The sequence below is a fragment of the Panthera tigris genome, chromosome C2 (assembly GCF_018350195.1).
Source record: "Panthera tigris isolate Pti1 chromosome C2, P.tigris_Pti1_mat1.1, whole genome shotgun sequence".
Classification (NCBI taxonomy): Eukaryota; Metazoa; Chordata; class Mammalia; order Carnivora; family Felidae; genus Panthera; species Panthera tigris.
The window spans coordinates 116394630-116466718 of record NC_056668.1 but is presented as its reverse complement, the minus strand read 5'-3'; the positions used below and the strand labels follow the sequence as shown (position 1 = coordinate 116466718).

The 72089-nt window shown below is 37.2% G+C and overlaps 2 protein-coding genes across 2 annotated transcripts in view; both read right to left on the bottom strand.

Annotated features, from left to right (window-relative positions):
- The window catches only part of LOC102969481 (phospholipid scramblase 2-like), a 31345-nt gene extending 3072 nt beyond the window's left edge, over nucleotides 1-28273 (bottom strand). Inside the window, exons 1-6 of the mRNA XM_007086329.2 lie at nucleotides 28186-28273; nucleotides 15103-15262; nucleotides 11116-11158; nucleotides 7696-7916; nucleotides 5668-5829; nucleotides 1416-1577 (exon numbers count right to left, since the gene is read on the bottom strand). Of these exons, the coding sequence (XP_007086391.1) occupies nucleotides 1416-1577; nucleotides 5668-5829; nucleotides 7696-7916; nucleotides 11116-11158; nucleotides 15103-15207 (693 nt within the window). The 5' untranslated portion in view covers nucleotides 15208-15262; nucleotides 28186-28273. The remainder of the gene's footprint in view (nucleotides 1-1415; nucleotides 1578-5667; nucleotides 5830-7695; nucleotides 7917-11115; nucleotides 11159-15102; nucleotides 15263-28185) is intronic.
- Nucleotides 28274-39428: 11155 nt separating this feature from the next.
- On the bottom strand, nucleotides 39429-69565 carry PLSCR1 (phospholipid scramblase 1). The gene is made up of 9 exons (XM_042956456.1): nucleotides 69230-69565; nucleotides 63960-63985; nucleotides 60656-60736; nucleotides 55857-56164; nucleotides 54172-54214; nucleotides 51054-51274; nucleotides 49415-49576; nucleotides 42174-42335; nucleotides 39429-39554 (listed from the first exon to the last, which is right to left on the bottom strand). Exons 2-9 carry the CDS (start codon nucleotides 63970-63972, stop codon nucleotides 39516-39518), a joined length of 1029 nt encoding a protein of 342 aa, XP_042812390.1. The 5' UTR covers nucleotides 63973-63985; nucleotides 69230-69565; the 3' UTR covers nucleotides 39429-39515.
- Between the last annotated feature and the right edge of the window lie 2524 nt (nucleotides 69566-72089).

The following is a 72089-nucleotide window of genomic DNA, read 5'->3' as shown; positions in this document are numbered from 1 at the left end:
GTTTTTTTGACCTCACAAATTAGATATTTGCTATTATTTTATTTTTAAAAACATGTTTACTTTAACAAATGTGGCTAGCATTTTATTTGTTTATGAATGTTATTGAACCTCAGATGATCGTTTTCAGAGCATGCTCCTTCTTCCTGAAGTGTTGTATACACTTTACAATAATCTAGGTGTTGTAAAAATCTGGGTTTCTTGATATGCAAATTTACTTATTTTACTTTCATCTTTAAGATAGTCTTGAAGAAAATAGAATGTGAGAGTTAAGATTTTTTTTTTTAATGTTTATTTAGAGAGAGAGGGAGGGAGCGTGAGTGGGGGAGGGGCAGAGAGAGGGAGACACAGAATCAGAAGCAGGCTCCAGGCTCTGAACTGCCAGCACAGAGCCCGATGCAGGGCTCAAACCCACAAACTGCGAGATCGTGACCTGAGCCAAAGTCGGACCTTAACCACTGAGCCACCCAGGTGTCCCAAGATTGTTTTTTAATCAGTACCTTGAAGATACCATTCTACGGTCTTCTGGCTTCCACTATTTCTGTTGAGAAGTCAGTTGTCAGTCTCATTGCTTGCAGGTGATTTGTCTTTCCTTTGTGGTTACTTATTTTTCTTTGCTATTCTGCTTCACTCTTAACATCTATATTTAGATGTTAATTTTAAATTATATTACTTAGGATATTTGTCCTTTATGTATCACTGAGTTCATATTTCTTGGTTCTGCAATTTTTTTTAGGAGTTACCTGTTCTCCTATCTTATTTGGAACTCTTGATTTTCATATTGATTTGTCTCTCTACTACGTTATGAATCATTTTCTCTACTGCATTTCTTTGTTCCCTTTTTCTTCAGTTGTATTCAATCTACTACTTAATCTGTTTTTTTTTCTGTTTCTCCAAATTTTTAATACTATTTATGAGGCATTGTGTGACCCAGACCTGCATATGTCTCTTGCCATTTTTTATCATTTCATAATATTTAGAGAATGAAAGTAATTTCTTATGTTCATTTGGCTCCAAAGACCCTAATATAATCAACAGCAATATTTTCCTTCTTAAAATGTCTACATATCTATAGTTTCCAAATTAACAGTGATTACAAAAAGAGACTTATAACATTTTTAAATTGTAGGAAATAACAGTAAGTTACAATGAACAAGCCATTTTGTTCCTATTTTTAGCAATTTAGTCTTATTTTTCATCAAGGATTTCAACTTTAGTGATCATGTTTACAGGACACTCTAGTTTTTACACCCTTTGCAATGGGAAAACTAAATCCATGATATGATTTTGGGGACTTAAAACTAGACCAAAAAATACAATTTGTGGTCAATCTAGATTTGAGCAAAAATATTAGCAAAGGTGCAATGGTAATCTCAAAAAATATGATTTTAAGCTAAATAAAATAAAAATAGCCTCACAATGAGGAAACTTGCTCCAAGCATCAGTGCTTTTATCTTAACATCAAGATTCAATGGAAACTGGATTCCAAATTTATCAGCATTGGTGAATAGTTCCCTCATAAATCCAGCCCATTTTTTTGAAATTTTGCCAAGAACTATTTCTTCATCCAGAGACAATAACTAAAAGAAAAAAATATATATATATATGTATGTATGTATATATATAATCTTAGATGAAAGATCTGAAATAAAAATAGGTATTCCTATCTCGATTTTAGTAATTAAATATAACCCATATGAGTTATAATCGTGTTGGTCGTTTCCTGCAATAAATAGAATGTGCAATATGACACATAATAACTTGGAAAAACACCTACAGACAATATCTATCTAAAAGAAGATGTTCAAATTATTGTACACAACTGATTATACAGTCCACCCTTGAATAACACAGGGGTTAGAGGTGCTAAGATCCCTGGGCAGTTGAAAATCTGTGTATAACAATGGATCCCCCAAAACCTTAACCACTAATAGCTTACTATTGACAAGAAGTCATACTGATAACAAAATTAATATATATTTTATGTTATATGTATTATATACTGTATTCTTACAATAAAATAAGCTAGAAAAAAGAAAATGTTATTAAGAAAATCATAAGGAATAGAAAATATCCTTACACTACTGTACATATATTTATTGGCAAAAATCTGCATATAAGTGGACCTGTGCATTTTAAACCTGTGTTGTTCAAAGGTCAGCTGTATATGATACATATGGTATTTTATATGTGATAACTTTATATTACATATAAATTATATCCATATATATGCTTAATAAATATAATTGCTTAAATTTGACTTGAGAATCAATTTAACTTTAAAAGAAAACCACTAGTTTTTCATCTGTTTTACACAGTTAGCTCTTTATTGAGATCTTAATTTTCTGAATCCCTCTACCCTTTCTCATCCCCTTTTCTCCCTACTTATCTAAATTCCCTAGAGCATCACTTCTCATACCAACTAATATTTATTTCTCAATATAAGAGATATTCATATAAGATAATATTTATATAAGAAAATAAAGTTATCTGTGATAACTCCTACTACTTGTCTGGTAATGAATGCCATGGAGGAAAAGGCCGGCTGATGTAATGGAATACAGTTGGGAGATAATAGGCAGGCTTAAAGAATTGGGGCGGGGGGTGATTTTACAGGAAGCCTCCTAGGGAAAGCACCATTTAAGTTGAGACTTAGAGGATCAATAGGAATTAGTGATCAGGGTAGTAGTGAGAGAGTCAGCAACATGTGAAAAGGCCCTGAGTTGGGAGGGGCTGGAGCAAAGTGAAGAATGGGGCTAGTTGCATAAAATGAGAAAAGAGAGGTATGCAGAGATAGATCATACATAGCCTTGTAAGTAACATTAAGGAATTTGGGAAAAGAAAGATATGGAAGAGTTTTGTGTAATCTTGTCAAAATTTCTCCAGCGTTTTCATAACTAACTGGCAATGCCACTCTCCCTCATCCTTAGCCTAATATCTTATATTTTACATTGCAAAGAAAATGGAAACTACTTGACAGGAACTTCCTAATTCCTAGAACGTCATCTTCTTTAATAACATGAATAGTCAATTAACACATATTTTGTATGTTATATATATCATATACTGTATTTTTTTTATTTTAAAAAGAGATAGTGTGCACATGTGGGGGAGTAGAGCAGAGAGAAAGATAATTTTTTTTTAATGTTTATTTTTGAGACAGAGAGAGAGACAGAGACAGAGTGCTAGTGGGGGAGGGGCAGAGAGAGAGGGAGACACAGAATCCGAAGCAGGCTCCAGGCTCTGAGCCATCAGCACAGAGTCTGATGCATGGCTCGAACCCACAAACTGTGAGATCATGACCTGGGCCAAAGTTGGATGCTCAACTGACTGAGCCACCCACATGCCCCAAGGGAAAGGGAATCTTAAGTAGCCTCCATGCCCAGTGAGGAGCCTGATGTGGGGTACAATCCCATGACCCTGGGATCATGACTTGAGCCAAAATCATGAGCCAGACATTCAACTGACTGAGCCGTGCAGGTGCCCCTCCTATATATATTTTTACAACAAAGTAAGGTAAAGAAAAGAATATGTTTTTAAGAAAGTCATAAGGAAAATACATTTACATTAATATATGTGTGTGTGCGTGTATATATATATATATATATATATATATATATATATATTGAAAAATATCTACATGCAAATGGACACAGACAGTATTGTATCCATACCAACACTCCCTACTTCCTGTTATGGTGAATATGATGAATAAACTATTTCTGCTCCCATTTGAGGCTTATTTCCTATATGTGCATTAGGTCCCATACCAAGTAAGAGCAGAATTCATCAAATATTTAACATCTGCTGTTTCTCCACACTTTCCCTCCCATTTGGAGCCTTTCCTTCAAAATCAAAACAGGCTGAGGATATACCTTTCAAAAATACCTTCCTATCCACCTTGTGCCCCATTCAGCCAGGAATAGGATTAGGGTAAAGCAGTGAGATAAGTCACACAAGTGCATAGTCAGTTTCTGTCTTAAATTTTTGTTTATAAATTTGTTCATAATGGATATGCATTATGATTTTAATTTTAAAAAAGATTGATTTTAAAAAAGATTATATTCAAGTTATCACTTGCCTGAATTATTCAGTTTTTTGGTGCTTTCTTAAATTTTGTACCCAAGATGAATGGCTTACTTCCCTTACCATAGTCCCTGGTCCTGTAACTCATTCCTCCTTTATCTCTTTCCTACCCTTCATAACCAAAAGTATTGAAAGGGCTGCCCACATTCATTCACAACATGACTTTTTCACAGAATTGTACTTCCCTTTCTTGCTCATTCTTAGAGTTTACCCAAAGAGTGCCAGCTATAAAATCACTTTATTTCACGCTTAGAAGAAAGAGGAAGTATTTTATACAAAACCTTAGAGAAGGCTCCGAAGATATCTGAATAAGGTAGGATTTATTATATCGTGTAAGATATAAAACAACACACGGAAAGCATTTTGTTTTTTTATGTCATTAATAATGAACCACTGTAGCTTTGGCTTCTAGAGTTTTATGCATAGGCCACTCTGTTCCATTGGTTTTCAACTTGAAATACAAAAGAGTAGAATCCTGTGTGTTCATTTTATTCATTTTTGAAACTAACCATGTTATTGTCATAATTCATTTGCTTAAATATGTTTTACTTAATCAGTACATGCAGGTGCTAATCAGATCAGTAATTACTAAACTGAATTAACATAATTCTAGAGAAGGAAAAAAAAACGGAGACATGATTTCAGATTAAAAAAACAAGCAAACATGTCCTTAATAGAAGACTGAATACTTTTTTCCAATCAAATATTTTATCAAACCAACAGTATTCTTAGGAATATTGCTTAGGAATGTTGCTTAGGAAACCAGATTTAACTAAGTGTAGTTAGCCGGTTGCTTAGTTTTGTTAACTATATTTAGTATTTTTAGTAGTTAACCTCCCAAATTATTATCTGAATGTTGGCCATAATCTGAGAAATGTATCAGTAAACACATAAAAATTTAACAAAATTGTATCATAAGAGTTTCAGAATTTTATAAAAATTAACATAAATATTTATGTAACATTTATATATAATTTATTTATTATATTATTATATTATTTAAAATTTATAATTAATGCCCAATTTATGTCATTGTTCATTGCAATAAAGCTTAATTTTCTCTTTCACTACTCCTTAAAATATTAAATACCATACTTGTTTAATAACTACATACTTGAAATACAGCTTAAAAAAGATGCCCTATGGGCACCTGGGTGGCTCAGTTGGTTGAGCATCTGACTTTGGCTCAGGTTGTGATCTCACAGTCCATGAGTTCAAGTCCTGCGTCGGGCTCTGTGCTGACAGCTCAGAGCCTGGAGCCTGCTTCAGATTCTGTGTCTCCCTCTCTCTCTGCCCTTCCCCTGCTTGAACTCTCTCTCTCTTTCTCTCTCTCTCTCTGTATCTCTCAAAAGTGAATAAATGTTAAAAAAAAATTAAAAGAAAACTAAAAAAAAGATGGCTTATAATCACAAGTGTGTAAGCCTCAATGAAGCAAGGAAACTATGTGTTAGAAACTCAATTTAAAAAATAGTCAAATAGTTATAACATCATGATAACATTTTTATCTTATTTTAATCAGATTTATTAATATATTAGAAAATAGTCAAACAACTAGTTTGAACATGATTATCTTATAATACTCACATTAAAATCTAGATCCTTGAGACAGCTGGAAAGCATACATGGCCCTCTAATTTTCATTACATCCTCCTTATTCTCATTTTTTATTTTAAACTTTGGCGAAAATGGGTGAAAGTATTGATACACATATCCAATTTTTTCACCAGGTGGAGCTTCAACTTTTAGCTACAAAAGATTGAGAAATGTAGTATTGGTCAAATGAGATTTATTTTGATTTGTAAGCAGCAAATTAGTTATATGCTACCTATTAGTGTTTTGTATATGTGAACAGAACTTTCTGTGTTTAAAGCATGCCCTATGTTTGGGAATGGACGTGGAAGTGAAAAAAAACTAGGATGTAGATATTGAAACCCCCAAATTGAGACCTGATGCTGCTGTTCATTTACTACATGAAACGTGGACATGTTCCTAAACTCTCTGTAACTCATTTTCCATTTGCAAAAGGGGGATAATAACATTTTTTAGGTGTTTATGAAGATCACTTTTTAAATTGCCATGCTCATGAGACATGTCTTAAACCCCAGTCACACCAACAACTGTTCTATTACCAATATGTGAAGGACTTTTGTCCCTCTATGCAAATGTAAATTTGAATTCACTAAAGCACTTTAAGTTGATTGTGATTTAACGCCCAGTTCAAGGCGACTGGGTGGCTCAGTTGTTTAAGCACCTTAGGTCGTGATCTCATGGTTGGTGAGTTCCAGCCCTGCGTTGAGTTCTGTGCTGACAGCTCGGAGCCTGGAGCCTGTTTCAGATTCTGTGTCTCCCTCTCTCTCTCTCTGCTCCTCCCCCTCTCGTGCTCTGTCTGTCTCTCTCTCTCAAAAAATAAATAAACATTAAAAAAATTTTTTAAAGTAAAGCCCAGTTCAGAGATTGGTTGTATAAATTATGGTGTACCATCTACACGATGGGTTATTATCCAAGCATTTTTAAGTGTGGAGGAAGCTCTGTACATACTGATGTAATCTTCAAGTTACAGTGTTTTGTGTTAAAAAATTAGAGAAGAATATCTGCCAATTTTGTTAAAAAGACACATGTATGGCATACATATGTGCATATTACACAAATATTCATAGAATAATGCTGGTAGAATAGTTAAACTTGTAATACTAGTTCTTTCTGAAGAAGAATACAGGTGGCCTAAGAAACAAGAGTTTGAAAAAAAAAAGAAAGAAACGAGAGTTTGAGAGGCATTGTTTCTCTGGAATATAATTTTTTCTTTCTCTCTCTCTTTTTTTTCTTCCTTCCTTCCTTCTTCCTCCCTTCCTTCCTTCTTCCTTCCTTCCTTCCTTCCTTCCTTCCTTCCTTCCTTCCTTCCTTCCTTCCTTCTTTTCTCTCTGTCTCTCTCTCTCTCTCTCTCTCTCTCTCTCTCTCACCATGTATAAGTATTCCTCAGACTGCTAAGTCAAGAAGGTGGCAGTGGTGATGTAGCTTGTGAATCTTCTCAAAACTCTCAGAGAAAAGGACAGGACAAGTATGATAGCTAAACAAACAAAACCACTGTCAAATTCTTTATCAAAAGTAGATGCAAAAATTATAGCTCCGCATCTCAAAATACAAGTGGATGTAGTGAGACAAGTGACAACAACAAGATATTCCTGAGATCCTAGGAATCCAGATATCACTAACAAGAAAGGAAAGAAAGGGATCTCACTCAGTGAAAGCTCAAGGGACCAGTCTGAGAAACACAGCTGAAAATGGGATGAGACTTCACAGCCCCTAATTCATTGACACTCCATTCAAAGGCTGAGAAGTACATGCAGAAATATGCAAATAAAAACCACACTATTTTAGAATAGAAAACTTTGATAATAAAGATCTTGTGATCTTCATTGCCTGAAAAATATTTACAGTATTGTGTATTATTCTCACTCTACAGGTGTGTGGTACAAATACATAATTCTCTAACATATTTCATTCTGGAAAATTTTGTGTAGCCAAACCCAATGTTGTAACATACTGCTCAGTGTTGAGGCTTTTTTGAAAGAATTCAGATACATTCTCAATCATGTAGAAACAATATTTACTGGCCTTTTGTACATAGCAGTTTCTCCAGCAACAGCTACTTCTTAGAGTTCTATGCATAGTAATGACATCACGGCCTACATTATCATAAATTGTCATGGTAAAACGTCTTGAAGGTCCACAGAGATATCGGAGGAAACAATTACTTCTTTCTTCTGCATAATAAATTCTGTGTCCTTGATTGTTCATGACTTCATATTTTTTACTAGTTGCAAAACAACCGAGAACTAAAGAATGAAACAATGTGGTGTTTTATTAGTGATGGGAGACATGTAAATTGCCTATTAAATTACCTTCAAATATGCAACTTAGGTTTGGTAATAAATTACTTGACTCTAAGTCACTTATCTTCATCGGTGTCTTATTTTTGCCTTACAAAAACTAAAACAGATATAGCTACTCTCTGGTCCCTTTCACTGCTAAAATTCCATAATAGCTTTTTTTTTTTTTAATCATTTTTGAATTTCTGAGAAATTAACTCTATTTACTGTCATGTTACTATTATGTTTTGAATTATGTTAAATGTTATTCCTCTTCATCTTCTTCTTCCTGAGGATATGAAAAAGACATTCAGTCTTTAATCTGGATAGTAGAACCCAAGAAAAAATATTTTACTGATGCTAAACTGGAGACAGTAAGCACTTTTATATATTATCCACATAAGATAATAATTAAATTCATCTCTTTTGCAAGAAAATGGAAATGTTATCTTTTGTCCTAATAATTTTACTTCTGTGATCATACAGAAAAAACAGTCCTAAATTTGTTTAAGTGATTTCTATACCAAATGTTCACTTCTGCCCTACTTAGAAAAGTAAAATGGAAACAAAGAAACAAAGTAAATACCCAACAAGAGGCAATAATAGTATCCCCTTTGAGGATTATTGTGTTGCTTTTAAAAATGTTGGGTTTTAAGTATGGAGGGTCCTGAAAAAGTTAAAAATAGAACGACCTATGACCCAGCAATTGCACTCCTGGGCATTTACCTAAAGGACAGGAAAATACTGATTTGAAGGGGCACATGCACCCCAATGCTTATGGCAGCATTAACAACAATAGCCAAACTATGGGAAAAGCCTAAGTGTCTATCAACTGATGAATGAATAAACAAGATGTGGTGTGTATATACAATGGAATATTACTCAGCCATCAAAAAGAATGAAATCTTGCCATTTTCAATGACACGGATGGAGCTAGAGTTTCTTATGCTAAGTGAAATAAGTGACTCAGATAAAGACAAATACCATATGATTTCACTCGTATTACAATTTAAGAAACAAAGCAGATGAACATAAGGGAAAGGGCAACAACAAGAAAGAGGGAAGCAAACCATAAGAAACTCTTAACTATAGAGAACAAATTGAGGGTTGATGGAGGCAAGTAGGTAGGGGGATGGGCTAAATGGGTGATGGGTATTATGGAGGGCACTAGTTGTGATGAGCAGTGGCTGTTACATGTAAGTGATGAATCACTAAATTCTATGTCTGAAACCAATTCACCATGTATGTTAACTAAGTAGAATTTAAATAAAACCTTGAAATCTAAAAAAAAAAAATGTTGGGTTTTAAGATAAATAAAACCAAAAAAAAAACCCCATTAAGTGAATAACTCTAAAAAAAATTGCATGGACAATGATTAAAAGTGATTTAAAAAATTCATCAAAGGACTATTTTTAAAAAGCCTTCAAAGGAAATATAGCAGTAGTTGTACAAGGATGATGTTTTTTCCTACCTTTTATTAAAATTTCAGATGTTCTTGAATGAGTATGTTTAATAAGTATATGGTACACTAATATACATTTAGCATTTCATTTTAATGTTAACCTTGGAAACAGGTATTTACAGAATTTCCTCATTTTTTAATGATTTTGGTGGCCTATGAACATAATTGTTTTCATATTACAAAAACATTTAAAAGATATTCATTTTTACTTAATATTCAAAGATAAATCCTGATTCAGTATTGATGAAAAAGTATTTTGACTGCCTTTTAAATTTAATTTTTTCTTATGAGTAGGAATTACATAGGCATGGCACGAATTTTAAAAATTTTAAAATTTTAAAATTAAAAAAGTTTTAAATGCACACACACACACACACACACATTATTATATGCACTACTTTGTAATTGTTTTTGATACTTAGCAGTATATCTTGGAGCTATTCCTGACAATTCTGTAGAGCTGTCTCATTCTTTTAAATAAATGCACAATGTTAAATTATATGAATGTATCATTTAGAGCAATTTTTAGCCTGCATCAGAACCATCTGGAGGGCTTGCTAAAACACAGGTAGTGGAACCCCACCTCTAGATTTTGTGATTTAGTAGGTCTGTGATGAAGCTCGGGAACTTGATTTCCAACATGTTCCCAGATGATGTTGATGCTGGTGGTCTGGCAACCATACTTTGAGAATAAGTAGTTTGGAAAATTAGTTCCCTATAACATAGATGGTTAGATTTTTCTCAATATTTTTGCTATTTCTGTGACTACTTAAATTGTTAAGTATTATAAGTACTATAAATTATAACTGTGGCTTTTTCTGTCCTATAAATTCTCACAATTGGTTTTTCCTTCTCTCATTAATTTTATGGCTCCATACTATGTATTTTATTTAAGTATATTCATCCACATTTCAGGGAAAGCCCAGGTCTGACTCTTTGATTTTCTCAAATGGCTACCATTGTGTCTTGTTCATTATAGGTGTTCAGTGGGCATTCTGGAATAAATGGTCATTCATAAAATGAGTCATTTAGTGCAGGGCAGCAGGAAAAAAAACAAAGAAAACATTCATTTTTGAATGCCAAAATTGAAAAGTTTTTGTGAATAAAACCAAACCATAAATGTCTATTTTAGTCTTAGATTCTCTAACGTGAATACAAAGAGTCACAATGGTGATAATTTTTTTAAACTAAACACTGATTTAATTTTATTTACATCTATCATAGCCTCATGTACATGAAACAAATACTTGTACTAAGTTGAGGAGATAGAGGTAAACAGTTGCATTCTAAAGAACAATTTCTCAGGCTTGGGAGTGGAATTGAACTGCCCAGAAACTTACCTGGATTCTGCTTCTCCTAGCAGAATTCCTGAAGGATCTGCAATCACTGCTTCTCTGAAATACCTGTATTTGAGGAATTTAGGATGGGAAGACTCTTTTAGGAAATAGACCTACTGTTTAGCAGGACTAAAAGTGCAGACTAGAATTTTTAGGAGTGATCTGGAGCCAATACCTTTGTCCTTTTCCATGAGAAGACTACTATTGTATTTATCTATCATTGACTATGGACTTCTGTATATTCTCATCATATTTTAAGGTTTCTTTTTGCCCAGTCACACGAAGCATTTTAATGTATAGGGAGTGGCTGAGCTACAGCACAAGTTATACATTCAAGAGTGAATATATCTGTGTGTTTGGTACATACCTTCCAGAAGATCGAAACGTTGACACACTAGTAACTGATTTATCTAATAGAGTAGAAAATAAAGATAGGTAGTATGAAGTAATTAAATTAAACTTAAAGTACCTACCAATAAACATATACGTTAATACCTATATTTAGGACATTTAAAGTAATTGACCTATTATTGACATCTCTCTATTTTCTGTCAAATGTTATATACTAGTCTAAATGTGAGGTAGGTTTTTTTTGGCCATCCATATACAGTATACTCTAAAAATGTTTTTGTTAAGTATTAAACAATTACAGGTACAGTCAGACATTTATCCAAAGCACAATTACGAGTTAAATATAATTATAAAGGTGTCTTAAATAGAAACCCAAACCCATCATGCAAGCAGGTAATGTTCCTCAATGCTCTCTTTAGGGAAGTAGAAGATGTGGGAAAAAAGGTCTTCTGTTCCATGTGAAAGATAGTGAAGACTAGAAGACTTTACATGCTGTAAGTGAAATTCCGTGACCAAATTGATAGGGTTGCTAGATTTAGTAAAACAAAATAAAACAAAGCAAAAACACCAGAATGCTCAGTTAAACTTGAATTTCAGCTAAATAATGAATAATTATTACCATAACTATATGCCAAATAATGCATGAAACATTAACCTAAAAAATATTTGTTTATCTGAAATTCAAATGTAACTCAGTGTCTTGTATTTTATCTGGCAATTCTACAAATAGACAAAAGCAAAAAAGAAAAGAGGGACTGGAACTCTCTGCCACTGGTGGGTCACACAGAGACTAAAAATAAAACAATATATATGTACCCTTATACTTATTGCAGCATTATTTACAATAGCCAAGATATGGAAGCAACCTAAATGTCCATCAATAGATGAATGGATAAGAAAAATGTAGTATATATACACAATGGAATATTACACAGCCATCAAAAGGGATGAAATGGTGCTATTTGAGACAACATGGATGGACCTAGAAGATTTATTCCAAGTGAAATAAGTCAGACTGAGAAAGACAAATACATATGATCCCACTCATAAGTGGAATCTAAAAAACAAAACAAAACAAAAAACAAATGAAAGCAGAAATCAGACCTATAAATATAGAGAAAAAACTAATGGTTGCCCGAGGGGAGTGGGGTGTAGGGAGCTGGGCAAAAAAGGTGAAAGGGAGTGGGAGATATAGGTTTCCAGTTATGGAATGAATAAGTCATGTGAATAAAAAGCACAGTGTAAGGAATACAATGATATTGTATTAGTGTTGGGTGTAATGGGACATATGTTAGCTATACTTGTAAACATAGCACAAAGTACAAACTTGTCAAATCACTAAGTTACACATATGACATTAATATAATATTGTGTGTCAGTTACACTAAAAAAAATAATGAACCCAAGAGTCACTACGTTGGTTATTTACACAGACCAACATCACAGTGAGAAAATACAATTACTAATCCAAATGCTGATGCCAGGAAAAATCTAGATTTCCTCAAAGCTAGTTCTGTGAATGTTTTTGAGAAACCTTGTTGATAAAAGGACCTTTTTAGTTTGTAGTATCAAACACGACTACCACAAAGACAAAAAGATAAATGAGCTTGAAACAATGGAAGCAGAAGCAGGTGTTGCATGCACATGAGGAGTTTAAATATTTTGTCTAATGAATACAATGATGATAGAGTCAAGGTCATCTTCTAAGTGGTGGCTCTTAGCCTCAAAGATTTAGATTCCTTTCTAGTTTTTACTGTTGTGTTTTCCAGCTTCTCATTTGGAACATTGGAAGGAGGCTGGGAGTGTGCAAGGGATACCTCACAACCAGAGCTTAACTGCATTTCTCTGAAAACATTCTGAATCAATAAAGGGCTTGCAGGGCTGTCTGCAGAAATGTGTAGACAGATACAAAATAACAAAATGATCTGAATTCTGGAGCATGGGAAATCTGAAAACATGGGAGGCAGTGTGGCTGTGGAGATGTGAAAACAAAAAGCAGAAAAGAAAATGTGAACCAGGAGAGAGTCTAAATGCAATCATCTGTGCAGTGTGAATGTTATTTCAAAGGAGGCAGGACCCTCTGGTGTGTGTATAAGACTGGTCACACAGGGGCACCTGAGTGGCTCAGTCGGTTAAGCATGACTCTTGATTTCAGTTGAGGTCGTGAGCTCACGAACCAAGAGTGTGGAGCCCGCTTGGGATTCTCTCTTTCCCTCTCTTTCTGCCCCTCCCCCATGCTCGATCTCTCTCTCTCTCTCTCTCTCTCTCTCTCTCTCTCTCTCTCTGTCTCTCTCTCTCTAATAAAAAAATTAAAAACAAAAAATAATGGGTCACACCATGAAACAATTTGGTCTTATACAGTGAATAGCATCTTTAGGTTTCAACTGTTCTTCACTTATTACCATGACTTATATTTAAAAAATTAAAAAAAACAGCTTAGGCAATACTCAGATCCTACATGGTATCACTTTATGAGTTGTTGCTGTGTCCCCACATACACAACACTTACTAGGTTTTGAAATCATTCTAACATTTCTTTAAACCAGATGATCTGGTAGCTGAGGAATTTCGGAGAGAAATTGGGAGACTGATAAGATCTACTCCTTTGGATGTAAGGGAGCATTGCTTATGAAATAATACCCCCACTAAATGAGCTTAATAAGTATGAAATACATGGATGGAGACATACGCTAAACACTAAGAAGTGGAATTATGGGGGCTCCTGGGTGGCTCAGTTGGTTGGGCGTCTGACTTTGGCTCGGGTCATGATCTCACGGTTCGTGAGTTTGAGCCCCGCAATGGGCTCTGTGCTGACAGCTTAGAACCTGAAGCCTGCTTAGTATTCTGTGTCTCCCTCTCTCTCTGCCTTCCTCTGCTCGTGCTCTCTCTCTCTCAAAAATAAATAAACATTAAATTTTATTTTAAGAAATGGGCTTATAACTTTCAGTTTATTAGGATAGAAATATTAAGAAGATTTGCCATAGTTAAGGCTTCCTTAAGGAGAAACATTTGTCAATTAATTTAAATGTGAAATTTTAACTTTTTTTTTTTTTTTTTACCACAGGAAAAGGAAATGAAGAGGGGTGGGTTAAATAGATGTTGGGTACTAAGGAGTGTACTTGTGATGAGCACCAGGTGTTTTATGGAAGTGTTGAATCACTGTATTGTACAGTAATACAACACTGTATGTTAACTGACTGGAATTAAAATAAAAACATAAAAAAAAGAAAAGGGAAATGAAAAACTATCAGTCTGTAAAGTAGGTTCACAAAATTTTTTAAAGACTTATTAAAAATATTTTTTTAATTCAGAGAAATATCTATGCTGTAATTGAGAATAAAAAATTTAATGTAGTTTTTACCCTTTACTTATATTCAAAATTGAATCTTCTTAGATTGATATCATTGTTTGCGACAAGTTTATAATTAAGCACTGAAAATGTAAATAACCTTTTTAAGAAGGAACATACTCTTTAGCTTTTAAAGTATCGAAAACTAAGATGAGGCCAGTGATTAGTCATGTGAAATGCCAAACTTAATTATTCAGAGACAGCATTACAGGAAATTAAATCAGAATTGATTGAATAAACAAGATAGTAATTCAGTGTCACTAAATCTGGTAGAGAACTGGAGACAATCTTCCTAGTAATATTGCACATTTCACGATTGCATATCGGGCTTCCCATACCTAAGTACATAGATGAACTGAAGATTCCTGAAGCCAGTTTTTACTTACATTCTCCAATTCCAATTTCCTACTTTAAAAAGCAAGTATTCATTTTTAAATGGGCTTTTCAGGAAATACATTTGTAAATGACCATGTTATAACGTCTACAATGTAAATTTACTACTTCACTCAACATTTTAAATTAAATGTAAAAATCTTAATGTTACAGGTAAAATACTTCAATCCGCAGTCAAAATGCTTTCCTGTAACACACATTGTATTTTGAAACCATCAGATTCATATTATTGCCATTCCAACCAGAAGCACATTACCATACCTGAGTCAGATATTCCAATCCAGGTGGACAATTGGGTATTGTCCCTGGTGTTTGCATCCATTGTATCAGGGACTGACGATTACGAAAAGCCATAGTCAAGATCATATAAATACTCACGCATGTGACAGATTGAAGAGATTTCTCTTTTTATCTCTAAAATCTAAAATGAAAGAAACATTAACCTCGTTTGAGACAAGAACCAACTTCAATTTCAGGTTCATTTTTCTTTATTTAATGGTATAAACATCACCCATACTGATTTTTTTAAATTGGTTTCAACTGAAATATTTAGAATTTTATTCTCAACTAAAACCAAAAAGGAATCTCAGGCATACAAGAAATCCCAGTTGATACCAGTATCATAAACTGTGTAATTGTTACGCACATTCCTATGTGGCCCTTGATCTTTTTAAATACACTTAATTCTTTAGGTTCAGAATCAATTGACAATGATTAGATGCCTTCTTTCTCTTCAATGTTGAAAGACGTGTTATGGTGGACATGATAACAGTTTGTTCTGCATAAAGATCAGACAAAAATTTTTAAATTGAGGTTTGGAGAACCATCTATCTCTAGTTCTGTGATTCTGACAAACTTAGAATAAATATATATGGAGTCAAATTTTTCTTTCTGGCCCTGAATAAAGTCTCATTATTCTCTGTATTTTCCTCAGGTTGTATCAGAATTAAACTTACAAAATAAATGCACAAACCCGTGCTTCTAGCTCAAAATTTAGGAGGATGATTCTAAGTGCTTATAAACACATTTAAGGTATTACAGAATTCATTACATTGTTTTGAGGCAAATATTAAAGTTTACTTTCATTCAGGTACATTAAAATAAAATAAAATAAAATAAGAAATAAATAAGAGATAAAAAAAGTAAAAAATAAATAAGCAATGACAACATAAATGCAAGAGATGAACATCAATCATGGTAAGAGAAAGATGTGTTTTGGAAAAACATTTACTACAGAATATAAGAGCGAGTTTTAAATAGATTGCATTCCAAATAATCAGATTATGAAGTTAGAGCTAAGATAAAGAGAAAGGAAGAAAAGATGGTAGCAAAAGAGAGAAAAAATGCAAATTGAGATTTTTTTTTTAGTTTAGCTGTTTATTTACATTTTTATGATTAAAATTTTGAAGAACAGCAAAATGTCTTACAAAGTGGCTAGCACATTTTACATGAACACTGGCAATGTATGAGAGTTCTAATTTCTCAGTATTCTTGCAAACACTTGTTATTTGTTTGTCTTTTTAATTACAGGTACCCTAGTGGGTTTGAAGACATATCTCATTGTGTTTTTTACATGTCCCTAATGACTAATTTTAGTGAACAACTTTTCATGTGTTTTGGCCACTTATATATGTTTTTTTGAAGAACACTGTCATCAAATCCTTTGCCCATTTTTACCTATGTTATTTGTCTTTTTGTTGCTGAATTATGAATGATTTTACATGTAATGCCCCCGATTTCGAATCCGAGAGACCACCAAGGAGCAGATACCGATGCAAACGCATGAGGGTTTATTTGCAAGCTCTAGCTTGGGCCCAAGTATACCCGACACAGCAGAGCAGGGACTTGGACCCCTAGGTTAAGAGGCGTAGCACTTTTATAGGGGCCAGTGGCCAATGAGATTGTAACACACACAGAAAGTTGCATAGTCATGTCAGTCCACACGCAGGTGGCCAATTGCATTACAATTTACCCTATATTAACTGTTTGAACTAGCCTATCACTCTGGTCAGAATTGGCACGCAAGTTTGGTGGGAAAAAGGCGGGTTTAAGAATTGGTGCGCGTTTGGCGGGCAAAAGGCAGGGTTTACATTCTTTGGTGGTTAAGGGTTCCACATTCCTATATGAGCCGGTTTCCAGTAAGGGTGTGCTCAGCGGCTTGACTAGGGTGGGGGAGTGTCTTAAAGCAATAAGCAGGTCATGTGGGGGTTATACATGAGATGGTGGGTGTAGCACAAAATGGAGTTAGTCTTGCTCTGCTTGTCCAGGGGTAGGGGGTTTTTGTTAAATTCCTTGGATCCCACATACACATTTTGGATTAAGTCCCAGTATAATATACACACATATTTTTATCTCATTGTATAGGTTGTCTTTCCACTTTCTTGATGTCCGTTGAAGTACAAAAGTTTAAAATTTTTTATGTATTCCAATTTATCGATTTTTGTTGTTATTTTTGTTTATGCTGTAGGTGTCATATCTAAGAAACCATTTCTTAATCCTAGGTCACAATGATTTATACCTCTGATTTTATCCATAGTATTAACGTTTTAGGTCTTACATTTGGATCTTTGATCCCTTCCAAGTTAATTTTTGTATATTCTGTGAGGTAGGGGTCCAAATTTACTCTTGTGCATGTGGATGTACAGCATCATTTGCTGAAGAGATTGTTTTGTTTTTTTTTTTTCATTGAATTGTTTTGGCACCCTTGTTGAAAATCAATTGGCCATAAATGTAAGGGTGTATTTCTGGATTCTCATTCTGTTCCATTCATATATGTCTATCTTTCCTAAGTACCGGTGTCTTTAGTTTGTAGAGGTTTAGAAAGGGAGAAGAGTGAGTTCTCCAACTTTATTTTGCTCCAAGATTGTTTTGTATACTTTGGATGCCTTGAGTTTCCACATAAATTTTAGGGTCACTTCATCAGTTTCTACAAAAAAAAAGCTACCTGTGATTCTGATAGAGATTAATTGATTATGTAGGTCACATTAGGGAACATTGCTATCTTAATAATATCAAGACTTCTAATCACAAGGATCTACAAAATTTCATTCCTTTAGATGTTCTTTAATTTCTTTCAATAATATTTTCTGTTTCAGAATTTTGTGCATCTTTTAAAATTTACTCCTAGATGTTTCATTTTTTTGATGTTATTGTAAATATAATTGGGTTTTTTTGGAACAATTCACTGCAAGTTTATAGAAATATAATTGATTTCATTTCATTTATTGTAAATACTGCAAGTTTATGGAACTCATTTTTTAATTCTAATAATGTTTTAGTGGATCCCTTAGGGTTGCTATAGAAGATTATGCCATCTCCAAATAGAAAAAGTTCTATTTTTCTTTCTAATTTAGTTGATTTTATCCCATTTTCTTGCTTCATTGATCTGACAAGAGCTTTTAAAACAATGTTGAACACAGACACACCTTGTTTTATTGCATTTCCCTTCATTATGCTTTGCACATATTTCATTTTTTACAAATTGAATGTTTGTGGCAACACTGCATCCAGCAAGCCTATCAACACCATTTTTCCAACTGCATTTGCTCACCTCATGTCTCTGTCGCATTTTGGTAATTCTCACAATATTTTAAACTTTTTAATTATTACTATCTTTATTATGGTGATCTACCATTGGTGATCTTTGATGTTACTATTGTAATTGTTTTGGGGTGAAACAAACGTTAATTGAGTAATGTTTTTTTGTGTTCTGACTACTCCACCAACAGGCCACCCCCCTCCTTTTCTTTCCTCTCCATTGGTCTCCCTATTCTGTGAGACATAACAATATTGAAATTAGGACAACTAATAACCCCACAATGACCTCTAAGTGTTCGGGTGAAAGGAAGTGTCACACATCTCTCACTTTAAATTAAGAGCTATAAATGATTCAACTTAGTGCAGAAGCAATGTTGAAAGCTGAGGTAGGCCAAAACTTAGGCCTCTTACACCAAACTGCCAAGTTGTGAATGCAAAGGAAAGGTTCTTGAAGGAAATAAAAGTCCTACTCCAGTGAACATAAGAATAAGAAAGCAGAACAGCCTTATTGCTGAAATGGAGAAAATCTGAGTGGTCTGGATTGAAGATCAAACCAGCCACAATATTCCCTTAAGCCAAAGCCTAATCCAGAGCAAGGTCTTAACTCTCTTCAATTCTACGATGGCTGAGAGAGGTGAAGAAGATGCAGAAGACAAGTTTGAAGCTACAAAGATTGGTTTATGAGGTCTAAGGAAAGATGCTGTCTTCATAACTTGAAAGTGCAAGATGAAGTAACTGCTGATGTCGAAGCTGCAGCAAGTTATTCAGAAGGTCTAGCTGAGATCATTAATGAACATGACTACACCAAACAACAGATTTTCAGTGTAGATGAAGCAGCCTTCTGTTGGAAGAAGATGCCACCTAGGACTTTGTTAGCTAGAGAGGAAAACTCAATACCTGGCTTCAAAGCTTTAAAAGACAGGATGACTCTCTCATTAGGGGCTAATGCAGCTGGTGACCTTAAGTTGAAGCCAGTGCTCATAGATGATTCTGAAAATCCTAGGGCCCTTAAGAATTATGTTAAATCTACTCTGCCTGTGCTCTGTAAACGGAAGAATCAAGCCTGGAAGACAGCACATCTGCTTACAACATATTTTGCTGAATATTTTATGCCCACTCTTGAGATCTACAACTCAGAAATAAAAATTCCTTTCAAAATATTACTGCTCATTGACAGTGCACCGCTAACCCAAGATCTCTGATGAAGATGTAAAATGAGATTAATGTCATTTTCATGCCTGCTACCACAACATTCATTCTGCAGCCCATGGGACAAGGAGTAATTTTGACTTCAAAGTCTTAATATTTAAGAAATGCATTTTGTAAAGCTATAGCTGTCACAGACAGTGATACTTCTGATGGTCTGGGCAAAGTAAACAAAAACTTCTGGGAAGGATTCACCATTCTAGATGACATTAAGAACATTTGTGATTTATGGGAAGAAGTCAAAATATCAGTATGAACAAGAGTTTGGAAGAAGTTGATTCCAACCCTCATGGATGACTGTGAGAGGTTCAAGACTTCAGTGAAGAAAATTACTGCAGATGTGAAAATAACAAGAGAACTAGAATTAGAAGTGAAACCTGAAGATATGAATTGCTGCAATCCCATGAAAAACCTGAACAGATTAAGAATTGCTTTTCATGGATGAACAGAGAAAGTGGTTTCTTGAGGGGCACCTGGGTGGCTCAGTCAGTTGGGCCTCTGACTTTGGCTCAGGTCATGGTCTCGCTGTTTGTGAGTTTGAGTCCTGCGTCTGGCTCTGTGCTGACAGCTCAGAGCCTGGAGCCTGCTTCGGATTCTGTGTCCCCCTCTCTCTCTCTGCCTATCTCCTGCTTGTGCTCTGTCTCTCTCCTCTCTCAAAAGTGAATAAACGTTAAAAAAAAAAAAGTGTCTTTATGAGGTCCCAATAGTTCATTTTTGCTTTTAATTCCCTTGCCTTTGGGGATATGTCAAGTAAGAAATTGCTACAGCTGAGGTCAGAGAGGTCTTTTCCTGTTTTCTCCTCTAGGGTTTTGATGGTTTCCTGTCTCACATTCAGGTCCTTTATCCATTTTGAGTTTATTTTTGTGAATGGTGTGAGAAAGTGGTCTAGTTTCAACCTTCTGCATGTTGCTGTCCAGTTCTCCCAGCACCATTTGTTAAAGAGACTGTCTTTTTTCCATTGGATGTTCTTTCCTGCTCTGTCAAAGATGAGTTGGCCATACTTTTGTAGGTCTAGTTCTGGGGTTTCTATTCTATTCCACTGGTCTATGTGTCTGTTTTTGTGCCAATACCATGCTGTCTTGATGATGACAGCTTTGTAGTAGAGGCTAAAGTCTGGGATTGTGATGCCTCCTGCTTTGGTCTTCTTCTTCAAAATTACTTTGGCTATTCGGGGCCTTTTGTGGTTCCATATGAATTTTAGGATTGCTTGTTCTATGACCCAGCAGTAGCACTGCTAGGAATTTACTCAAGGGATACAGGAGTACTGATGCATAGGGGCACTTGTACCCCAATATTTATAGCAGCACTTTCAACAATAGCCAAATTATGGAAAGAGCCTAAATGTCCCTCAACTGATGAATGCATAAAGAAATTGTGGTTTATATACACAATGGAGTACTACGTGGCAATGAGAAAGAAGGACATATGGCCTTTTGTAGCAACGTGGATGGAACTGGAGAGTGTGATGCTAAGTGAAATAAGCCATACAGAGAAAGACAGATACCATATTTTTTCACTCTTATGTGGCTCCTGAGAAACTTAACAGGAACCCATGGAAGAGGGGAAGGAAAAAAAAAAAAAAGAGAGAGGTTAGAGTGGGAGAGAGCCAAAGCATAAGAGACTCTTAAAAAATGAGAACAAACTAAGGGCTGATGGGGGGTGGGAAGGAGGGGAGGGTGGGTGATGGGTATTGAAGAGGGCATCTTTTGGGATGAGCACTGGGTGTTGTATGGAAACCGATTTGACAATAAATTTCATATATTTTTTTAAAAAAGTGGTTTCTTGAAGATCCCTTGAAATGGGATCTACTCTTGGTGAAGATGGTGTAAATATTGTTGAAACAAATATGAAGAATTTAAAATATTACATAAACTGAATACAGCAGCAGAGGGTTGAATAGATTGACTCTAATTTTGAAAAAAAAAATTCTACTGTGGGTAAAAGCCTGTCAAAAAGCATCACATACTGCAGAGGAATTCTGCCTTCATGAAAGGAAGAGTCAATTGATGAAGCAAACTTTATTTTTGCCTTATTTTAGAAATTGTCACAGCCAGCCATCCCAACCTTCAGCAAGCACCACCCTGATTAGTCAGCAGCCGTTAATATTGAGGCAAGAGCCTCCACCAGCAAAAAGATCAGGACTCACTAGAAAGCTCAGATAACTAGCATTTTTTAGCAATGAAGTATTTTTATTTTATCCATATCCTCTCTAGCATTTGTTATCTTTTATCTGTTAATAGCTATTCTAACAGGTGTGAGGTGGTATCTCATTTTGGTTTTGATTTGCATTTCTCTGTTGATGAGTAATGTTGAGCAGCTTTATGTGTACCTTTTGATCATTTGTATTTCTTCTTTGGAAAAAATTCCCCTGCTCTTTTTTTAATGAGATTTTTTTTCCTGCTGTTGAGTTGTAAGAATTTGTTATATACTTTGTTTGTTAACCTTTATCAGATGTGTGATTTTTAAATATTTTCTATTTTCTACCATTGAATAGATTGCCTTTCCATTTTGTCGGTTCCCTGTGCTGAACAGAAGCTTTTTAGTTTCATGTACTCCCACTTGTTGATTTTTCCTTTGCTTTTGGTGTCAAATCCAAAAAATCATTTCTAATACCAGTGTCAAGAATCTTAACCCCTTGCTTTCTTTTAGGATTTTATGGTTTCAGGCTTTACTTTCAAGTCTTTCATTCGTTTTGAGTTAATTTTGTGTATGGTGTAAGACAATGATCCAATCTCATTCCTTTGCATGTGGCTACCAGTTTTTCCAAGCACCATTTATTGAAGAAACTATCATTTTCCACTGTATGTTATTGAAAAATTAACTGACCAAATGATCATATGGGTTTATTTCTGGGCTCTCTTCTATGTGTCTGTTTTTATGCTATTACCATACTGTTTTGATTAGCATTGTTTTGTATACAGTTTGAAACCAGGATGCTTCCATTTTTTTGTTCTCTCTTAGCATTGCTTTGGCTATTGAGGGTCTTTTGGGGTTAAGTTTGAATTTTAGAATTTTGAAAATTTTGTGAAAAATTGGTTTTGAATTTTGATAGATGACTTTGGGTATTATGGCATTTAACAATATTAGTTCATCTGATCCAAGAATATTTCCATTTATTCGTCTCCTTCAATCTTTTCATTGATGTTTAATAGTTTTCAGTGTAAAGGTTTTTCACCTCCTCAGTTAAATTTATCCCCAAGTATTTTATTGTTCTTGATGCCATTGTAAATGAGATTGCTTTCTTAATTTCTTTTTCAGATAGCTCTTTGTTAGTATGAAGAAACAGAACTGATTTCTGGGGTACCTGGGTGGCTCAGTCAGTTGAATGTCTGACTCTTGGTTTTAGCTCAGGTCATGATCTTGTGTTTCATGAGTTCTAGCCCCACATAGGGCTCTTCACTGACAGTGTGGAGTCTGCTTGGGATTCTCTGTCTCCTTCTTTCTCTGCCCCTACCCTGCTCATGTGTGCATGCTCTCTCTCTCAAAATAAACAAATAAAAAAAAAAGAACTGATTTCTGTATGTTGATTTTATGTCCTGCAACTTTACTGAATTTGTTGATTAGTTCTAACAGTTTTTTATAGAAATCTGTGAAGTTTTCTGTATATAAGATTATGTCATCTACAGAGAAAGTTTTACTTGTTTCTTTCCAACATAAATGCCTTTTATTTCTTTTTCTTCCCTAACTGCTGTAGTTATTATTTCAAGTACTATGTTGAATGCTACTGGTGAAACTGGGCTCTATTGTCTTATTCCTGATCTTAGAGGAAAACCTTTCAACTGTTCACTGTTGAGTCTGATGTTAGCTGTGGGCTTGTCATATATGGTTTTTAAGATGTTGAGATAAATTCCATCCATACCCAGCTAGTTGAGAGTTTTTATCACAAAAGTATGTCAGATTTTGTCAAATGCTTTTTCTGTATCTGTTGAAATGATCATATGATTTTTCTTTTTTATTTTTACTAAGGTGGTATATCACATTTATTGATTTGCACATGTTGGAACAGGCTTTCATCTCTGGGATGAATTCCATTTGATCATAGGATGATTATTTTAATATGTTGTTTAATTTGGTTTGCTAATATTTTGCTGAGGATTTTTGCACCTATATTCAGCAGGGATATTGACTTCTAATTTTCTTTGTCTGTAGTGTCCCTGGTCTGGTTTTGGTATCAGGATAATGCTGGCCTTATAAAATGAGTTTGGGAGTGTTCCTTGCTCTTCAATTTTTTGGAAGTTTGAGAAGAATTGTCACTAATTTTTTAAATGTTTGGCAGAATTTACCAATGAAACCATCTGACTCTGAGCTTTTCATTGTTGGAATGTGTTTGATTACTGATTCAGTCTCCTTTCTAGAAATTGGCTAATTCAAAGTTTCTATTTCTTTATGATTCAGTCTTGGTAGGTTGCATGTTTCTAGGAATTTATCCATTTTAGGTTATCTAACTGATGGTATATCATTATTCATGGTACTCTCTTATGATTTTCTGTATTGCTGTGGTATCAGTTGCAATGTCTCCTTCATTTCTGATCTGATTTATTTGTTTTCACTTTTTTTTTCCTTAAAAGTTTGTCAATTTTGCTTATCTTTTCAAAAACCCAGTTCAATTTTGCTGATATTTTCTGTTGGTTTTCTGGCCTCTATTTCACTTATTTCTCTCTGATCTTTGTTATTTTTTTTTTTTTCCTTCTAACTTTAGGCTTAGTTTGTTCTTTTTTTGTTTTTTTTTTTTGTTTTTTTTTTTTTTTTTTTTTTAGTTCCTTTATGTGTATAGTGGGGATGTTTATTTGAGATTTTTTTTTTCCTCATGTAGCTGTTTATTGCTATAAACTTCCTCTTAGAACTGCTTTTGCAGTTTACAATTTCATTTGTTTTAAGGTATCATTTGAACCCTCTTGATTTTTTTGACCCTTTGGTTAAATAATAGTATTTTGCTTAATATTCACCTATTTGTAAAATTTCCAGGTTTTCTCCTATTATTGATTTCTATTTTCATACTATTGTCATTAGAAAAGATATCTGGTATAGTTTCAATCTTCCTAAATTTGCCAAGAATTGTTTGTGGCCTGACATATGATCCATCTTGGAGAACGTTCCCTGTATACTTGCAAAGAACGTGTATTCTGCTGCTGTTGGATGGAACGTTCTGTATGTTTTTTAGATCCATTTGATTATAGTTCAAGTTCAGTGTTTCTTTTTTGATTTTATAACTGGATGACCTAGCCAATGGTGAAAATGGAGTAGTGAAGTCTCCTATTATTATTGTATATGTTCCTTCTGATTTGTTTGATTTGTTTGATATATTTAGCTGCTCTGATGTTGGGTTCATATATAATTGTTTTATCCTCTTCATGAATTAAACTCTTTATCATTCATTATATAATTACCACCTGTCTCTTGTTACAGGATAAGTCTATTTTGTCTGATATAAATATTGGTATCTCTGTTCTGTTGGTTTCCATTTGAATGGAATATCTTTTACCATCCCTTCACTCTGAGTCTCAGCGTGTCTTTAAAGTGAGTCTTGGGGTGCCTGGGTGGCTCAGTTGGTTGAGTGACAACTTCAGTTCAGGTCATGATCTCACGGTTTGTGAGTTAGAGCCCCACGTCAGGCTTTGTGCTGACTGCTCAGAACCTGGAGACTGCTTTGGATTCTGTGTCTCCCTCTGTTTCTGCCCCTCCCCCACTCCTGCTCTGTCTCTCTCTGTCTCAGAAATTAACATAAAAAAATTTTTTTTAAGTGAGTCTCTTATTGGCAGCATATGCTGAGTTTTGTTTTTGTCCTTTCAGCCACTTGGTGCTTTTTGATTGGTCACTTTAACCATTTACATTTATACTATTGATGGATAAGGAATTTCTAATACCATCTTATTGTTTTCTGGCTATTTTATACTTCTCCTCTTGCTGTCATCCTTTGTGAATTGATGATGTTCCATAGTGCTTTGCTTTGATTCCCTTTTCTTTATCGTTTGTGTATGTCGTGTAGGTGTTTGCTTTGTTGTTACCATGAGGCTTACATAAAACATCTTATAGCTATACCAGTCCATTTAAAACTGATAACAGCTTAACTTCAGTTGCATACAAAAATTCTACCCTTTTATTCCTCTCCCTCACATGTTTTTGACGTCATAATATACCTCTTTTTATATTGTGTATTCATTAACCAATTAGTTATTTTTAATCCTCTTGTCTTAACTTTTATACTGGAGTTAAGTGATTAACACACTATCATATTACAGTATTAGAGTATTGTGAATTTGATTATATACTTACCTTTACCAGTATGTTTTATATTTTCATAATTTTTCATGTTGCTAGTGTTCTTTCATTTCGGTTGGAAGAACTCTTTTCAGTTATTTCTCCTTCATTTCTGAAGGACACCTTTTTCAAGTAAAGTATTCCCGGTTGGCAATATTTTTCTTTCTGCATTTTGAACATATCATCACACTCTATCCTGGGTTGCAAAGTTTCTGCTGAAAAGCTGTTGATAGACTTATGGTGGGGGTGGGGGATTCCCTTATGTATGAGATTTTTTTCTCTTGCTATTTTTATAATTATCTTTCAAAAATAAACAGTTTTTATGGTAGTGTGTCTTGGGGAAAATATTTGGAATTGGAATTTGGGGGGAACCTATGAGCTTTATGAACCTGGATGTCCAAATCTGTCCTCAGATTTGAGAAGTTCTTGGCCATTATTACTTTAAATAAGGAGTATGTCCTCTTCTTCCTTTCTTATATTTCTGGGACTCCAGCAATATTTGGAGTGCACCTTTTAATGGTTTCATATAGTTCACATAATCTTCTTTCATTCTTTTTTCTTTGTTCCCTTCTGACTGGATCATTTCAAATACTTGTTTGACACCACAGATTCTTTCTTCTGCTTGATCAAGTTCTCTATTGATGCTTTGTATTGCATCTTTCATTCCATTCACTGGAATGGATTCTTCAGCCCCTCGTTTCTGTTTGGGTCTTTTTTATGTTTCTGTCTTTCTGTGAAACTTCTCATTTGTTCATGAATTGTTTTGCTAATTTCATTGAATCATCTTTGTGTGTTTTCTTGTGGTTCACTGAGCTTCCTTAAAGCAACTCTGTTGAATCTTCATTAGGCAAAAAACAGATCTCCGTTTTTGAGCATTTGGTTATTGGAAAATTATTGCGTTCCTTTGGTGCTCTCATATTCTCTTGATTTTTATGTTTCATGAAGTTTTGCACTGCTGTCTTTACATTGAAGAAACAATCAACTCTGTAGTCTTTATTGCCTGGCTTTTGGAAGAAATACATTCTGTCAGCCCAACTAGGGCAAAGCCAGGCCAGGTGCTGAGAGCCTCCTGTTTGCTTTCCCTAGGACAGAGCTGAATGCTCAAGTCTGTGCAATTTTTTTCCCGTTCTGCATAGTTGGGCCTGCAGAACCAGCCATCTGTTGGGCGTATGAACACAGAGATGGCCATGGGGAGGGAATATGTATTTGTGAGGCACACGGAGTGTTAGGGGTGCCTGTAAGCCAGGTGGGGGGATCTGCAGGGGAGGCATCCCCAGCGGCTTATGGATGGTCTACAGATGGAGTCTGTGACAGAGCTGGTAGGATCCATGTCCTTTGATACCCTCCCAGAGCCCTAGATGCATTCTCTGAGCTGCGTCCTCATCGTCCCATTCAGTATTCAGGGTAGAGTAAGAAGTGGGTCTCTTCTTCACATCTGGGGAAACTGGGTACTCGCCCACATATTCAACTTCCCTCCATGCAGAGATCATGAACCAAAAAGGTGTCCTGGCAATGATCTCTGCTGCCTTGGGGGAAGGGGAAGGGTGATGTGGATAAAGTGAAGCTATTGTTCTTACCCTCTCCAGTGTGTTTAATCTCTGATTTTTTTTTTCTCCAGAGGTATGCTGGAGTATCTCTGCTGGACCCCTGGACTTCACAAAGGTACTCTCATATATAGGAGACTGTCAAAACCAGTCTTCTTTGGGGAATGTGGTAGAAAACTCTGGTTTTGTCACTGAATAATATTATTCTCCCTCATCACAGTTTTACAGATAAAAAATATGAGCCTTAAAAAGTTTTGTTGTCATTAAGATTTATAAATAGAGGAGCTAGAAAGAGAACCCAGGTATCCAGAAGACAAATAGCAAGAGTCATTGAGATGGATCAAGGAATGGAGTGGGTAGTATGGATGGAGAGAATGCATCAGGGAGAAAAGAGGTGGCTCATGGAGAATCAGTTATATTTTATATATGTGGCTAATTAGAAGTCAGAAATAAAAGATTTGTTACTCAGGAGCTCTGATGTTTATTTTCCTGTTCTCTAGATAGAAATATAAAGGTCTGCTTCCTTCTTTGGATACTGAGCACCTCAGTGGGATCTCAGAGATTTGTCCTAAGCCCAGGAACCCAGGCATCCTCTCCAAAAAGGCAGCCATATTTTCCCTTATATCAGAATAGCAGCAGTAAAGCCTCAGCAAATTTATAGATCCCTTTTCCTAAAGACTACAGTTTCCTAATATGTTATAACATCTCTGTTGGGCCACAAAGGGGACCATAGACATAAAAAGAGGGCAGAAGTCATTTATGGTGACTGAGAACTGGAAACTCCACGTGAAATTGCTACCTGGGAGGTGAATTAGAAGAGGCTTGATCCTCTGTGTGGCCCCCACATCCACAGTCTCTCAAAATTGTTGTGAGGAAGAGATAGGATGCCCGAGCAGTCACAACAAATAAACCTTCCATTCAGAACTTTGAAGCTAATTAGTTCTATGAATGCTTAGATGTGTACCAGGATATAAAGCTGATGGTTCTCCCACATTGCTGGTCCCCACAGTCCCAATATTGGTTTATTTTTTGCACCTTGTGCAAGGGGATGCTATTGAGAAGTCCCCCTTAATAAGCCTTCATCCTGATTAGCACACTGAAAATCTCTCCGTTTTCTGGGTCAGGAAGGTGCCAACGAATATCCCAGAACTATACCCTGTTGGCCCTAGTAACCTGAGTCATAGGTTGCAAAAAACTGAAACAAATAAATGATTAAAACAAATATAGAGACATTGTGTCTGACTTAAATTCTAGTATATCCAGTTTTGAAAGAGACATGTTACCTCTTCACAAACCCCTTTATCCAGAGCCGCCCTCTTAATTTCCTTCTTTTTCAGTCATTGAAAACAATAAGCCATGTTTCCTACTTATATAAAATTATCATGTATATAGAAACCTCGAAAACCAAACTTGCTAAAGGGCTATCTTCATACCATGAGCTGTATCTTAACCATCTTAAAAACATTAGAATCTCAGTTTTCTTACCTATAAAATATACTTTCGGGTCTCATCTAGTTATACAATTCTACAGGTGTGCATATACTCTCAAATATTGCTTTTTGAACACTAAAAGAAATTCAGTTATTCCTGTGTTGGTATGTAGAAATCAACCTGAATTAAAAATATGAGTTCACGGGTGCCTAGGTGGCTCAGTCAGTTAAGCCTCTGACTTCGCTCAGGTGATGATCTCACAGTTTGTGAGTTCGAGCCCTGCGTCGGGCTCTGTGCTGACAGCTCAGAGCCTGGAGCCTGCTTCGGATTCTGTGTCTCCCTCTCTCTGTTCCTCCCCTGCTCACTCTCTGCCTCTCTCTCTCTCTCTGAAAATTAAAAACTAAAAAAAGCAAAAAAAAAACAAAAAAAAAACAAAAAAAACTTTTAATAAAATTATGAGTTCACAATTTTAGATAAAACTTTAAGACAAGTAAAATTGAGGAAACAAAAATACGAAAGTGAAACTATGGCGTGTGTAAGTTGTTCAGTAAGTATACACATATATATAATTATCATTTGAATCAAATATCAAAACCTAAACTTATGTCACAAATATACATTGTAGTATAGGAGAGCACTTATTTCCTCAATGTGGGAAACACTAGTATATCCAATACCAAGACTGAGTAACATTACTTTTTTTAATTGTCTCAGAGCATTTTCTGCAGCATCTGAAATTCACAAGAAATGCTTACAGTGTAACATCATTCTGAGTTGAGAATCAATGGTGCATTAACAATAAACAGTAGTAATGGTAAAACATGCTTATTTAATCCTGACAAAAACCTTAAAAAGAAGTAATTATTAGCCTAATTATAGAAATAGAGAAGTCAAAGTTTAGAGAGGTTTCATTAAGGTTTTTTCCAAAATCACACAGCTAGAAAATTCAGGAGCTGAAGTCAAATCCTGATCGTATTTTGATTTGAGAAGCAAACTGCTGTAGTTTTACCTATGTCTTACATCTCCTCATGTGACTGAATTTAATTATCTACCAGTAACGCTGAATTCCATAAGGCTACACGTGTTGCAGCAAATACTCGGCGCCCAGAAGAGACAAATGACAAGCACTTGGGGAATCAGAAAAGATTTTATTTTGCACCGATGCCGGCCCAGCGGAGTGACCTCCAAAGGCTGAGCATCTGGCTCGGGTTTTACTGATCTTTTATAGTATGTGCTTGGGGGTTGGGCAGACTAGTATCGTGGAGCTTCTGGTTCCTGGCTGCTGGCTGATGCAAGAGGCAAGCAAGATTGCAGAACCCAAAAGCATGCAAGGGGAGTAGCCGGCCTCGGATGTCTGGCTGCCCCTTTTTATTTGCGTTTACCAGCTTTCCTCCTCACAGAAGTCAATTATTCAGGAGACTTCTGTTAATAGATTGGTATGATGAATTCTCTAAATATCAACTCCCATAAAACTGAAGAGGCATGGAGATAAATCTGGCATGATTTAACTGAAAATTAGATCAGTTCCACCCTTCACACATAGAGATTTGTGACCTATACAATTAAACAGAAGAGTGCCAAAAATCAGGTATGAAAAAAAAATAGGCCACTCATTAAATTACGTTTCATGGACCTTTGTTACTTTAAGCTGGAATCTTGACCTGAGTTTTATCACCTGGGAACACTGTCTGATCTTTTGGCAAAATTCCAGAAGACTTTGTTCCATAACTTGACCACAAGAGAAGACCTAGTTCATTTTATGTCTTTGGACATTATATAATTAACAAAGTGTGATAAGAGTCAACTCTTTCTCTTAAGGGTATGGTTGCTTTAATTATATACATCAACCTTTTCAGCAGGATAAGAAAATGTAATAAAATCAGCTATCAGTTTAAATCTGTTTCTATTGCTGGGAACATCCAGTTTTCTTACTTCAAATCCCATTCCTTGCCTATAGTCATAAAAAAAAAAAAAAACCATGATAAATACTGTTCACAAATATGCCAGGTATGGCAAAACTAGAGAGTCAATACCCTGCATATGAATACGTATTGCTACTTTTACAACAGCTGGCAGAGCAATTTTTTCCATGTGATCCTGTTAATGTGAAACAAATTTAAATGAACAAACTCATTTATAAAATACAGGCTTATTATCGTTTCAGTTGACCTTCTTCTTCCTTAAGTTATTGTCTACTCTGCAACTAACATTTATTAAAATTTCAACATCAGATAGCTTTAAAAACTTCATAATTACACTTTCTCAAAAAGAATGCCACTTAAAATTTATTTTTAATGTATATTTATTTTTGAGAGAGAGATTGAGACAGAGCACAAGCAGGGGAGGGAGAGAGGGGAACACAGAATTGGAGGCAGGCTCCAGGCTCCAAGCTGTCAGCACAGAGACGCACGTGGGGTTCAAACTCACTCAGGAACTGCCAGATCATAACTTGAGCTGAAGTTGGACACTTAACTGACACCCCATCTAGTAAAAATAATGTTTTAAGAAATTACAAAAAAGAAGAATACAAATAAAATTTTCTCTTTCTGTATCCAAGAAAAAGAAAAGGAGAAAAAAAGAAAGAAGAAGAAACAACGAAAAACAAAACAAAACAATTTAAACAAAAGCAAAAAAGCAAAAAAACCCCTAAACCCAAAGAGATGAACCACCAAACACAATAATGAAACCCGAATAAAGTTACATCCAGTTTCACTGGCATTCAAACTCTAAAGCACTCTATATTCCATACACTAAGCAGGTGAAGAGACTTGCGGTGGTCTTCTAGGGTGCTTGGAGGGCCCAGTTGGGCGGGGTGTGGTGTAAGGGCTCCATTCTCCACTAGGTGGCACTGCTGAACTTACCGGGTGGTTAGATGTGTCGCACACACGCATCTGTGCGCATGTGCAGGAGAGGTGAAAATGGTGTCACCCAGCTTCCTGGTTTCTGACTCAGGAACTCTGAGCTCTCATTGACCCGCAATCAAGCACCCATCATTTGTCTTGGGCTTCTGTCCACTCTCCTCTTCTCCACTGTCCAGCCCAAGGCGTCAGCCTGCCAGGTGGCACTCCCTCCTGAATTTTATCTCAGATGGAGCTATGTTTCCAAACCCCTTGCTTCTGAGAGTCCTGCTGCTTGGACCTGCTCCAACCCTCTGGGGAAGGGTCTCACTGAGCAATGGCTGGGTGCTGACCAGCCCCAGAAAACTTCCTGCGATTGCACAGAGGCAAATTTTAGAGATTATGGTGAATCATAACGCAGAGCAGGTGCCAGGTTTCACTGCATTCTGGCATCTTTGTTCCAATACCAGCAGACGTGGCTGTTCCCCGCCCCTGGGTCTGCCTGACCTTTGCCTATGGGGAGCCCATAGGCCTCTACCAAATGCCCTCCAAGCAGGGGAACCGCTTCTCCCCATGTGGCTCCCCCACCCCCCCCACCCCCCCCACCCCCCCCCTGCCTGACCCCTGGGACCTCACTGCCTGCTCCTGGGGATTTGCCCTTCCTCCCCACCAGAGCACCGCCAGGTATTGAGCTCCATAATTTCTGACTCTGCGGTCCCCTGTTTATAGAGTCCTAATGGTATTGAAACCCTGTCCTTTCTTCCTGTCAGTGGTTTTGGAGAACACATTTCTTGTTCAGTCCCTTGTGTGTGTTTCCATTCTTTTTCTTTCTCTCTAGCTACTTTCCAGGGGAGTGCTTTCCTGTATTCTCCCAACGTGCTGCACTCTACCCCCACCCCCTTTCTCTGTCCTCTCTCTACAAAACAGCTCCCTACCCTCCACGGCTTCTCTCTCCCCCAGTTCACCTCTCTGCACTGCATACCTACCACATCCTGTGGCTCAAGTAATGCAGATTGTTGTATTAGTCCTCAAATCCCTAGGTGTGCAACACTTTTTGCTGCTGATCCAGCTGTATTTCAGGGATGAGAGAAAGATGAGAGCTTCCATGCTGCTCTGCCATATTGGCCCCTCCCCCCCAAATTTGACAAACTTCTAAAGTTTTATTTTGACATCCATGTTTCTTGTTACCGTGATTTAAATTGTTTGCTTCCAAAACAAAACAAATAAAAAAAATCTAAAATAGATAAAGATACCTGGTAATACTAGAGATTAATTCATTTTAACAAGACATTAAATGTCCTGCTGTGGCATGCTCTTCCCCATTGCCTGCTGTATGGTCCATGGTTAAAAGACACATATTAAAAGGCAGGGACCAAGTAAAAATAATATTCAAGAGAAAATACACTGTCAAGCAAATTTGAAAGGAATTTTTGATATGAAAATATTGAGCAATTTTTCACCCATATATGGGTTAGTAGACTAGGAGAAGCCAATAAACAGATAAAAAATATCCATGCAAATGATTCTGGTAAAGGTAAGCATTACCAACCAGGAAAAAGATAACAATATATTTTATTTTTAATTTTTTTAATTATTATTTACTTGTTGAGAGAGAGGGAGAGAGCGGGGGAGGGATAGAGAGAGAGGAAGACACAGAAGCCAAAGCAGGCTCCAGGCTCCCAGCTGTCAGCCCAGAGCCCAATACAGGGCTGGAACCCATCAACCATGAGGTCATGACTTAAGCCAAAGTCAGTTGCTCAACTGACTGAGCTACCCGGGTGCCCCAAAAGTTAACAATTTATTGCTAGTAGAGTGCTTATTTATGTAAAATATAATTAGACAAAAAAATCAGTTCCAAGTGGACTAATGACCTATGAAAAACAAACCTGCAAAACAAAAGCAAACACCTCAAAAATGCAGACCATGAAAAAGAATTGATAAATATGGCTATTCAAATTTCTGCACACACACAAAAAGACATCATAAATAACCTGAAATAAAAGCCCCAATCTGGGAGAAGATATTTGCAATGCATATAGCTTATAATAGATTGGTAACTGAAGGGGCCCCTGGATGGCTCAGTTAGTTAAACTTCTGACTTCAGCTCAGGTTATGATCTCATGGTTCATGAGTTCGAGCTGGTGTCGGGCTCTGTGCTGACAGTTCAGAGCCTGGAGCCTGCTTCACATTCTGTGTCTCCCTCTCTCTCTCTCTCTGCCCCTCCCCTGCTCACACACACTCACTCTCTCTCTCTCTCTCTCAAAAATAAACATTAAGGGGAGCCTGGGTGTCTCAGTCGGTTAAGCGCCCTACTTCAGCTCAGGTCACGATCTCGCGGTCCGTGAGTTCGAGCCCCGCGTCGGGCTCTGGGCTGATGGCTCAGAGCCTGGAGCCTGCTTCCGATTCTGTGTCTCCCTCTCTCTCTGCCCCTCCGCCGTTCATGCTCTGTCTCTCTCTGTCTCAAAAATAAATAAAACGTTGAAAAAAAATTTTTTTTTAAATAAACATTAAAAAAAAGTAGATTGTTAACTGAAAAATAACTCCAAATCAATAAGAAAAAAGATAAGCAAACCAATAGAAACAAAAGGCTCAAGTATGTAAAAAGATAATTAATATTACAGAAAATATGAACATTCAACAAACAAATGAAAATCCGTTTGGGGCACCTGGGTGGCTCAGTCGGTTAAACGTCCGACTTCAGCTCAGGTCATGAACTCACAGTTTGTGAGTTCGAGCACTGCGTTGGGCTCTGTGCAAACAGCTTGGAGCATGGAGCCTGCTTTGGATTCTGTGTCTCCTTCTCTCTCTGCCCCTCCCCCACTTGTGCTCTGTCTCTCAAAAATAAATAAATGTAAAAAAAAAATTTTTTTTAAAGTATGTTCAACCTCACTAGAAATCTCATAAATGCAAATTAAAACGATGAGATTCCTTATTAAAAATATCAGTTGAGGGGTGCCTGGGTGGCTCAGTCGGTTAAGCGTCCGACTTCGGCTCAGGTCACGATCTCACAGTTCGTGAGTTTGAGCCCCGTGTCGGGCTCTGTGCTGACAGCCCAGAGCCTGGAGCCTGCTTCACATTCTGTGTCTCCCTCTCTCTCTGCCCCTTCCCTGCTCTTGCTGTGTCTCTCTCTGTCTCAAAAATAAACATTAAAAAAAATTTTTTTAAATAAAAAAAAATCAGTTGAGAAAAACCGACAATATCAAGATGTGGTGGGTATGTAATGCAATAGCACTACTCATACAATACTGATAGAACAGTAGATTGGTATGACTGACTGTAGAGCAATGTTACAATATCTCATGATAATGAAAACGCTCGTACTTTTAATGTTTATTTACTTTGGGACAGAGACAGGATGTGAGTGGGTTAGGGGCAGAGAGAGAGGGAGACACAGAATCCGAAACAGGTTCCAGGCTCTGAGCTGTCAGCAGAGCCCAACGCGGGGCTCCAGCCCACAAGCTGTGAGATCATGACCTGAGCTGAAGTTGGACACTCAACTTACTGAGCCACCCAGGCGCCCCAACACTCATACTTTTAGAACAACTAATTACTATTATTAGGAATAGCCCCAGAGAACCTCTTCCATATGTATACAAGGAAGTATGCACATACATAAATATTCTGGAAGATTGATTGTAGAGGAAAGTTAGTGAATTAGGATTCTCCAGAGAAACAGAATAAGGGAGAGGAAGGGTGGAAGGGGAGGATGAGAGAGTGGGGGAAAAAAGGGATTTTAAGGAACTTGGTTCACATGATTACACAAGCTGACAAGTCCAAAATCTGTAGGGTAGTCTGACAGATCGGAGACCCAGGAAGATATGATACTGCAGTCTGAGTCTGAAAGTGCTATGCTGTCATAATTCTCTTTTCTTTGAGAGAGGGTTGATCATTTTTAATTAAGGCCTTCAACTGATTGGATGTGACCCACCAATATTATGAAGGGTAATTGGCTTTAGTCAAAGTCTATCGATTTAAATGTTAATCTCACCTAAAAAATACCATCACAGAATCATGTAGAATAATGTTTGATCAAATAGCTGAGTACCTAGGCCTAGCCAAGCTAACATAATGTCAACTATCATAGTTAACAACAACCAAAATGCCCGTCCAGAACAGAATAGGTAAATACATGGTATTATATTCATACAATAGAGTTACTCTATATAACCAAAAGAATGCATAAACCAGAGCTACAAATATCAACATTGGCAAGGTATGAAAGAAAATAGTAATGAAAAATAATTTCGGTTGCAGAAGGTATATATAGTATGCCATTTATATGCTCTTAAGACACATGAAAAGTAATATTCTATGTTCCATACACACACACACACACACACACACACACACAATGGGAAGAATAATGGCCCCACAGAAATGTCCATATTTTAAACCCAATGTTATGTTACACAGCAAGGGTGAATTAAGTTGCAGATAGAATTAAAGTTGCTAATCAAGTAACCTTAAAATAGGGACATTATCCCTGATTATCCAGGATGGTACAGTGTAATCCCCAGGGTCCTTTAAATTTGGGAGAGCAAGGCAGAATTGGAGTCAGAGATAGAAATATTGTAATGGAAGCATTTGCTGGTTTTAGATGGAAAGAAATTCTGAGTCAAGGAATCTCGGTAGCCTGTGAAGATGGAAAAGGCAAGGAGGATTCTACTCTAGTGCCTCCAGAAAGAAGGAAGCTCTTTCAGTATCAGTCTTGATTTTGATCTGGTATATGAGTCTGTTTAGGGTACTATAACAAAATATCACAGACTAGAAGTCTTAAACACAGAAATGTATTTTCTCATAGTCCTCAAGACTGGAAGTTCAAGATCAAGGTGCCAACATGATTGGTTTCAGTTGGGAGCTCTCTTTCCGACTTGTAGATGTCCCCTTTTGTGTATGTCCTCACAAGGCCTTCCCTTGGTGCGTGTGCACGAGAAGACACTAATCCAATCAGATCAGCATCCTTTATGCTCATTTAACCTTAATTACTTCCTTAGAATAATTAAGTTATATTGGTGTTAGGGTTTCAACATGATTTTTGTGGAAACACAAACATTCAATTGATGCCTACTAAGACTCATTTCAGACTTTTGACCTCCAGAACTATAAGATAGCAAATTTGTATTGTTTAAAGCCCTTGAGGTTTTTTTTCAGTGGTTCGTTATAGCAACAATAGTAGACTAATATCGGTTTGGGATCTGGAAGTGGGGTGCTACTGCCACAAATACCTAAAAATGTAGAAGTAGTTTTAGGATTTGGAAATGGGTAGAAGCTGGAAGAATTTTGAGGAGTGTGAGAAAAAGCCAAAATTGCCTTAAGTAGATTGTTCCCAGAAATTTGGATATTAGGGACTCCACTGTCAGTACTCAGAAGGAAGTGAGGAACATGGTAGAGAAAATATGTACCATTCTAGAGAACATCTCCATAATCATGAACAGACTGATGGTAGAAATATGGATTTAAAGGCAGCAAAGGGGAGGGTTCAAATGAAAACAATAGAAACTAGAGGGAAGGGGATATTTGTTGTATTATGTCAGAAAGCTTAGCTGAACTGTATCCTACAGTAACTGTACAGTTACTGTCTTTTTTTTTTTTTTTAATTTTTGGGAGAGAAAGAGAGACACAGAGCATGAGCAGAGGAGAGGGGCAGAGAGAGAGGGAGAGAATCCCAAGTAGGCTCCACACCGAATGGAGCTCAAAGTGGAGCTTGGTCCTACCACCTTGGGATCATGACCTGAGCCAAAATCAAGAGTCTGACCCTCGACCGACTGAGCCACCCAGGTACCCCAGTATAAATTACTATCTTTTTTAAAATTAGTATCTCACAGGGAATTACCTTGAGACAGTGTAATACAGTATAATACAGCAGCATAGGAATACCACAAGTTTTTACCACTGATTTTAGCAGCCGTTCATGTTTTCTTGCGGGAATCGAATTCTTATGATGAGAACTGGCAAATGGTGATTTTCTAATTCCATTATTTCTTCTACATTTTTTTTAAGTTGGCTTCTGCAAAAACTAACTTTCCTTCCTTCTTTCTCTCTTCCATTCCTTTCTTTTCTTTTTTGGAGCAGAAAAGTTCTTGGGGAGCCTTGAATCATAGTTAAAAAATGCCTTCTTACTCTAGCTATTGGATTAAATGGTGATTTTTGTTTTCGTTGTCGTAGAATAATAAAGGGAGTCAAGATAAACACACTAATGAACTTGAATTATGAGGAGGACATCCCTTATTCTGCTTCTAACTGGAATCATTAGGTATCTCTACTTGTTCATTATCTTTTGACCAAAAGTTGCTGTTAGCCCTCCTCCCCAGCACCCTATCACCCATCAACTCCCCTCCCGTAAACACACCCAGACACAACAGCTCTGAGATTTCTAGCCAGTCCTGAGCTCTCTGGGAATGCCTGTGGTGCTTGATAGCTAGCTTGGAAAGCCCTCCCCTTCTGGACCTGGCACAAATAATGCCACTAGGAAACAGCGAGGCAAATCCCCTCTTTTTACCTGGGATGCTGTGTGTACCAATTCTAAACTGAACTTGAGCGTTTCGGTTACCTCTCATTGTTGGGATCCGACATGGGGGAATTATTTGGACTATAATGGCTAGTGGTGTTGTTAGGGTTCTACTGAAGATGAACAGGAATCCTTCCCCTAAGTCCTTATTTTCCTAAACACACTTTTCCTTTGCAGCAGCTAAATTGTGGGCTGGACATCTCCTCTCACTCAATCCAGGCTTTCTTACAGAACACAGTATGAAAATTCCTTTGTTTCGGACAGGTAGAAATCTTAGTTTATAGCCCTGGTATGAATTTATGCTTTTGCTCCTTTTAAAGGAGAATTTGTAAGGGTAGAGGTGGTAAATGTGTAAGGTTCAGAATACCATCGAAATTGACTGTTCACAGTTTGTTTAAAAACAAAAATCAAATATGCAAAGAAATATATCAATAATTTTTAATTCAGTTGTTTGATTGTTCATGTAAATAACAGACAGTTACTGTAGTTTCTACTCAGATGGAATATATACGTTCTATCTAATACCTGAGTGCTCTCCTAACTATCATGCTCTGTGAAAGACAGAATGAATACAGGAGCTAAGCATTCCACGTGTAAATAATTACTTCAAAAATTATAACAGTCCTCCAGTTCTATAATGAATTTTTAAATGTGTCCTTCTTTAGGACATGTCTTTTTCAGAAAATCATAAAAAAATCAGTAATTTATTTTCTTATCAATAATGAAAATTTTTTTATAGTAGCAGATTAGCTTACAAAAGAAGTTTAATATACTGTGACTTGCTGAACAAAAGACAAATAACGTTTTATTTTTCTTTGGTAATATGAATATTAAGTGTTAGTTTAACATAACTGTAAAGGAAACAAATTATATTCATTTTTAACTTGTTTGAACATACATTATTTGGAAAATAACATAATTGTTATGTGTGAAATAAATTGGAACCATATTTAATAAAATGCACATTTATATTTTAAAATTAATAAGGACTTAATTTGGTGTAAAATTTGAAAATAAAACAGATTGTAGTTCAGAACAATTTGCCACAGGAAGTTTCGTGATTAAATGTAAAAAATTAACATGTCCTTTCTCTAAAATACACAAGGAAAAAGAAAATGTATAAAACAAAACAAAATGCATAAAAACATTTATAGGTAAGTGATATAGAAAATAAACTCTATAATTTGAAAAGTCATCGCATATACCAGGCATCACAGTAGAATTCACAAATGCTGGAAGTCATTTCAATAAAGAAGAGAAAACCAATTAGTTTTTCCTTGACAAAGTCCCAGTAAGGAGGCAGACTTCACACTTCCTGAGGCTTTCGTTGATCCCCTACCACACTCCTTCTTTTTATTCTGTGTTTCCACTCCTTTCAAAAAACATGAAATCCTAGATAAAAACAAAAATACAGAAATGAATTTTCAGCAACAAAGCACAGATCATAAATGGTAAGGGGTCTGGTGAAACATAACATATCTGCTTAAGAGAAAAACTGACCAAATAAGTAGATCTGGGAAAAGTTGATAGCTTTAGCCTTCCAGTTTAACAGCAATTAAATCCTGTAATTCTATTCACTTATTGATTACCTGCATGCATTTACATTTAAAAAAAATTTTTTTAATGTTTGTTTTTGAGACACAGCGAGACAGAGTGCAAGTGGGGGAGGGGCAGAGAGAGCTAGAGACACAGAATCTGAAATAGGCTCCAGGCTCTGAGCTGCCAGCACAGAACCCGATGCAGGGCTCGAACCCACGAACCGTGAGATCATGACCTGAGCCAAGGTAGGATGCTCAACCGACTAAACCACCCAGGCGCCTTGCTCTGCATTCATTTAATTAATCCTCTGGTAATTTCTTTAAATTTCACTTTTTCACATGCCACTTAGAATATTCCTCTTTCAATCTTTCTTCCTTTCTCCTTCTCTAGTAATACAACTTTTCTTGAGAGCAGAATACACTGTACACATTTCAGATTTTTTTTAGAATGACAGCCATCTTAGAGGTAGCAGGCATCTTAGAGTTTTTGGGCCCAGTTTTATGATTTCTCCCGCAAACTGGTCCACCACGGTTTCTCCCAACTATCTCACTACATCAGTGTCTAACCAGACCCACTTCCCTATGATTTGCATCAAGTCCTATGGATTTTCTCTCATGTCTATCATTTTCCCTTATCTGTTCACAAAGAAAAAATTGAATTCTTATCACCATTCACTTGCAATCGCACTATTGCAATTTTACCTCTCGTCAATTCACTTCTCATCTAGGCACCAGGATTTATCTTCCTAATAAAATAACGCTTTTATTTATACCTAGTTTAAAACCAACCAAATAATTGTCAGTATCTTCCCAACAAGAAGTTGTCCAATATTTAGAAGTCCTTTAGAAGAGGCCCAATCTACCCCATAGTCATTTTCTGATAACCCCACCACAAATCCCAATCCCATTTTTCACCTATCCAAACACCCTGGACTAACCTCTCTTCCCTTCGCACACCAGATCTTTAGTGATGGTATATTTACCTTTGGTCAAATGGTTCCCTATGGTTAAGTTTTGATTTTACTTTTCATGTGAAATAAACAGTGAAAACACAATTTTTAAACAGAACTGTGGTTCTATTTTTAATTTATACAGAAAATATTGAGTCTATCCCCAATGAGATAGAATAGCAAAATAAAATCCCAAAGGCCACTCATCCAGCTTCAATAATTAGTTAACATAACCTATCTTGGTTCATTAATTACTCCATCCCCTAGATCCCCCTGCCCTCACTCTCTTTATTTAAAAGTAAATCTTTGATATCATACCATTTTATACTGAAACACACTTCAGTGTGAACCCGTAAAAATTTGGACTCTTGTTTTTATATAAGCCCAATATCATTAGGATATCTTGAAAAAAACAATAATCCATTAAAATATCATCAAGTAGCCAATGTTCAGATTTCTCTTAAGTCCTTCTAAATGTTTTTTCAAATGGTTTTTTCAAATGGTTTGTTCAAATCAGTAAATATGAGTATAAATTACATTGAGTTGATGCCTCTTAAGTCTCTCTCTTATTATGTTATTTTTATCTTTTTATTTTCCCAACATTTGTTTGTTGAAATAACTGGATCCTTTTTCCATATATTCTCTCACTTTCCACTTTTTGGGGATTGCATTCCCAATGTCAGTGTTTAAGATACTCATCGAGTGGCTCTAAAGCTTCCTTGCATATTGGAATCACCTCTCAGATCTAAACAGATTGCAGGCCTGATCCCACTTGCCGAGATTTTGATTTACTATCTGGATGTAGTCTTGACCTAGGGAGTTTGGAAGCCATTCAGGTGTTTCTATTATGCAGCTAGGGTTGGAAACCATTGTGAGCCCTTGAACTTGGCTGCATATGGAGCCACCTGGGGAGCTATACAAACTTCTAATTCTGAGCTTCTAGTTTAGTTAAATTGGGCTATGGCCTGATACTTGTTTTTTGTTTGTCTGTTTGTTTTGTTTTTTTGTCTTTTTTTTAAGTTTCCTAGCTGATTTGATGTGAAGGTAAGTTCGGAATCACTGCTCTGTCGCACATAATTCCTCTCAAATGGCAGTTCCCTCTAATGGCTTGACTAGTTATTTACTTTTTGCAGTTTACACTCCTGTAGTAGATGATTTAATCAATCAGGAGGAAATCTTGTTTTCCTGAGTCTATTCCATGTAAGCCCAGGTTCAAGCCAAGTTTCTTTTCCAATGCACTGATTTCAACTTTTAAATAAAATTCCAAAGACCGAGGCCCTTCCTTATCACATGAGGTCCGTTTGTTATCATATGAAATTGCATAGACTCTCTAGAGAAACTAGTTACCTGTGAACCCAGAGTACCAGGAGAAAATGAAATTTAAGGGCTTGAATTAAATGGTGCCTCTTTGAATAAAGCCTATAAACTTAACAAGGTCATTTAAAAATGTACAGTTTACCAAACCATTTCAGAATGGTACTAGAGAAACCACCTAAACCCAAGATTATTACGGATAGACTCACAATGAGGAAACATGCACCAAGCATTACAGCTTTCATTTTCACATCAAGGTCTAAAGGGAACTGGATACCAAAGTTATCAGCATCTGTAAATGCCTCTCTCACAAAACCAGTCCACTGCTTGGAAATCTTGCCAACTATAGTTTCTTCATCAAGAGATTTAATCTAAAATGGGAAAAAAAAAAGATTCTTAAAGAATTCTAGAAAAATGAAAACAAACTACCGTAAAAGTTGAAATAAAATGAAATACTCTATTAAAATTACTTACTTAACTTAAATTCATACTTAACTATGAACATTGTATCACTCATTACATATATATGGATTCCTGAATCTACTTTTACATGCATGAAAAACACCTTTGCTGTAGAGAACTTACATGAAAGTAGTTCTGCTTAAATATTTAACATTTCCTATTCTACATTATGATAGGTAGCAATAAATGAATTGATCTAAAACAAAATTTAGGCAGGAAAAGACACAGATATAAAATGTTTCTTAGATGAAATTTCTAGAAGCCATCAGGAAGGTACTAAACTAATCCCCCATGTTACTTTTGTTGTAAGAGAAGCACAGAGAGTTTACATAGGCTGAGCATTTAAATGTGAGGGAGGGTTCATCGCCACCATCAGCAGGAAAATGTGAAATGCATAGATCCTGGAAAAGAGGACTGGCAGTTTTGAGTAAAGGAAAAGTTAAGTAACCAATAAGTAATTTGATGGGATGCCCCGGGTCAAGGGATAGGTTAAGACTGGACAGTGGGGTGGATGGACAGTGAACAACAAGAAGGATACAAGATAAAAAGAGCTCTGAAGTAAAGTTGTTCTAATTTTACAATTCTGCCTGAGGAAAGCCCAGGGCCACCGTAAAGAGTTGAACAGATTGTAGCTGGATAAATGGACCTCACCAAGTTGGCATGTGGGCGGATGAACGGAGCCCACACTCACCATGGCGTGTACATGGAGAGTTCTGTGAAACCAGAGGGGGAAATGTCCTTTTCAAATATGCACAAGGAACCACAAGTGCTAGCAACACCCACTGAAGCTCTAGTTCAGGTTGAGAACAGGAAAACAAATGTGGGGAAACTAAAAACAGTTGACTCATTTTATTTTGGTGTGGGTAGATGGGTTCTTTAAGATTTGAAACAAACATCTAATATGATAACTGTGATAAACTGTGATAAACTGTGATTACCGCTCAGCAAATATTCATGCACTACCCTCCCCCCGACAACTGTAGGCCCAGTATATATCCCTGCACACTGATAGTTAGGCTTGGCCATGTGACTTGCTTAACCAATGGAATGTTAGCAGATGTGACAAGAGAAGAGGGCTTCAACGTGGCTAAATGGTTTGGCTTGGCTCTTGCTCCCCAGTGATCAGCCACTAGAAATGCATGATCCAGGTAGCTGCATTTGCTACAGCTGCAGAATGAATATATCTGGTATAGACCTGAGGCCAATTTCCAGCCCAAATCAGAGCCAACTAGCAGAGTTGGATGGAGTCCCTAAGACAAAGTTGCCCTGCAGGTCCATAAGCATGAAAATACATACCACTGTTTTAAGCCACAGAGCTTTAGGGGTTATTTGTCATGCAACACTATTGTGGCTCAACAGACTAACAGAAATCCCTCTTGCCTACCTGTTGTATACACTACTAACTGTCATCAGCATTTGAAGCTATAATGAAACCTTACATGTATTGTTAAATTTAATTTCTCAAGTGTTTTTTAAATGAAATATACAAAAGATAAAATAGCAACCATCACAGTCCTGCCACTGGACTTAACTAATATTGACATTTCTCCTTTATATTCCTAGAGCAAGAAATTTAAAAGTTTACATAAGAAGTAGAACATATAATTTTTTTATGAAAAGGCTCAGAAATGGGAATGATTTACAAATGAAAAGTCAATAGGATCAGATAATTTTTACCTAAATTTAGATATTTAAAAATGGAAAATCTATATAATGAAATGGCTGCAACTTCTCAAAATAACGAACTAGTATTATATACCTATGAAGCAAAACTTGATAGAGGTATTCTAAAAATAGATCTATAGGTTCATCTTATAATATAAATATAAATGCAAAAAATTCAAATTGAACAGTAGCACATAGACCTCAGGTAAGTATCAAAAGAATATACTATAATAAATTGTATAATACTAGAAAATCATAGATTTCAAAACTTAGTGTATCAGACACTGAAAAAGTATTTTATTTACTTGCTAATTAAGCATTTATAGAATATTTAGTATATGTATAACATACAAATGCTTTATAAGTATTAGGTAATTTTTTTCTTCATATCTTTATAAGATACATGTATTATTAAACAGTTTTCATATGAAAAAACTGAGCCAGACAGAGGTCAAGGAATTTGTCCAAGTTCACACTGATAAGAAGACATGGGGAGGTTTTCAAACCCAGACACTCTGTTTCAGAGTCTGTAGTCAAGACCATTGTGATACCCTGCTTTTAGAAAGTTAAGTATCAATTCTTAATAAAAATCTAGGTCAGGGTGAGCAAACAATGGTCAGTGGGACAAATCTAGCCTGCCCACTGTTTTTGTAAAAAGCTGTATTAGGACATAGTTATACACAGTATTCATGTATCGTCTGTGATTATCTTCATGCTACAATGGCAGATTTGAATAGTTGCACACAATGACCATATGGCCCATAAAGTCTAAAATGTTTTCTATCTCTTATTTTAAAAAGTTTGCGGATTCCTGATCTAGGTAAATAGTAATAGAAAATCACTATGAAAAACAGTAGCCAATGTCTTTCTAAATTATGAAACATTTGCTATTTCAATTGAAGTCATCAGCTTGATAGGTATTCACACAATTGGCATTATTATTCAGTTTTGCTGTGAAGTAGATTGGAAAAGAAAAGGAGCTAATTGGTAAATATGAGAAGAGCAAAAATGATTTCATTTACTCTGTGATTTTGTATCTAGAAAAATCAAGTGTAAATAAGCAAAAATGCTTCTTTTTTTTAATTAAAAAAAAACTTAGTGTTTTATTTATTTTTGAGAGAGAGATAGAGTATGAGCGGAAAGGGGCAGAGAGAGAGAGGGAGACACAGAATCCAAAGCAGGCTCCAGGCTCTGAGCCTGATGTGGGACTCGAACTTGTGAACCACAAGATGGTGACTTGACTGACTGAGCCACCCAGGCACCTGAGCAAAAATGTTTCTTGAAGTTAAATATGAGAATCCAATCAGAAGACTGGATAAAAGGTAAACAAAAAAAGTAGTCTTTTTTAATATTAACAACAAGAACCTAACATATACATTCCTGCTTAGTAGTGATAATGCCTATAAATTACTTAGGAAAATGTTAACATAAAAAAAAGACGGAAGTTTGGGCACCTGGGTGGCTCAGTCGGTTAAGCATCAGACTTCAGCTCAGGTCATGATCACCTTGGGCTCTGTGCTGACAACTCACAGCCTGGAGCCTGCTTCGGATTCTATGTTTCCCTCTCTCTCTGTCCCTCCCCTGCTCACACTGTCTCTCTCTCAAAAATAAACATTAAAAAATTTTTTTAAAAAAGGGTAAAGTTCTATATAAAGAAACCCATATGATCTTATGAAGAATATAAAATTAGATATGAATGAATAAAAAGACCTAACACTTCTGGGATGAGAGAGGTTTAGCATCAAATATGCTAATTAAAAAAAACTGAATACAAATTTAATATAATAGTAGGATTCTATCTTCTGAAAAATTGCCTTACTATTCATAGGAAAGGAAAAATCTGATAATAGCAAAAACCTATGATAAAGAAGAATAACAAGTGGCTGTTTGGCTAGGACTAGATATATAATGCAGCATTAAGTTACCATAATTGAATCATAAGGCACTTGAAGGAACAGATAATAAGATCAATGAAACAGAGACAAATCTAAAATACATCCCATTACTTGTGGGAATTTAATGTAATGTATTTCAATTCAGTAAGGAATGAATACTTTACTTAATAAATCATGGTGACATAGTTCTCTAGTCACCTGAAAGAAAAAAATGTTCAATCTTGTATAAATACAATTAACTCTTTATGAGTTAAAGATTTAAGTATAAAAAGATTTAAAAGAGGGATAAATAAAATAGAAAGTTGGGGGTAACTTCATAATCAAGACAGGAGAATCAGAAGATACTAAAATAGATATATGTGACTATATGTGACATAAAATAAATAAATGTATATAATAAGTTCCACAAAGAAAGGGTTGATTTGTGGAAACTAAGATCAGAGGACAGATGCAGGATCAATGTCTTCAACACACAAATTACATTTATTAATTGATAAGAAAAAAGTAAACAACCCAGTAAAAATACAGGCAATGGATATGAATAGACAATTCAAAGAGAACAAACACAAATAGCCAGTAAAATGTTCATAATCCCTAATTGTCAGGGAATTACATATTTGAGATAACCTTCCCCCCCTCCCACTTGCTGATTTTAGATTTCCTTTTTAGTCTAAGTTTACATTTTATCTAAGTTGTCTCTGGGTGTCATTTCTTTTTCTTACCCATAACTCCTTGCACTTTTTGATTCTGAAAATCCATGGCATCTAGTCTACAGAATTCGTATCCATTTATCTCTTTGGATATCATCTCAGTACATTTTCTGTATTCTTTTTCTGTGACTCCTCTTTGGCATATGCAAGAGTAGTTTATTCTAGCTTTCACATACGTTCAATTTTTTTTGGTCCCTTCAAAAATTTTTTTGTTTTAATTTAGTTTTGAGAGGGGCAAGGGGCAGAGAGAGAGAGAGAGGGAGGCAGAGAATCAGAGCAGAGAGGAGAGAGGGAGAGAGCTTGATGTGGGGTTCGAACTCACTAACCCACTAACCATGAGATCATGACCTGAGCCAAAGTTGAATGCTTAACCAACTGAGCCACCCAGTCTCCCCATCCCTTCAAATTTTTATCTTTTCACCTCTCCTATTTATTTTCCTCCTATAGATTGTCCAGTTCATTAATTCCCTCTTCACCTGTATCTAATTTTCAGCTCAACCTTCCCAATGAGGTTTCATCCATGAGTGTTCTTATTTATGGAATTTCTATTTGGTTTGTTTTCAGATTCTCCTGTCCTTTTTAAAAATAATCTCCTTCTTCTCAGTTATTGGAATAATATTACATCAGAATCCTCTCCAAATTTTCTTTCATGCTCAATTGACATCAAATCCATGAATCAGTTTCCCCTTGGTACACTTGTGAAATGTCTCTTAATTATTTCTTCCTTTAGCATGGCTCCTGCTCCTGCTGTGTTCAGGCCATTACCTCTTTCCTACTCTAAGTATCCATGACATTAACACTATGATGGAGTCCATGTTTCATAGTGGCTCCTCATACTGATAATTCCTGCTTTCAAACTTTCCATTACCTAGCTTATAGAAAATGATTCAAGGGACTATTTTCTCAATCCCCTCAAAGATGTTACATAGTTAATGCCACCCTAGATGCACAGGAGAGTAGTTAATTTATTATATGTAACAGATGGTTTAAGGCATCCACTGAGAAGGGCTGCTGGTTAGTTTCTAAATTCCTTAGCATTAAATATAAAAGTTTCACAGTCCAGCTTGATTTGTTGCACCAGTATTTTCACTTACTTTCTACAAATATGTCAGCAAAAATTCTGTAATATTCCCTGAAAGAAAAATTACCTCTCAGTCCTCTGGCTCATTCATAGGAATGATAACCCCTACATAGAGAACTATTGTTATACAAAAACCTATAAAGTCTTTACACATGCATGGTATATATCCCCCCTACACTATGTATATGGTTTTGTAAGAGTCTTCATAAAGTCTCTACTGTATCACATGTGTTTCCTCAAAACTGCCAGTCTTTCTCATTCTATTCTGAAGTCAGTAAAGGGAAGGATTCACTTTTATACAAGTAGGGTCTAACAGAGGAATTGAAAATCATATGACTAGGGAAGCCAGGCAGATAATATAAAAGAATGAAGCTGGACAGTGGCAAACTTTCAGAAGCCAGGGGACAGTGGCAGATTTCATATATCTTATCACAAAGGGGCAGCCCTCCTCAGTTTTAGATTTTTGCCCCTCTTGTGGAAAAATGTTGGTGTAGCTTAACATATTTTGATTTTCCATGAGAATCACGAGAGCAAGATTAAATTATAAAAATCTCCCTATTAAAAATTTTTTTTAACCTTTATTTATTTTTGAATCAGAGACAGAGCATGAACAGGGGAGGGTCAGAGAGAGGGAGACACAGAATCTGAAACAGGCTCCAGGCTCTGAGCTGTCAGCACAGAGCCTGACGTGGGGCTCGAACTCACGGACCGCAAGATCATGACCTGAGCCGAAATTGGCCGCTTAACTGACTGAACCACCCAGGCGCCCCAAAAATCTCCCTATTTTTAAACATTTGCAACTACATTAATTTGGGCTACAAGGCTAGGACATCTATTGGACAACTGCTGTAACGAAATTCCTCCATGTAATAGATACATAGATTATCATGTGGTTTATAGTGATCTAATTTAATAAAAGGAGAAGGAAAGACATAATTGGGAAGTATGTTTTACACTATCTTTCTTAAAACTCTCTCTGTATCGTGAGCATTTTGTAGGAACTCAAAGATGTCAGAACTTCTGAAGAAGGGTCTAGAGCACTGGAAACCTGTATTTCAGACTAGGGAAGGATTCATATGCTTTGGCACTCAGATCTAGATGACAAGGTTAGCATTTTTTTTTAATGTTTATTTATTTTTGAGAGACAGAGTGTGAACAGGGAAGATGCAGAGAGAGAGGGAGACACAGAATCCGAAGCAGGCTCCAGGCTCTGAGCTGTCAGCCCAGAGCCTGATGTGGGGCTCAAACTCACACACAGTGAGCTCATGACCTGAGCTGAGGTTGGATGCCCAACCAACTGAGCCACCCAGGCGCCCCACAAGGTTAACATTTTATCTTAAATGCATAACATATGGAGCCTGCATATAGAAACTACCATGGTCAAACGTTGGATGTTTTGCATATATTTATTTATTTGACTAAGAAGCTCTGCTTCTCTTTTTTCCATTTAGTATAGTCAACACTGATGCGTAATCAGAGCAAAAATCACCTCTCTGACCAAAGTTAAATATATAAGCACACTGACTTCCTCTTGAAATATCAGGATACACAAATTTAATGTATTTATAACATCCTCCCAAATTATATTATTCTTATATGAGGAAAGCAAGACCTATAAATGTTATCACATCTCTTACCTCAAAATCAACATCTGCACAACAGCTGCACACGACACATGGACCAATAATTTTTAGTACATCCTCTCTCCTCTCATTTTGAATTGTAAACCTTGGCAGGCATGGATGCCAGGTCTGAGTAACATAACCTACAGGTACACCAGGAGGAGCATGGACTTCAATCTACAAAGGCAAAAGAATATATATAAATCATAATAATTATGATGCCTGGTAATAACTCATTTATTGAATACTTTCTAAGTGTCAGACACTGTTTAAAGCACCACTTAATTCATAACACATCCCTGCAGGGTTGGTACTATCATCCCTATGTATAGAGAAAGGAACTGAGGAAGAGAAGTTAATGAACCTGTATCAAGATTCCCAACTACAAAGTGGAAAAGATGAGATATAAACTTGAGGAGGCTACACGTATAGCCTCCACTCCTAAGCTTTGCTTTACTGGTCTCGTACATTTTTAATCTCCCCATTTATGAAAAATGTCCAAATTGTTAAGGAACTCTTTTCTTAAACTTTAAAAAAGAATGGTGGTTTAGATGTAGGAACATGGGTCTGATCAGTGGTGCAATTTTCAAATATGAATAGCAATGGCGCCAAAATGGAAAGAAAATGAGGCTTGGAGTCTTGGCTCTGCTACTAGGGAGGTGACCTTGAAAGGGCCTCAGTGTGCTCATCAGTAAATGATGACTTCCTAGGTCCGTTTTTTACCATCAAATAGTATAATACATGTTAATGTACTATTTATACTGTAGAGCATATCCCATCAATTTCTCAGTATTTCCTCAGAGATTCCTATGGATAAATATTACTCTATCTAACCTAAAGGACATGGAGAAAAAAATAATTCAGTATGAACAACTTCGATTATCTTCTTAAAATAGGTACAGTATTAGACTTCAAATATTCATGTGCTTGTCACTCTGTCTTTCACGCTGGCACAGGTACCTGTATGGAATGACTGAGAGACCCCAGCAGAGCTGGTCTCAAGCCAACGGGGACACAAGCAAAACCCCACATCCCTGTAAAGTCTCTGTGCCCCGGCATCTCCCCTGAGATCCACATTCTCCATCATTGGGCTGCCAAGTAATATGAAACAGACACTTGGTCTTTCTGGAGGTAGGTACTCACAACGAGTATACGCCCCTTATAGGCAACTCAAACGCATTAACTTTTTTAGGGATTCATAAAAACACAGGCATTGGTATTTTTCAGGGAGGGCTCCTCCTAAGTTTGTTTCTTACGTAGGTTGGCCAAAATTGTGAGATGAACACACTTAAGATATTTTGGGATATTTTTCTATAGTGTCCTTGCTTTGGCTTTGGCCAGGCCTTTCATGTTCATTTTAGGTAAGGGACTTGTCCAAGGTGCCCTACCTTCTCAACTCTCCATGAAGATCAACAAGACTGGTCTCTGAGATCTCTGATCACAACCCCATGAGACACACTACTCATGCAACATGGGGCTAACTGCTCAATTGTTTTTCACCTGCCTTTCTTCTTGAATAATTCACTTTCAAGTATAAACCAAGACCTTATGGACCAACTGTCCTTTAAATCTCTTTTGATTACGTAAGTTCAATGAGAGGGTAAAAATTCTTTCTGAACTACTTTACAAATCACTCTGGTAATTGCTCACGGACCTCCTGAAGGCAGCAAGGGCAACAACAGCTGTCACACCTTAGTGGTCTCTCCAGAGTTATAACTTCTTGGCCCATATTATCAATAATCCTCATGGTAAAAGGCCGAGAAGCCCCACAGCAATTCCGGGTACAGCAGTCTGTATCCTCTACTGCAAAGTAAATCTTCTGTCCAAAGCTGTTTTTAATTTCATATTTGTTATTAGTTTCAAAACCTGTTATGACTAAAAACATAAAAGAGGGAACCATTATGACCATTATATAAAAAGAATTTGGATCTATCCTAAGATCCTACAATATGTAGTTACACCATTTTTGGATTATACTTCTAGTAAAACAGGGAGAAAGAAAAGGAAAGGTGTTTAGCGATGATCTAGACAGAGGAAGAAAGGGAAAGGGAAAGGAGAGTTTATTAAGGAATAGAAATTAAGCATCTGTATGTGAAACATGGGAAAGAAAACAACTCACATGTTCCTAATTGCATAGACTTCTTCCAGAAAGACAGACTGCTCCTAAGGGATGGAGCAATGCTGTAGGAGATAATAGTTGTGCTAGGCGTATGAACAAAATATCCATCTGTTTGCTATAGTTTTCTTACATTCAGTTATGTAGGGGAATATGAGATGGTTGCTATGTTTATCCTCTATGATATATTTTATCAAATTAATTGGTTTGAGATTATATATTTATGTATACACACACACCCTATGCATGGCTTATCTTTTTTTGCACTGTATGAGGGAAAGTGATGAGAGAGCTTGCTCTTAATGCATACATGTAGGAAGGGAGAGGGTGAAAATGGAAGGTAAATTAGAACATCACATTGGGCCCAGAGGACCCTTGTTTAGCTTAGCGGTAGTTGTTCAGAAGTGGGAGATGAATATTCGACAAGGGGAAGAGGTGCTTGGCAACCAAGGTTGCCACTCACAGGATGTCTAGACCAGTGGCAGCCTAAGTGAGCTCTGTACCTCAGAGGGGGCTAATGTCTTCACAGGGAAACAGAAGTATGCTGGATGCGGACGCTCAAGTGGTATCTTACCAATGGGCTTCCCATACAGAACCACACATTGCAAACCTCTCCTTGCTTAGAGCCAGGAAGGAACAATTAATGGTCTTGCTTGTCTATAATTCTTGTTAACATGGGTCATAGCAGGTCAGAAGCCACGAAAATAACGATTAGAAGATATATAGAGAGACAAAAATCACTCTCTAATATCTGAGTGATTGACTTTTAGTCAGATAGAGATATCCTTCATAAATTCCATCATCTTGACCTCCCTTCAGTCCCTTTGCTCTGGCTCAGACAGGCTCTGGACTCTTCCTTTGTAAAAAACACCCTTGACCTGCCAGTTAAATGTTATGCGAGAAAAAAAATAAACTGATTCATAACATGGAATTCAGTTATCTAAGTGTTTTACTAAGTAGCTTAATCTCAAAATTCTTCAGCTTGTTCATCTATGAAATGAGATCAATGAGTTTATACAATCTCTAAGTTACTCAAAAAATGAGAATAAAACAAAAGAATTCTATGGCTATCATTGTTTATAAAGTTCTGAAATGGGAACTATTTAAGTGCCTGTCATAGACTCAGATGCTAAAAATAAACGGATTAATCTTCATCGCTCTTTAAATTTTTGTTTAGTTTTGAGAGAGAGAGGGAGGGTGCATGCATGCAAGACTGGGGGAGGGGCAGAGAGAGAGGAGAGAGAGAAGTCCAAGCAGGTTCTGCACTGTCAGTGCAAAGCCCAATCAATGTGGGGCTCGAATTCACTGTGAGATCATGACCTGAGCAGAGATCAAGAGTCCAATGCTTAATGGAATGAACCACCCAGAGGCTCCTAAGCTTTATATCTCTTTATATTGTCATAATGTTACAATACACACTTTCATTGAGACAAGAAAACAGGACAATTAAAGACATCTCTTAAAAAAGAGAAGAATTAGTAACTACTAAATTTGGAGCTTACTTTATTTACATTTCATGATTAACACATACAAATTTCACAAATATATATAAAACTAACACATTTAAAAACTATAAATGGAGTGCTATATAATGTACAGTATCTGTTTTGTTTTGATGTCATAACCTCAAAAACAAATTTCTTAAGATAAAGCATTACAAAATTCAGGGCACAAGTTATCAAACAACAAAGAACTCCTTTCTAGAGAAAGCTTAGTATATACACACTAGCAAAACAAGAACAATATAAGTATCTAACAATGTGCATTATAAGCAATTTAAATAAAATAGGCAACAACTGTATATTCTAACCAAATCTATTACTCTGCTTTTACAATTCATGTTATATTTCTACCAGCAGAAAGGGACTTTGCAGAGAGGTGAAGAAGGACTTAACAGACATATTCTAAAAACTAGCCAAATGTTCATTAGACTCTTTATATCTAGAAGAAAGACACGGGTTCATGAATCCATCCAGTTCTCTTTCCCCTGGCAAGAGTCCTGAAACATCTAACAGCTTAAGTTTATCTTGCATCTCAGGAGTGCTGTACCCAAGGAGATATTTATTGAGGTTAGGTCCCATTCACAGGAGCAGGAGTGCTGTTCTAAGAAGCCAAGCCTCCAGGCTTGCTGGTCAGCATCCTCCAACACTCCAACAGAAGCCTTGCAAACCCAAGGCAGGAATACAATTTTCCAAAATATACCCATCCAAACTGAAGAAGTTTACTTGCTTTAGAAATGTACTGAGGTAACTGAACTACTGCACGTGACTCTGTGTCAATCTCAAAAACATCACAGACTGGGGAAAAAACAGCTGAAGTGATGAAAGTCATGTAAAATGACAGAATCACTGGAGTGATTTCTAAAGAGCAGGGGGAGCAAAAGTAAGTTTTGTTTGGTTTCCTTCTAAGGTAAGGTCTGTATCATGAGGACAGATTGTCAGAGTAACAGTATTTTACTAGTTGACTCCTAATTTCCAGAAATGAGCTACTGATAATTGTCATCATTTTGTTATCATGAAGAAGAGAGACATTTGTAAGCAACCAGATTTAACTGTTCCACATCAGTGAAAGCATTACATTTGTGGTTGTTGATATGCGTTTATCTGCATAAATATCTTCTCTTTCTAGAAATATGATCAATACAATGAATACATACCTTCCAGAAGCTCAATTTGCTGATGAACCAGTATCTGATCTATCTATTATAGTAAAAAAAAAAAAAAAAAAAAAAAAAAAAAAAGCTGTAAGTATATTTCCATGTTTTCCATGCCAACTAAATTAACAATAGTGTTTTTATATTTTAAGAAATGCACATAATCACTTATCAATATTTATCAATATTTAATAATATAACTTTATACCTAAAAAAGTATAAAATTAAAGTCAATATATCTTTAATTGAAAATCTATTGAATGTGTTCACTATTAATGTGGGTAAATCCAGGTCAAATAAAACTGACTTACTCTGGAATCCCTCTAAAAATTAAAAAAAAAAAGTTCCTTCTTGAAAAGGCTTAAGAGATATTAAGATTCTTTATTCATTTAAAGAGCTTCTGTCCAAATCTAAAAAAAATTTAGAAGTGTGCTTGATATCCTTTGGAGCAGGTAATAATTTCCTCTATATATTTTGTAAGGTCTTGATTTAAAAAAAATGTTTAAGGTATTTCTTGGAAAATGTATGAACTACTAAGAGTTCTTACAATACTTGCTGCCCAAGTGCATTGTGGGAAACTAAATTAGTACAGAGAGTACAAGAGAGATAATTCATTTACTGAAAACTGGATGGTTACCACAGGGATACTTGTTTATAGATTAGACATATAGAATTTCATATTCCTATTCTACCTACCAGATTTCTAACACTAAACCAATACTAGCCCTCACATCGCTGGGATATGGTATCATGCAGTACATTATAATCCAGGATTTTTTCCCCCTTACTGATGGCATTAATAAAATTGGTTCTTTCAAAGCACAAAGCATCATAAAATACACTTTCATTAATTATAATAAAAAAGTGACTCATGTTATACACAAAATATGAACTTTTTTTTTTTTTTTTTGGTACCACTATTGACACTCAACACTAAATTTAGTTTAATGTTTCTTTCCACCTCCTTGGATGTTATTTGGTGTTGGGATTAAAGAGAGTGAAATCCAGAACCAAGATTACAGTAGCGAAAAGTCATTCCCTCTTCCTTAGTGTTTTGACTATATAATTTCTCTGGACCTCAGGTTCCTCTTCTGTAAAATGATGGTAATTAATAGTACCTATATTATAGGTTTCTAAAAGGATTAAATAAGTTAATACATATGTTACACTTAAGGACAAAGTCTGGAAAATAGTGCTTAGTAAAGGTTTGCTATTGGTCATTACCATGGATTATATTCAAGATCATAGAAAACACAATTTCCTAAGACATTTGTACTTTGCTTTAAAAGTTAACTTGACCTAGAAGAATTATAGCAATTTGTTAGGGAAAAATGTTTTGCCATTTCAGACTTTTGTGAATTAGTCATTTGTTAATTTCATTAAGTAAACTATAAGCACAGTTTTATTAAAAAATAAAATGAGTGGGGGCGCCTGGGTGGCTCAGTCGGTTAAGCATCCGACTTCGGCTCAGGTCATGATCTCGCAGTATGTGACTTCGAGCCCCGCATTGGGCTCTGTGCTGACTGCTCAGAGCCTGGAGCCTGTTTCAGATTCTGTGTCTCCCTCTCTCTCTGACCCTCCCCCGTTCGTGCTCTGTCTCTCTCTGTCTCAAAAATAAACGTTAAAAAAAACATTAAAAAATAAAAATAAAAAAAAATATAATGAGTATTTCATTTATTTGAAATTACCTGACTTAAATATTCCAATCCGGGTGGACAGCCTGATGGAGGTGGTGGTGCTGGCATCCATGGTACCCCTGCAGGTCCACCTGGCTGATTATACACAGGCTGGTGTTGGACAGGAAACCCTACTGGGCCAGCACCTGAATAACCAGCTGGTGGAATTGAGTAGCCAGCCTGGGGGCCAGGATAGCCAGCCTGGGGGCCACGATAGCCAGCCTGGGGGCCAGGATAGCCAGCCTGGGGGCCAGGGTAGCCAACCTGGGGGCCAGGGTAGCCAACCTGGGGGCCAGGGTAGCCAGTATGTCCTGGAGGTCCTAAAATAAAAACAAGTGAAATAATTTGTAACTGCACAGAAAAATGGAAACATGAACTCTTTTGGGATTACTCCTAAAACTCTACAAACTCAAATTGCAGCTCAGATATCTTGTTTCTACGAAGCTTAAACTCTGTGTTTTTATCCTTCAGTGATTTTTCAATGAAGTATCTGTAGTTTCATATCCACTCTTACAGGGTTTGGGGCTGTGAACAGAGTTGGCCCAAGACTTACCCACCATTCAAATCTCAGTTGCAAAGATAAGAAAGTGACAGAAAATCAACAATGGTCTAGAGTCACCTTTATAAGGATTATGGAATGCCTTAAGAGAAACGAAAGATGGCAAGAAAGAGTAAAAGGCCCAAAATAAAGGCTTTGAGTCAGCATTTCTAAAACCAAAGCACTCTATTTTTTTTAAAAAAAGATTAATTTATTTAAAAAAGATGATTGTTAGAAATGGTACCTCCTTTATGTACAGAACTGGGGGTGGTTTTGCCCCCTCAAGGAATTTTTGGCAAGCTCTGGAGACATTTTTGGCTGTTTATAGCTGGAGGGAAGAGTGATACTGGCATTTGGTAGATAGAGGCCAGGGAAGCTGGTAAATATTTCCTAAAATGCCAGAATAGTATCCTGAAAAAGAAGAATTATCCATCTGAAAATATTAGAGTGCTGCTGTTGAGAAACTCTGGCGTAGAGGTAAAGACACATCCTTATTTCCAGAACTGTCCAGATGCTTATCTGGGTTAACAATTTGCCTGAACTTTTACCCCATGGTGCATTCCTATCCTAAGACTTCCTACATGAAAAGCAAAAAGAAAAAAAAAAAAAAGAAATCATTATTGATAGTTAGGTTACAAATTTAAATTTCATAATTTACCACCCTCAGCACTCTGGAAAATACAGTTGGAGAACCAAGGAAGATAAAAAGTTACAACAGGCAAACTTGCCTTGAGTATTTAATAAGCACAGGAGAAGAATAAATTTACTAAGTGTATACTTTGTATTCTATGTGAATTTGTAATTACAATGAAGCTTCATAAGCTTATATGAATAGTCCACAGAATAGTAATCCATAGCAATGGAATACAATTTCAAAGGAATGTGTTCCATAATATTTTAACAGAAAAGGCTACGTAAAATTTAATACTTAGATTATACAATTTATAAATACTTAAAAAAAAAAACACTGATGGCAAGATACATCCACTATTAAAAAGATTTCTGGGGCACCTAGGTGGCTCAGTCGGTTGAGCGTCCAACTTCGGCTCAGGTCGTGATCTCACGATTCGTGAGTTCGAGCCCCACGTCGGGCTCTGTGGTGCTAGCTCAGGGCCTGGAGCCTGCTTTGGATTTTGTGTCTCCCTCTCTCTCTGTTCCTCCCCTGCTTGCGCTCTGTCTCTCTCTCAAAAAGTGAATAAAGATTTTTTAAAAAATTAAAAAAAAAAGATTTCTTAGGAGATTAAACCTCCTACTAGTATCTTTTAAATATAGTTTTTATAATTCATTCTTTCTCACAACAAATAAATATTTACAGATGTTCTATAATGTGGGTGGCTCTGTTCTAGAATCAGAGGATTCAGTTCTCAACAAGGCAACCTGCCCTCAGGGAGTTTACAGGCTACTTTTGGGAGAGAGGAAATAAATTTTTTAAAAAGATTTCAGATTGAACTCACAGAGAAAATGCATGGTAGAGAGGGAAAGGTATCAACTAGGTACTTCAGATAGAAAAAATTCTGTTGAGATCTAAGATATGAGAAAGGTAAAGCTTTGTGTAAAGAGCTGGTAAGAAATGTTGCGGGAGGAAGGAAAACCAAATGCAAAAATCCCTGATTTCAGGAATGAATTTGGCATGTTTGAGGCAGAGAGAAACATCATAAGGGAGAGGAAGAGTGGAAACTGTTGTCAGTGAAAACCTAGAAACAGTTCATCTAGGGAGCCCATTAATAAGGAGCTTAGATTTGATTCCAAGTGTGATCGACAGGCCTTTGAGGATTTTAAGCAGACAAGTGAGTTCCATAATCTGATTTATATCTTACAAAGTTTGTGGGAGTGCTGAGCACTGGGATTTAAAATAAGAAATGCAGATGCCCTCACTGCCTAATGGGGAAGATAACTTCATATTTTATCCTTTACTGTAGGGATCTACAACACCAGTATGATCAACTGATTAACTAGAATCGAAGACAAGGTCTTTGAAAGGAGGGACCAGATTTTTATGACTATATGCCAGAGGAAAGTGATGGGATGGGGAGAAAGAAAAGGGAGGAGTTGGGACAGTTTCCTTGAGGGCTGCCTTTGAGCTGAGATCTAAAGGATACAAAGGAGTAGAGAAGACCAGGGGCACGGAGAAAAACGTTCCACAGACAAGCCCTGGGATAGTAACACATACAGCGTTCCTAATAATCTGTAAAAAGCCAAGTCGACTTGAATAGCAGAGAGCCAGGCTTAATAGACAGGTAAAGAGAAGGCAGGGGAGGCCCTGTCTGGTGAACCAAATTAAGCCTTTTGGCCTTTATCCTAAAAGCAATGAAAAACCAATGATGTACACACTGAATACTGTCTGTAATATGGACAGATAGGCATTTTTAAAGATCACTGGCTACAGTGCAAAGATCAGACCACAGGCAAGCCAATGAGGAGGACATGTGAGTTCACATTAGCATTATTTTAATCTTCTCAAGACCCTTGGAGAGAGAGGATAGTTGATTATTTCCAAAATAACGGATTAAACATATAGAATTACCTGAAATTTGGATATTTTCATTTGTATAAGGTCTAACTGATTTAACAGATTCTTCACATAATTGCAAATATCTGTCACTCAGTATTTGTAAATCATTATACCAGGCGCTTTACGTATACTCTCATTTAATCTCCAAGCTAACCTGAATGAGAAAATGTTATTCCTGTTTTATAGCTAAGAACTGAGACTTGCAGGTATAACGAGTTGTATGAACCACCACACAGCCATTTAGTGCAGAAGCCAGAACTTGAAATCTGATACAGCCTCTCTTTGCCTTTTTCCCACTTGCACACTGGGTACATGATGCTATTTACCTCCTAAGATTGACAGTTAAATGAGTTTATTCACATTATGCACAGTAAGCTCTCAATTTTAAACTGTCACTATTGTTAGCATCATTGTCATATTAAGACCTGCACTATATATGGCCTTGGACTTGTGAAATAAAATTAGGCTATTTTTCTCACAAACTCTCAAGTCTGATTATAACTGAATTTAATTATGTATCACCTCATTTTAACTAGCTGTGGGGTGGATTAAATCATTCTCCAAGTGCCCTGGATGAATATTCCAGCTTGCTAATAATTCATCAAACAACCACCATAAGAATTTACGGCAGCGGTTCTCAGCCCTGGTTGCACATTACAACTAACTGGGTAATTAAAAAAATTACCAATCCCTGGGTCCCGTGACCTGAGCTTCTGCTTTAATTGTCCCGGGACAGTGCCCGGGTACAGTGTTTTAAAATCTTCCACGTAATACTTAAGGGCAGGCACCCTTGAGAACCATCTCCTTAGAGATATTCTAGCTCAGATTCTTCTAACGGCAAACACCTGGATGTGATCCAGGCCCCGCTGGGAAGTTTCTTGGCTACACAATTAAACAGGCCATTGAGTTCCCAAGCAGAGTTATTCGCTCAGAGTAGAATACAAAATGGATACACCCATCTACCCAAACCGGATACCTTTTGATCCTAAATCTCCAGAGTGGTCTCTCGGTCTCTCAAGAAGGAAGTAGCCTGACTACTTGCAAATCTGGGTACACCATCAATTTTGCCATATAGTGAAGTTCTAGTAATTTTGATAACTGCATTTGTCTACATGAAAATCTCTGAGGTCTTTCAATCACTGGTTCAAAGGGAAAAATGTACTCCCTAGAATGTAGTGATAGGACTCGATTACTTTTCTTAGATATAAGGCATGATTAAGCATGCGTACAAAAAGCAAAGCTTTCATATATGTTACAAAGTGAAAATGAGAATGACCCCCAAGCACTACACTTTTATTACCTACAGCTTCCAGTTTTAAGCACTCACGTCTTTTCTGTGACTCTCACTGTACACGATTACCCTCAGCTAATATAGGACTCAAAAATACCCAGGGATAAATCTAAATGTGATTATGTGATGACAATTTTCAGAACAGATGAAGGATCAAATATTTTACTTCTAATGTATATTTTGATGCAAACTTTATTTTATTTGCTACATGTAAATGGACTGTTTTTGTTAACTCTAGATCTTTACTATCCTGCATAAGTAAACATTACTTTTATGATATTATTTATGATAATATATAGTCAGACAAAAAAAAAATCAAGAACTAGGCTGCCAATTTCATTATTATACTTTTAATAAAAGACACTACTAAAATACACAAACAAAGGCAGACACACACCCATACATACGCCCTTTGGGGAATATCAGTAATTGAGTACTTTTGGATTTTTATTCTTAGACAAAAGTTTTACCTTGGAGTGTTGCTGAAGGATATTGAGGGGGATAGTCAGGTGGTAAATTCGTTCCTGGGTGAGGAGCATTCATTTGTCCGTCTGCAATTTAGGGAAAGGTAAACATATTTGGTTTAATGAAATATATATTAGAAAAAATAAGGGGCGCCTGGGTGGCTCAGTCGGTTGAGCGGCCGACTTCGCTCAGGTCACGATCTCGTGGTCCGTGAGTTCGAGCCCCGCATGGGGCTCTGTGCTGACAGCTCGGAGCCCGGAGCCTGTTTCAGATTCTGTGTCTCCCTCTCTCTCTGACCCTCCCCTGTTCATGCTCTGTCTCTCTCTGTCTCAAAAATAAATAAATGTTAAAAAAAAAAATTTTTTTTAAATAAAAAAAATAAATATGTATTAGAAAGAAAAATACATTGTCCTTAGATAATTTCCATTGACATGATCTTTATATGATCTTGTGCTGTACTAAAATAAAGTGATTTCTTCACTTAACAAAAGCTGTTTGTTATCAGACTTAATTGGCAGGAGCATCGGTTTCAAACAAATTCCTTTTTGGATAAAATGAGACAGCTGAGTTACCGGGGCTGAACTTCTAGCTTTCAAACATGCCTGATGAGTGTTCCATATTTGGAAGTGTTCCAAGTGTTAATACCTAATTCCATGTTGGTATTAGGGGAAAAAAGTGTTTTAGAACCACATACAGACTGTAAAGGAAGAGAGAGAGAAATGAAACTACTTGGATATAGGGATGATGATGGAAATAGTATGATGATTTTTAAAGATACCTAGTTATTGCTATACCAATTAGCCTTTTCCTTTTATCTTTGAGAGGGAGAGCACATGCGCACTCGTGCAACCAGGGGAGGGGCAGGGGAGGGAGGAGAGGGAGACCAAGAATATCAAGCAGGCACAAAGTCCAGCGCAGAGCCCAACATGGGGGCTTGACCTTACAACTATGAGATCATCACCTGAGCTGAAATCGAGAGTTGGACGCTTAACTGACTGAGCCATCCAGGGGTCCCAAAGAATTATTTTCAAAATATTTAAAATAGTGCATATATTTCAATATTGAATATCCTTTTTATGCTTACTCTGCAATTACCCAATAAGGTTGAATTCCCAATAAGGAATTCAACAATATCCAATACCAATAAGAATACCCAATAAGGAACTTCCTAGTATCTGACTGATTTTGCCCAATAAAATCATAACTGACTGAATAACAATAAAATACATTAAACATTGAATATTCTTAATATACGTATAAATGGTTGAACCTCCTAGTCCTTCATATTTGTGTTTCCTAGTCACTCGTTTAGCAGCCGCCCCAGCCAGACAATAAATACTTGTTGGCCATCTCCTGTATTGCCTCTGAGCTAAGCTCTGAGGCTATCCTGGCCCTGTCTTCATAGAACTTAAGGTCTAGTGGACACTGCATTTGTCCCATGTCCTCCTCTGGCTCATTATGGCTTGCTAACTATAAACCCAAAATAGTTTCTTATTGAATGATGAGCACATGGCATCAATACAGAAGAAAAAGTTAGTCAAACTTTCCATCTGATACATTGTCTACACACTTCTTTATCAGAGGCCTTCAAAGGCTACTCAACTCATGTGGTTTCAGCGGGAAAGCTGGGTTGTGAGCCAGCCTTCTCCTTCACGCAATCAGCTTCATGGTAACTTCAGCAGAATGGAGTCCACAGAGCTGGTGCATATTCCGGTAACAGAACCCTCTACTTTCATCAGGGCTTTTCCCTAAACAGTTGCCACAACGTACCCTGACTGATTGCAGATCTCTCAAATACCACAAAAGTCATTCCATCCCAACCATTCCCTTGTTTGTTGGCTTCAAGTGAGTGGCCGAGTTCCTAGTTCTCTAGCTCTCAAGGCTTTGCCCACCACTGCCACTCCCCACCTGAGCTGGAAACAACCGGATCACGCTTAACAGATCTCAAGGAAAACACTGCAAGTCTGACTAACATACCTACTCTTAAATGATAGGGCACATTTTGGCACCTCTAGGTACCAGTGTTTGAACAATAGTAAATACATATACATATCTAGGAGCTGACAGATTCAAGAAATTAGAAGCTCATGATCTCTGGGGTTTTGGTTCCAGAGTGTTAATCCTGGTTTTAGGAATTTCAGCAGGAATTCATACAGAGGGAAAATAAGCAAATAAGCAAGTGGTCAAATATACCAAAGATCATATGAATTATGAATGGATTTCTGCATTTGTGAAATGGAACTTAAAATAATTTATAGATACCATAGGACTGTCACATTAATATAAAGATATTTTTTTACTTCTAATGTATTTATATACATGTATACATTTAATTCGTATTTATGCACATACACACAGATATACAAACAATTATGTATATGAAGATGAAGAGTTAAAAGGTGACTATGACCGTGGCAAAAAGAATCTTTCTATGGTGATCTGAAGCATCCTAATGCTTGTAGCAGATAGAAAGTGTAATACTGTATCAATTTACATTTAAGAAGGCTTGAGTTTTGTAAGTAAAATTAAATTCATATAGCAAACATTAAGAGATCATGAAGCTTCATGAAGGAAAGCTGAGGTTTCTAGTCCTAAAGAGTATCTAATACAGCTAGTAAGGCTGACATTATGGTGAGAGATAAACATGTCTTCAGTATCTAAACAAAAGTAAACAGATAATGTAAATCTTCTCATAAAACAGGATTTTTTTTTTCATATTTTCCCCCACATACATTGCTTTTCTCTTCAGAACTTTAGATTAAAAAAAACAAAAACAAAGTCTTTTATTATATGCTTGGTCGATATCCATCTTATTTAGAATTTTCTTGATAGGAAAAAAGCCAGAACGTAATCATTGGTATTTATTAAACCTGTTCATGTGTGGATGTTGGGAAATATATAGCAGGGATATATCCAAAGATTTTGTTACAATGATCTGACATATTAGATTTATTATCTGGTTAATTTGAGTTGAATGATGTTTATGTATGTAAAATGCACACAAAAAGGGGAAAACTGACCTCAATGGAATATAGTATAAATTATATAACATATTTCCCAGTAAGACTAAAATTCCTTAGGCTTATCTAAGGTTTTATTTTTACAGGAAAAACTAGCAGTAGTGGATATATATGTACATTGTCTTTACAGTAAAAAAAAAAAAAAAAAATGACCTAGACTTCGGGTTCTGGAGCATAAACAAAGTAAATTACATCCTTTCAGAAACTGAATACAACATCATATAAGACAAAGAACATATTAACAACAGATTTAACATTATAAAAGGAAGTCAACACTTAAATTACTTACTTTGCTTTTCCATGATTTATAGAGTTCTGAAAAAGAAGACCTGATATTACTACATTGTCTACAAATTTATAGGTCAAATATGACTGTTGTAACAAGATATTATGAAACTATACGTACACATAGAATATTCCTCTATTCATCTAGCCTACCAGAATCTGGTTATTTAAACCCTTTGGTCTTGATCCCATCCCCTGTTGATGTAATTCTGAGTATGACTTAAGAAGTTGTGCGTCACCCCAGGATGGTGGACGTTTTCCACAAACCTTGGCGGGGAGAAGGTCCTATAAGGCAGAATGCTGAGAGGAAAACGCTGTAAACCTAAGACCCCACCTTGTAACCAAGTCAAAAACTGAAGCCTTCCAGTCTACGCAAAGGAGGCTGGGCTCTAGGTTCATGAGGACAGACAGATGGGTTAGCTATCAGACCACACTAATGCAAATATCTCTGGATTCCAGATTCTATGGATAAGTTCTGCCCATCTTGAACAGCAAATTTGAAAAGGCCTGACTCTTTGTTATGTTACAAGATATACTTTTAGCCAGAAAATCCACTCTCAGGGGTTGTCATAGTTGTAGCACCATCACAATCCAACCAAAACTTTGTGTTAGGTTATTTCTATACAAAATAATAATTAAAAAACCCCAAAAAACCATTGTACTCGGCACTTCTGATGAGGTTTTTGGGGTGACAGTGGGGTTCGTGGGATCCGGAACTGACAGCCAAGAAAGAACTCTTGGAGATGTTTTTGGTGCAAAAAGGTGATTTTATTAAATAAAGCACGGGGACAGGACCCGTGGGCAGGAAGAGCTGCCCTGGGACTTTGAGGAGAGACTGGCTATATAATAGGGAGTTGGGGGGGTGGTAAAGTCCAGGGAAAGTTTCCAGTGAGATTTGCATATGCTAAAGAAGACTCCCAGGATACTGGAGGCCTAACTGTTGTCAAGCTAAGGTTGTTTTCCCTCTAGGAAAGCATTAGCATTAAGACAGTAGGGACTTCCTGGAGAAACAGTTTACTAGGCCAGACTCAAGTATTTGTCAATGGGCTGCAGGTTACAAGGAAATTTAGTTCTATCTGCCATTTCCTTCTGTTTTTGTCTTCCACAGCACTAAGGAGGGGTGATGCTGAGGCTCCAGGAAACGAGGTCCATCGGTCTCTGGAGATTGGGCTATTGATATTTGTAAAATATTTGTAAATAGATGGGAGGGAGACTCAGGTACTGGGCACAATGATCTCTATCAGTTAACCATTTCTTTTTCCCCTTTCCTTTGTTCTTGGGCAGCCAGGAGTGCCTGAGGAGTATCACAGGGATTCCCCCCGGGGTGGGGGTGGGTTGCAGCCTGTCAGCTTGCCTTATGCTCCCTCACCACTTCTGCCTTCCAGTTCCTTGATTCTTTTCCCCCTGATCTCTCCACTTTTAATCCCAACCCCCTTGATGCCTGTTAATTGCAATTAAGTCATAAGGCAAAACCTCTCCCCAGAGACCCCAGGAAGTGAAACTGAACAGACTCTAAAGCAGAGCTTATTTGTCCCTATTTGCTCTTTTCTTTCCAATTTGGTTACATTATTTTGAGTCTTAAAATGGCACATGTGTGAGAATAAGTCCCTAATGGCAGAACTACTGCAGAACATAATCTGGGTCCTCTCTTTGCTGTAGGTTTTAGTATTTTTGCAGTTACATAATATCTCAAGCACAAAACGTGGCAGGTCATAAGTTCTGGTACAAAATATTAAGTGACAGTTGTAGTCACCTGTGTGCCAGGTAGAATAAAGCACTTGTGGAATAAAGATGATACCACAACACCCTGTCCGCTCCTGTTTGCTGTTTTAAAGATCTTTTGATATTCTCAAACTTAAGGGTCTATTAACAAGAGGTAATGTCACTCAGTTTTGGAAATGACTAGGCTGAGTCCTGGGTGATTTCATTAATTAATTAACATGATAACTTTTAAATAATATTTTCCACTACTCTTTTTGTTTTAAATTTATTTATTTTAAGTAGGCTCCACACCCAATGTGAGGCTTGAACTCACAACCCTGAGATCAAGAGTCACAGGCTCTACCAACTGAGCCAGCCAGGTACACCCCTGCCTTCCACTACTCTTAATAAGAAAAATATCCTAGAAAATTTTCCAAGAAAAAGAACATCATATTCATCCTGTACTAAAAAAAAGTCTCTAAGAAAGTCATATATGTTGTACCACTGGAATCTTAATTACTTCAAGACAAATATATAGTTTCAAATTATAATCTGATTACTATACACTCCTCCCTAACTCTGCTAAATGAGAATTTCTGAGATTTAACACATCATATACTATATACAAGTAAGTACATCTCTGGTAAAAATTATTCTATTAGACACCATAAGACCTGATGCAATTTGAAGTGGAGTTCATAAGCAAATGGCTAAGAAAGAATTCCTGAGACATGTTTGGTGCAAAAATATGATGTTATTAAAGCACAGGGTCAGAATCTGTGGGCAGAAGAGCTGCTCTGTGACTGTGAGGAGTGATAATGTATTTGAAGGTTTGTGGAGGAGGGGACATAAAGTTAGTTTCTAAGAAATTTCTGTATGCTGAAATCAGGGTCTTACAGGACGAAGATTTAGCTACTGTCAAGATAAGGTTGCTTCTAGTTTTTAATGGAATGTAAACATGAAGGCCTTAAGGCAGCCGTAAATTCCTACGGAATGTTACAGACTGCAGGTCTCTGGTATCACTGGGCTTCAAGCTGTAAGGGGATTTAATTTAAACTACATTTTTTTGCCTTTGTTTTCCTCATCAAGACCCATTGCTGCTCTGGGCTATTTGAAAATGATAAACCTCTTCCATCAGGAATAAGGAGAAATGATGCCGGTGACATCAGTCATGGTTCCACAGTTCACAGGACAGTGACATTCTTGACCCATCTATCTCTTGGGGTCCTGAAATTTCTATCTTATTGCTTTCCAAAAAAGTTATTGATGTAAAATCTGGAACCCAAGGGAAGCATACATAATTTTGGAAGTTCCTAAGACTACTATGCCTATAAACTAGGCATAAACTAGATTTGGATTCTTTATCCACATTTACTTCTTAATTAAGAACAAACCACTTAAATTTTTCTGAGTCCCAAGAGGCAGACACATGTTCTTAATTATTTTAGGAAAACGTTACTGCTCTAATGACAATGGTAGAAATCTATATCCCTAAACTTCCTTTGAATCTGAGAGCCAAAGGTAGTCTAAAATCCACCAGGCCATGGGCTGGGGGTTGAGACAGGTAGTTAGGCATTATACACAGAGGGAACTGTACAAGTCCTGTGGCTACAGGGAGCTTGACTCATTCAAGGAAATGAAAGACTTGTGGATTATAAAAAAAAAAAAAAAAAAAAAAAAAAAAAAAAAGATAATCAGACATGAGGATAGAGAGGTATATGGGACACAGTTCGTACCCATTTAATGTCTCTCTACCTGCATTCTATGCTCTCAAAGACCAGAATATGGCCTGTCTTGTCCAGGACAAGAGACTTAACTGCTGCTTGTTGACTGAACAATATGTGCACAGTATGATTTCACTCCTTTTGTTCATAAAGAACAGCTCCCTTACTAATGGGAACGCTGCTGAATCTCTGACCCAGCCACTAATTTTACATGCCACTTTTCGTTTTTTTTTTAATATATTAAATATAATTTATTATCAAATTGGTTTCCATACAACACCCAGTGCTCATCCCAACAGGTGCCCTCCTCAATGCCCATCACTCACTTTCCCCTCTCCCTCACCCCTCAGCAACCCTGTTTGTTCTCACTATTTGAGTCTCTTATGGTTTGCCTCCCTCCCTCTCCATAAGGTTTTTTTCCCCTTCCCTCCCCCATGGTCTTCTGTTAAGTTTCTCAGGATCCACATATGAGCGAAAACATCTGGTATCTGTCTTTCTCTGCCTTATTTCACTTAGCATAACACTCTCTAGTTCCATCCACGTTGCTGCAAATGGCCAGATTTTTCTTTCTCATTGCCAAGTAGTATTCCATTGTATATATAAACCACATCTTCTTTATCCATTCCTCACTTGATGGACATTTAAGCTCTTTCTATAATTCGGCTATTGTTGAAAGTGCTGCTATAAACATTGTGGTACAAGTGGTCCTATTCATCAGCACTCCTGTATCCCTTGGGTAAATTCCTAGCAGTGCTATGGCTGGGTCATGGGTAGATCTATTTTTAATTTTTTAGGAACCTCCGCACTGTTTCTCAGAGCACACATGCCACTTTTTGTATCCACTGCAGAAATCCACTCGTTTCCCTTTTCATTTAAAAAAAGGGAAAGATGAGTAAACCATATTTCTCAAATTGCTCAACTAGGAGAAACAATGCTCGCCAGTTCCTGGAACTGAGAAGTGGCCATTCCAAGATTTACTGGAATAACCCTAGAAATAAAACCATGTGGGAACCAGACTCGTGAGTTTAGAAGCAGGGATTTTGTCAAGTATCAAACATAATAAAAGCTAACCTTACCGAGTACTCTTGGGGCTAGCACAGCTCCCACAGCTTTACACTAATACACGCCATACTGTAAGTCTTGTAACTCTTTTTTGACCATCGCACAATTTCAGAGATGAGGCCAGGAAAGCACAAGGATGAAGAAACTGGTTCAGAGTCCACAGCAATTAAGTAGTAGAGGTAGGATTCAAATCAGGTGGACTCCTGAACTAATTAATGGTCTTAGCTTCTATGCTATAAACCAGCTCTATCTTTCCGGTTCGTCTGGTGTTCCAGAGTGACTAGCACAGGTTTAGGGTACACCGTACTCCTAATGAATACATACTGTTTTATGACAGCTAAGAGGCCCCACTAATCATCTCTTCTAATCCTCCCAGCGCGACAGCGGACACCCACAGTCCTGGTTCTTGCCGGGTTCTTCAGCGCGGCCAAGAGGTGGGCAGTAGTAGTAAAGGGGCGCTGAGCACGCAAGGCAGTTTCGGGCAAGAAACACCTTACCAGTGGTGCCGGGTGGTGGGGCCTGGGGGCCAACTGGGGCCACTCGCGAGTCGCAGCTCCGCTTCCGGGGGTCGCTTCCCCGGGACTCTAAACCCACCACCGCCGCCCGCCCGCTCGCCCACCTGCCCGCCTCCTCTACTCAGCTCACCCCGCACAAACACAGCTGGCCGGACCCCGCGCCCCGCCCCCGCTAGCGGCCCCCAGCGCCGCGCAACCGGCCCCGGGAACCCACGCGAGTCCGGCGCCCGGTGCGCGCGCGGGGCCCAGGGGCGAGAAAGGCGCCCGCCCACCTGGGGCTGCAGGTGCTCCGCGCTGCCGAGAACCTCCGAGGTGCGGACACGCTCTCGGTTTCGTTTCCCGGATCCTAGGTACACAAAAGGGCTCTCCCACCGGCGCGCCCGCGTCGCTGCCGGAGGGCGTGAGAGCTGCAGGCCCCCGCCCCCTTCCTCGCTCCCCGCAGAGATTCCGAAGTCAGTTCAGTGGCGAGGGCGACGGAGAGCTAACTAACTGGGAGGTGGACGCCCGCTCCGACACGTTAAGTCCTCCGCAGGGGAGTGGCTGCCGTGGGGGTGCTGTCGTGGGCGCCAAACCGTAGGGAACTTCCGTTTCTCGGCTCTCAACCTGCATCACTTACATTTCTGTTACTTGCAAAGCTCGTGAGCAGCGCTGGTCCCGGGGACAAATGAGGACGGGTCCGGCGTGTTTGTCTCGACGGGGCTTTTTCTCTGTAGCTTTCTGACTCTCTGTCTCTCTCCCAATGTCTCTGTGTCTCATTGTCTCACCCTCTCCTTCTTGCCGGTTTTTCCCTTTCTCTGCCTCCCTCTCTCCTCTGCCCTCTCCCCCACCCCACCCCACCCCCAACGCCATGAACAACTTTTAACAATCACCCCGACTAGACGTGTTTAGACTGTTGAATTTTTCTTCACCACCGCCGCCCGACCGGCAAACAGACTCAGTGAACAGATACTTGTTGAGCTGAGCTAAAGGACTCATTGAGTTTTTTTTCATGAAATTATTTTATTTACAAAAGGAACCTGTGATCTTCCACACAATAAAGATGAGTGTGGAGAAAAGGTGAAGCAAACTTTCTCCACCTCCCCTCCCCTTTTCTTCTTCCCATGACTCTGTTGACAGATACTTGAAGGATTACCAAGACACCTCCTTGGAGGAAGGAAGAGGGTACTGAAAGGGAGGGGACTAGAAAGCGAAATTGAGAAAAAAAGTAAGAAAGGAGGGAGGAAACCAGCCGCTTGAGTTTGAATCCCTTCTCGTCTCTGTGACTGTGCAAATTAGAATCTCTCTGCTTCTTTTTTAATCTGTAAAATGAGGGTATTTTATCTACCTCATAAGATTTTTATGAGGATTAAGGAAGTTAAAATACGCAAAAAGTTTAAGTGATGCCTATCACAGAGTAAGCACTCAATAAATATCATTAATCTACCACTATTCTTCTGCCAATCAAGTTTTACCACCTCTCCACTTCCTGAATATCAGTTCTAAATGTTTGCTATTCTAATTGGCAAGTAGGACCTTGTTATTGTTTTTGTTACTTCTGACTGTTGGTGATATTCAGTAATCATTCAGAGGGTTACTGAACATTTTAACATTTTATTCTGGGTTATGTCTGACATTTAATACAGAGTTTTCTGTCAGATTGGGATTGTTTGTTTATTTTTGAGACAGAGAGAGAAAGAGCATGAACGGGGGAGGGTCAGAGAGAGAGGGAGACACAGAAACGGAAGCATGCTCCAGGCTCTGAGCCATCAGCCCAGAGCCCGACGCGGGGCTCGAACTCATGGACCGCGAGATCATAAACCGAACCAAAGTCAGACGCTTAACCGACTGAGCCATCCGGGCGCCCCAGACTGGGATATTTTTTGCACTTGCTGATTTGTTGTGCTCTTTACATTTTGTGGACTGAATCCCTCATTTAACAGAGGCCTACTTACTGGGTCTCTGGATTATAATCTTATTTAAAGTTGCTTTCACAACTCTCATTTTTAAATCATCTTTTACTGTGTTTTTTACTTCTCACCTCTGGGCTTTCTCTCTTATTTTCAAAAGCCTACTGTACGTTAGGACATCCAATATGATTCCTTCCTTACACCTGTTTATTCCTAATTGCCAAGAAGTTAGTATTTTCTAGTTACCTTATTATTTATAGTTGTATTGTGGTCCATGAATATACTATGAATAGTTTTAATCATTTGAAATTTTTTGAGACTTGCATTATGGCCCTTCAGTACATAGCCAATTTTTGTACACACTTTATAAATACTTGAAAAATAGGTATACTCTTCAGTTGTTGAGTATGGTATTGTATTTTTTTGTGTTAGGGCAATTTCTTTTAAAATGTATTTTTTTAATGTTTATTCATTTTTGAAAGACAGAGAAAGATGGAGCACAGCAGGGGTGGGTCAGAGAGAGGGGGGGACACAGAATCTGAAGCAGGCTCCAGGCTCTGAGCTGTCAGCACAGAGCCTGATGTGGGGCTTGAGCCCACCAGCCGTGAGATCATGACCTGTGAGATCATGACCGGAGCCAAAGTCAGACGCTTAACCGACGGACCCACCCAGGTGCCCCATGTGTTAGGTCAATTTCTTAATTATGCTGTTACCTTAGCTGATACTTTGTTTGTTTATTCTACCAATTATTCAGAGGAATATTAAAATTTCTCATCAGAATGATAGATTTGTTTATTACTTCTTGTTTTGACTTTTTTGCTTATAGTTTTTGGTTTTGTGATTAAGCAAAAACTGAAAGGAGTTCTATTATCCTGGTGAATTGAACCTTTATCAGTAATGAAGTGATCTTTATTTTTAGTGATGCTTTTCCTTCAAAGTCCATTTTGTCTGAAATCCATGCTCTTATTGTAAGTTAAGGAGTTTACAATGATACTTAGATCGATCCATCCATCCATCCATCCATCCATCCATCCATCCGTCTTTTTGTGCATCCATCTTGGTGCACAACTGGCACCAAGGCCCAGAGGGTAAGTTTTCTCTGTGCCCTTCCCTCCTACACGGTGGAGTTTACTTCTCTTTCATATTACAAGGTGATAATTCTATGAGCAGAGATTTTAGTGGGGGGTCTTCTCTTAACTTTTCCTTCTTGATGGGCCAAAATTTATCTTTGGTTTTAACACTTTTA

What these genes read in the sequence shown, in the direction of transcription:
- PLSCR1 (XM_042956456.1), bottom strand. An exon ending in GCAAATTGAGCTTCTGGAAG is followed by an intron (nt 51,275 to 54,171) that starts GTATGTATTCAT and finishes TTATGTTTTTAG; the next exon opens with TCATAACAGGTTTTGAAACT. An exon ending in GCCCTTGCTGCCTTCAGGAG is followed by an intron (nt 49,577 to 51,053) that starts GTCCGTGAGCAA and finishes TTGCCTTTGTAG; the next exon opens with ATTGAAGTCCATGCTCCTCC.